Source organism: Gobio gobio (genome assembly GCF_949357685.1).
Source record: "Gobio gobio genome assembly, chromosome: 1".
Classification (NCBI taxonomy): Eukaryota; Metazoa; Chordata; class Actinopteri; order Cypriniformes; family Gobionidae; genus Gobio; species Gobio gobio.
Window position 1 is genome coordinate 18,393,019 of NC_137097.1, and position 72,089 is coordinate 18,465,107.

Consider the following 72,089-nt stretch of genomic DNA (forward strand, 5'->3'; position numbering starts at 1 on the left):
CTATGTTTCATATTGAATATCATTTAATACTTAATTACATAAAAAATACTCATGTAAAAGTAATTATAGTTTTACTTGAGTACAAGTAAGAAAGTACTATGTTTTTAATGTAATTAAGTATTCAAGGTAAAAAAACAACAACTTTTATTTATGAAATGTAGTGCAGTAAAACGTATGACATTATAAATTATGCTTTGGAATGTAATGAATTAAAAAATTTCCAAAGAAAAACACTGATAAAATAAATACTTGAAAAATGTACTGGAGTAGAAAGTAAAAATACTTAAGTACTGTCCGCCTCTTATTATTATTAGTAGTAGTTTTTGTATTTCAGTATAATTCTACCAATTGTAATTATGTAAACCTACATTGAAGTTCAACATTTAGGTATTGGTAAGATTTTAATGCATTTATTTAATTAAAAAACAATTACATTGTGAAATATTGTTTTTTCTATTTTAATATATTCTAAACTGTATTTTATTCCTGTGATCAAAGCTGAATTTTCAACATCATTACTCCAGTCTTCAGTGTCACATTATCCTTCAGAAATCATTCTGATATGATGATTTTTTTTTTTCATGATTCTTTCAATAGAAAGTTTAAAAGAACAGCATTTGAAATAAAAAGTGTTTGTAACACTATACGGTACCTTTCAAAAGTTTGGCCTCAGGAAGAATTAGTTTTTAAAGAAATTTAAGAAATTAATACATTTATTCAACAAGGATGCATTAAATCAATCAAAAGTGACAGTAAATACATTTAAAATGTTACAAAAGATTCTATTTAAAATAAATGCTGTTCTATTGAACTTTATATTCATCAAAAAATCATGAAACAAAAATTACACAACCGTTTTCAACATTGATAATAATACAATTTTCTTGAGCATCAAATCCTCATATTCTGATTTCTGAAGGATCATGCGACTGGAGTGAAGACTGGAGTAATGATGCTGAAAAATCAGCTTTGATCACAGGAATAAAGTATAGCTTAAGATATATTCACATAGAAAACAGCTGCTCTAAATTTAATATTTCAAATGATTGATTTATTTTATGATTTGTATTTTTAATCAAATAAATTAAATAAACAAATTCAACCTCACCATACCTGTAATACTAGTCATTTTTTTCAAACCCTGACTCTTTCATTACATTTTTTTTTACACTCATTTGTCTCACGTTTCTCAACACAGGACTATTCTCAATGCTTCAATGCTTTCTTCAGAGCGTATAGTGTAGTACGTTTAACAATCTTTTCATTCAATCTCAAACAATGATGAAATATTTTTAAATAATTATTGTTATTGAATTAATGGTAATGCATAAAGCACAGCTGTTGTGAAAAAAGCACCTAGATAACCTGAATAGAGTTTAGAAAATGTAACACTTGATTATGGAGAACGTATCAAAGCAATTTAATACTGTCTCTTACCTTTAGAAAGGACTTCAGTACATATACCTTGCCTGTTGTTCTTCCATATGATCATTAACCATTTGCACAGTTTATCATTTGACATTTTAAAAACATCCATTGCCAGGTTTGTCCAACTTTCCTGACTAACTTTATGTTGTTTACTAATATTATGGGCAATAAATGCTTTTATAATGGCATCCCTCCCACCAGCATCTGCCCATAAATATTTGTTCTTGCATTTGTGGCCTTTTCTGTATCTACCCATGTTTGTTAGATTATGTGAAACAATAGCTTATTCTTCTAACATTTCTATTTATATGTGATTTGTTTGCACCATAATGACATACTGCCTCCTACAGGAGAGGGGAATGATGTTATTTTGAGAAAAAAAAAATTCTGTTACTAAAACTAATATCTGGATTTTCTTTTAGAATTCATTAACAACACAGAATTTTGAGTTGACATCTTGATTCATTTTCACTTGAATTTTAATACAATTGTATTCAATAGCAGGTATTCTAAAATAAATGACACAGTAATGGATGAAAATGATATTATTGGAGCCAGTAAAAATACACCATTTAGAATTGAGAGAAAATTCTATGTATTTTAATATTAGTTGCTTATTTCCTACTATAACTGACTAAAAACACTTTGAAATTGTCCTTTTTGGAGCCAGTAGCACAGGATTTAGAGGTGATGAATTTATGAAAAGTTTCAATTTCAAGCTCAGTCAAAACATTTGCAGTAGCTCCCTCTATGGGCACATATTATACTGCACACTTTTCGGAAGGCTTTGCAAGCTTTTTCTTGAATCAGGAATGTCAATAGCATGTCTTCAGCATCACTCTTGACAGTAAAACCTACTTAAAACTGTTGTTCTTAGAGCCAGCAGCAAATCACACTCTTTAGAGTTCAGATAGAAAGCTCTGTGTATTTTTATTGGATTTGTTATAACTAGGTCCAAAAAACTGCGACGTGTTCCTCTAGGGGGCGGTAATATACCGCACAGTGTTAAACAGGCTCTGTGCGATTTTTCGCCGTTGTTGTCGCTTACACCTTCAGCATCACTTTTAACAGTAAAACCAACATTAAATTGTTCTTCTAGGAATCAGTAACGAGACACAGTTTTTAAAGTTGAGTTTGAACTCTTTATTTATTTCCATTGCGCTTACGTCTTTCTTTGAAAATCAATAGATTGCCTTATGCCACAGTTCTGTGAATAAAGCCAACCTTAAAATGCTCTTCAAGGAGGCAGCAACAACACACACCCTTTGAAGTTATGTCGAACAACTGTATGTATGTTTAATGAATATATTAAAGGGTTTGAATTCAGTTCAATAGCATTTATCTTAGATTACAAATAACACGATTACCTATGTGGAAATACTCTTCCAGGTCCAAGTAACAGGACACACCCTGTGAAGTTGGCAAAAAACACTATGAATTTAAATAATGTATATACATTTTGAATATGAAACTCAGTCAGGAAAACTGCGACGTGTTCCGCTAGGGGGCGGTAATATACCGCACAGTGTTAAACAGGCTTTGTGGGATTTTTCGCAGTTGTTGTCGCTTTCAATAACACAACTTCAGCATCACTTTTAACAGTAAAACCAACATTAAATTGTTCTTCTAGGAATCAGTAACGACACACAGTTTTTAAAGTTGAGTTTGAACACCTCTATATTCGAAAAAAGGTAAATAATTTTTTTTATACAAATGTATTATATCTGAATCTCAATATCACTGTTTTTGCATCACTTATGATAGTAAAATCAACTGAAAGCAGTTCTTCTATGACATAGTAATAGATCACACTATTTGCATTTGGGATTGAATATAATATTTCTCTAAATGTAAAACTTATTTTTCTCAATCACATTATTACCACTAGTTTTATTTCTTTCAAATATGTTACATTTGCGGTGTTTTTACCAGGCGAGACTGTGTGTGAGTGTATGTTTAATTGTGTGCTCAATTTGATCACCTTTTTTTCTAGAGTATGGATGGAACAATTGAGCGTTTTCCTCTTCGTTTTGTACTTTGTAGACTGTCCCTAACTGCTCTTTTACATTACAAAATGTATAGGTTTCTATTATGGAAAAGCAGATTTAACACATAAATTGCATTGTGTGTCCTCTTCTACAGTTTAAAACAATTCCAACACAGACTGTTGTTTGTTCTTATGCCGAATCGTTATTGATCTATTGAAGTGTGTTCGAAGCTGAATCTCTGACGAATGTCAAACGTCCAACGTCAAACCAACTTTACATCGCCTGACTAAAAAGAGTACAGAAAGTATTCTGAAAAAAAGGAAAGAACTAGAGAGGGCAATGGAAAATTAATTGCATTTAAAAAATCTATTGAGTATGCCTGGATCACAATCTATAATTAAGGATGTTATGATATTTCTGAAAGAAACAGCTTGCAAATAGGGTTTAGAATTATTAATTTCATACAGTTTATAAAATGAGTGTGAACGGGACTTTTATTTTGGTATGGTGTTGTGACGTCATAAGGCTGCGCCGCACACAAGCATCTGTTGTGGTTCGCCTGAAGAAAGGTTTGTGTTTCAAGCATTTTTAAAGCGAAGCAGAATCCATGATATATTATTAAATGTATCACTGCATTGTTTTATCTAACTTTTATCAGCGTTGTGTGAGTAAAGTAACAGAATAAACTCATGAGTAACAGAAGGAGCGGCTCATTTCTCTCTTTATGGTGAATCAGTTCAAACATGAGTTCAGTCATTGGAGAGAGAACCGGAGCATTAGACTCTCCGAGTCAATTGAACCGACTGAATCACAACAAATGATTCAGTGATTTGAAGCGCTCTAATACTATTGCTGTCTCGCAAGGTTGCTCCTCCGGAGGTCGGAGCAATTGAATAAATGTTCTATATTTTAGTTTTAGTTTAGTTTTGGTACTAAATACTATTTGTGCAATAATTATGGTCCATTAATGATCACTTAAAATATTTTTCTTCTAATAATTTTCTTATTTATATTACAATTAGTATAGAAATTAAGGTTAGATTAGAGAATTCTTATTCAAAGAGGCAAATTAGAGTCATTTTGTGGCTTGAAAAACTGACTAATATATCAAGGCTGTGAATTATTATATTAATCTGACCATCAGAATTCAACAACCAACCAACTAATTTATTAAACTCAAACCAATGTCTAAAAAAATAAAGCTTTTGTTTGGTGCGCTATACCTTTTAATTTCTAAGTGATGCTCTTTCATTTGAAGTTAATTTTCGTTTCTTGTTTCTTTCTGTTAATTATTCTCATCTTAAACAGGACAAACACACAGAAAAACCCCAGGTGAAGTGACTGAGATCAACTTAAAGATGGAGTTTATTAAAGAGGAGAGTGAAAACATGAAGATTGAAGCATCATTGAAAGTGAAACATGAAGAAACTGAGGAACAAACAGGTTGGTTTCATTCTCAAAGCTGAACTCAATCATTTGATTCTTATTAAAATCTCCAGCTACAGAAATTAAGGCCACCCCCCCCCCCCCCCAATTAATGATTATTAATTATTTAAATAAACAAAGAAGGAAAATAAATAGCAACTAGTTTGCTTAATTTCTGCGAATTCTTTACTGATGCAGGTAGGCCTACAAAAAAATCCCCCCAACTCGAGAGTCAAATGTCACCCATATACATATATGTATGTACCGATCAGGCATAACATTATGAACACCTTCCTAAAATTGTGTTGGCCCTGTTTTTGCTGCCAAAACAGCCCTGACCCGTCAAGGCATGGACTCCACTAGAGCCCTGAATAGATGTTAGCAGCAAAGCTGCATTTATCATGAATTCCAGTGCGGCAGAAATTGAAAATTTGATAAGCTCCTTTGAAAAGTTAAAGCCTGTTTTATAAATCGCCTCTTGCAAAAAAAAACGAGTCTATGGCGTCTAGTCACTTGAAGAATGAACTGGCATTAAGTTGGTTTGAAGTTATTAGACGTTCGATGCGCAAATTTAGGGACCATCTCTAAAGTTACATACGACATTGGTATACACGTTTCTAACTTCAATAGCATTTGAACGGAATGACTTGCAGTATCAAAACCAAATGTAAAGTGTTCATCTAAGTGTCAGCTATGACACTGACACACATTTTACATATTCCGGTCAAATGCTATTGAAGTTAGAAATGTGTAGCTACCAATGTTGTATGTAACTTTAGAGATGGCCCTTAAATTTGCGAATATAAAATATCCAGCGTCAAACCAACTTTTTGCCAGTGAAGAACGACGGGTAATGCTCCATGACGGCTCGTTGGCCTTTGTAATGTTGGTCGTAATTAGTCAACTAACTGCAAAATCCTGTGTCGTGGGAATCTGTATTTTATCAGTGAGTATTTTATCATCAAAGCGCAGCACATCCTCTGGGTCCTCCAAAAGAATCTCCACCATTAAAATGTCGCTGCTCTTCATCTTATATAATAAATAAATGTAATGCTCTCTGGAAAAAGGCTTTTGTACTGTGATTTTTACCTTTGGATTTCAAAAAGTTTTGAAGTTAGGACATCAGTGGGGTTGTTAAGACAGCTTTTAGGATTTTTTGTTGAGTTAGGATGCTTCTGTAATACCCGTTCCCTTTCAGTCGGTCACGTTTGACGCATGTCGGACGTCACCAACAAATTGGGATCACTTCTGGGATCCTCTATCAGCTTCGAGATATAGAGAACAGGCCAATGGGCCATTTGCATCTTACGCTCCGCCCTGCACTGCGGGTATAAACAGGAAGCGGATACAGCGGACTATTGTCATTCACTTCGGAGCTGAACACGGTGTCTATAAAGGAGACTGTTCCTGCTTCAGCAGAGAGAACAAGAGACGAGGCTTCTTTGAGTGCGGGGAGAGAAGGCACGATCAGCGGCGGCTGCGACGAGCTCACTGATACAGTGATAAACTGCTGTTCTCAGAGCACTGTTTGGTCTGTTGGTTCGGTGAGGGCGTTCCCAACGGTGAGTGCATACAACACAGGCTACACTACTCTCCTGTGTTTTGCCGCGGTCGCTCCTGGGTGCTTCAGCACATTTAAAAGAGCTTTTCTTCTAAAAGAGCAGCGCGGGTGTGACACTGCGTCTTTTTCAAGATATCATTCCACCCATTCGTTTCTGGATGCGGTTGTTTCCTGTCCTTATTGATGGCCATGATCCCTCTCGCATAAACATGTTGAGATTGAGTTCGTTGTCGATCCATGTTGCCTTTTTCATAAGGGCTTGAGTGTTCAGCGTGCCGTCTCACGGCCACGCTCACTATCTCACATGCCTGCTGGTAGTTTACAGATGGGATTGCTGGTCCTTAAAAAAAAAGGGGGGGGGGGGGTTAGCGTTTCATTTGGGGCTCTAGCAGAGGACAGATGTTAATCGCTGCATCGGAGAAAGGGCTGTTATGTGTTGAAAATGATATACTCATTTTTTTTACTCAATGATATACTTGACAGCCATGCTTTCCCGGGTGGCTGAGGCGTAGTGCAATGTGTAAATCGCCTTGCCCCCCCCTTGCCTTTTCCCGGATGTGCATTGGAAGGCTTTGGCACAACTATTTGGTGCCAAAATATGGAACACCAAAAGGGCCAAAATCTGTATAAAGTTTTCCCCTCTCTCACTACCCTCATCGGTGGGGTGGCAGTGCAACTGGCGGAAGGGGTACTCAGCGGAAGCAGGTAGTGTTGCACAGCACACTCAGACCCCACTTCGGGCAACTACCATGCCGTCCGAGTCAGGCCCCTGCACGCCGCTATGCTGCCCCGCTGCGAGTACGTCTGTGGTGCCGTTGGTCCTGCTTGCACGGTCACTGGGAGCCGATCTTGGATCTGTGATTCTTGAACCGGTCCCTTCACAGGCTGCTGTTCAGAATGCTAACGCAGAAACACATCTTCAGGTGCATCCGTCCCCAAGATTGGTAAGCAGCAATCGACCTGAAGGATGCGTACTTTCATGTCTCGATTCTCCCTCGACGCAGGGAGACAATTCCTACGCGTTGCGTTCAAGCAAGTATATCAGTACAGAGTCTTACCCTTCGGGCTGTCCCTTTTGCCCCGTGTCTTCACGAAAGTCGCGGTGGCGGTCATTGCTCCATTAGAGAGCGTGGTGACCTCAGCCGGTTGGGGTTTCGCGTCAACTGGGAAAAGAACAAACTCTGCCCCACGCAGAGGATCTCTTTTCTCGGTAAGGAGCTGGACTCGTTCGGTCTGACTGCGCGACTCACTCCGTGTTTCAGTAGCACAGAGGTGCCGCCAAAACTTCAGCCCGTGGTCAGAACCTTCGTTTCTACGGGCAGGAGTTCCCCTAGAACAAGTGTCCAGGCGGATGCCTCATTCACCGGCTGGGGGGCCACGTACAATGGGCTTGCAGTTTCGGGTCTGTGGACGGGGCCTCAGCTGATTCAAGATTCAAGATTCAAGAGTTTTATTTGTCACATACACAGTTATATACACAATATACAACTGGCAGTGAAATGTAAACAGGTCCGCTCCATGGACAGTGCAAATAACAGTTACAAGAACACAAGGGAAATTAAAATAGAAATAGAATAAAATTAGAATAAAAAGTATTAACATAAGTAGAGTTATAAATAAATCAAGTAAGATAAAAATAGGAAATAAGATAAAAATAAAAAAATAAAATAAAAGTATAAAATATAAAGTAAGTGGATATGATAAGTGAGATAAACTGTAGACTTAAAAATAAGTGTTAACATAAAATATATATATATATTTATATATAGAGAAGTATGATGTGCATGCAATAGGTATAATTGCAAATCGGAGTATAATGTGCAAACAGGAGTATGATGTGCAAACAGGTTTATTACAGGTTGTTACACAGTAACAATAGGAACGTAAAGTGCAGTGCAATGGCAGTATGTGAATGTTAATGTATAAACTGGATGTTTATGCGTGTGCGGGGTGAAGTGAAGTCACGTGACTGAGTTCAGGAGTCTGATGGCCTGGGGGAAGAAACTCCTCCTGAGTCTTTCAGTCTTTGCCATCAGGCTACGGAAGCGCTTACCAGATGGCAGCAGGGTGAAGTGAGAGTTTGCAGGGTGATTTATGTCTCTGATGATTTTGGTAGCTCTACCTCTGCAGCGTTTGGTGTAGATGTCCTGCAGAGACGGGAGAGCTGAGCCTGAGATGCGCTCGGATAAGCGCACCACTCTTTGCAGGGCTTTGGAATCGTGACTGGTGCTGTTCCCGTACCACGCTGTGATGCACTGAGTCAGGACACTTTCTATCGCCCCTCGATAGAAAGTTTTCAGGATGGCTGGTGAAACCCTGAATTTCCTCAGCTGGCGCAGGTGGTACAGTCTTTGCCTGGCTTTTTTCACCTGTGTCTGGATGTGTGTAGTCCAGGTCAGATCCTCGGAGATGTTCACACCCAGGTATTTGAAGCTGCTCACTCTCTCTACCGGTGTCCCGCTGATCATGAGAGGGGAGTATGACCGATGCTGTCTCTTCCTGAAGTCCACAATCAGTTCTTTGGTCTTGTTAACATTCAGAGAGAGACAGTTGTCCTGGCACCATGATGTCAGTTGCTCCACTTCGTCCAAGTATGCCGTCTCATTGTTGTTGGAGATGAGACCCAGGACAACAGTATCATCAGCAAACTTGATGATCGAGGTGGAGCTGTGTGTGGACAAACAGTCATGGGTGTAGAGAGAGTAGAGCAGGGGACTCAGCACACAGCCCTGTGGAGCTCCAACACTCAGGGTGATGGAGGTGGAGGTGAACTGGCCTACTCTCACCGCCTGGGGTCTGCCAGTGAGGAAATCTTCTATCCAGAGGCAGAGAGAAGAATTCAGGCCTAGATCCAGGAGTTTGTGTGTTAGCTTAATGGGAACTATGGTGTTAAAGGCTGAGCTATAGTCAATAAATAGCAGCCTGACATAGTTCCCACTTTTGCTGTCGATGTGAGTGAGGCAGGAGTGAAGGACGTGAGAAATGGCATCTTCAGTCGATCTATTGGGACGATAGGCAAACTGAAGAGGGTCCAAAGTGTCAGGAATGGAGGAGCAAATGTTGTTTTTAATGAGTCTCTCAAAGACCTTCATGACTAAAGATGTGAGAGCCACTGGACGATAGTCATTTAGGCAAGAGGGTTTACTGATCTTAGGTATAGGGATGATGGAGGATCGTTTGAAGGAGGTGGGGACAACAGATGTAGCAAGGGACTCGTTAAATATGGATGTAAAGAGCCCTGCGAGCTGATCAGCACAGGACCGCAGAACACGACCTGAAATACCATCCGGCCCAGCAGCTTTCCTGACATCCACACGTTTGAGTGCCCTCCGAACCTCGTCCTCCGAGACAGAGATCACGTGACCGTTGCTGCTCTGAGGGACTCTCTCTGACGCGTCACTCGCCGGAGTCGCGCTGCCGCGATTACCATCAAAGCGAGCGTAGAAAGAGTTTAACTCGTTCACCAGCAACGGATCAGCTCTCACCTCTGCAGAGGATTTAGTTCCAAAAGCACAGATGGTCCTCAGTCCCTGCCACATCCGCCGGGAGTCGTTGAGTTGGAAATGAGATTCCACTCTGTCTTTATAGCGGCGTTTTGCGGCTTTAACGGCGCGCCGGAGGGCGTAACATGAAGCTTTGTACTCCCTCATATCCCCCGTTAGGAGACCGGCATTGTAAGCGGTAGTGCGCGAGTTTACTGCAGTGCGAATTGAACTGTCCACCCACGGTTTCTGATTAGGGAAGGACGTTATAGTTATTGTTTGTGTGGCTTGCTCTGTCAGTGTGTTAATAAAGCAGAGCGCCACTTCTGTGAACTCGCTGACGTCTTCAGAACTCGCGCGGAACATGTCCCAGTCGACGTCATCAAGAGCTGCCTGTAGCGTGATCTCTGAATGGGATGACCAGCGTTTGACTTCCCTCCTCACCGGGGGCTCTTGAACGAGCCTTTGTTTATATTCCGGTGTGAGGAAAATGGCGGCATGGTCCGATTTGCCAAAAGCTGGCTGTGACCGAGCTTTGTAGGCGTTCTTAAACGGAGAGTAGCAATGATCCAGTGTGTTTGCTCCTCGTGTGGGACAGGAGACATGCTGGTGAAAGTTTGGCAATACTTTCTTTAGGTTTGCTTTGTTAAAATCACCCGCGACGATGAAAGCAGCGTCGGGGTGTTTGTTTATGAAGCCGCTGGTCACATCATGGAGGGCAGATAAAGCCAGCCCCGTGTCTGCCTGTGGTGGAATATAAACGGCAGTGGCGATGACCGAGGAAAACTCCCTCGGCAGGTAGAAAGGCCGGCAAATGATAGTTAAATGTTCCAAGTGAGGCGAGCAGGATCGCGAAAGAATGGAGATGTTCCTAGGATCGCACCATTTCTTGTTTATCATGAAACACATTCCACCGCCTTTAGATTTCCCGGTCTCGGCTGTTCTGTCCATCCGAAAAACAGAGAAGTTCTCGGACGGCGTCACGGCTGTATCCGGGACCGCTGGCGTGAGCCATGTTTCGGACAGACAATAGATGTTGCAGTCTCTCATGTCCCGTTGAAAACTTATCCTGGCTCTAAGATCGTCCATCTTATTCTCCAAGGATTGGACATTTGCGAGCAAAATGCTCGGGAGAGGAGGACTGAATGCTCTTTTTCTCAGTCTGTTGCGGATCCCAGCGCGTTTCCCGCTGTGTTTTTTGAATCTTCGCCGTCGACTCGAGTGGCCATTGTTCAACTCGGCGTCCCGGCGAATCTCAGATGGAAGATTGGAGAAAGTGTCCTGAAACAGGTCAGTGTAGCGGTAACCAAATTCCAGAAGTGTTTTGCTGTCGTAACAGATCAAAGCAGATGATCCGTTGGAAAAAATAGAGAGTAAAAGAGAGTAGAATAATAAATAAAAGCAAAGTCTTAGCGGAGCGACCTGAACGGCGACCGAACACGGCGGCGCCATCTCATCTCATGCTGCAATGGCATATCAATTGAATGGAGTTGTTAGCAGTTCGTCTTGCACTAGGCCGCTTCAAAACGCCGCTACTAGGCAAGCAAGTTCTGGTCCTTACGGACAAAACTAGGCATGTCACAACTCGCCCACCATCTCCTCCTCTGGAGTCAGAAGCATCTGAGGTCGCTTCGTGCCATTCATATTCCGGGCCTGATCAATCGTGCAGCCGACGAGCTCTCACGACAGCCAGGGCTTCTGGGAGAGTGGAGACTCCATCCCTAGGTGGTCCAGCTGATCTGGAGTCGCTTCGGGACCGCACAGGTAGACCTGTTTGCTGCCCCAGACACGACCCATTGCCAGTGGTTTTATTCCCTGACCGAGGGGACCCTCGGCTCGGATGCCCCGGCACTCAGATATGCAATGGGGAAAACCTACGCAAATGTGCGTTTTCCCCAGTGAGCCTTCTCGCATAGACACTGTGCAAGGTCCGGGAGAACGAGGAGCAAGTCCTGTTGGTCGCTCCGTATTGGCCCAACCGGACTTGGTTCTCGGAACTAGTGCTCCTCTCGACAGCACCTCCATGGCCCATTCCTCTGAGGAAGGACCTCCAGCGATAGCGGCAACATCTATGGCACCCGCATCCGGTTCTCTGGAAATTCCATGTCTGGTCCCTGCGGGACGCGGAGGTTCTAGGTGGCCTACCACAGGCTTCCTACAAGACGGGTTGGAGCAAAGGCTGTCTCCTTCCACCCTCAAAGTTTATGTTGCCGCTATCGCTGCAGGTAAGTCATTGGGAAAGCACGATCTGATCTTTAGGTTCCTGAGGGGGGCGAGGAGACTAAATCCGACTCAGAGTAGCTCTTCGTCTGTTACAGAGGCCAGCAGAAGGGAAAGGCTGTCTCCAAGCAGAGGATGGCCCACTGGATAGTGGATGCCATCGTCTTGGCGTATGAAACCCAAGACATGCCCTCCCCGCCTCCGCACTCTGTCCACCTTTTCCCCCAGTGCAACACCCTTGGGAATAGGAACTAGTTGGTTTTGATAATTTACATGTCCAAATGTTTTGTTGTCTGTTGCTTTTTGGCATTTAATTGGTGTTGATTTCCATTTCTCTTTTCACCTTAGACCTGACGGTACTGATAAAGGAGAGCGAAGTACTGAATGAAATGGAAGAGAAAGATCAATATAAGAATCATGAATTCATAACAAGAGAAAAAACTTTTTGTTGCTCAAAGGCTGGAAAGACATTGTCACGAAAAAGGGCTAAAAAGAAGGGAACTAGAAGCAATTTCACCTGCCAACAGTGTGGAAAGAGTTTCATTAAAAAACAACACTTTGTAGAACACATAATGATTCACACTAGAGAGAAGCCGTTCACCTGCCAAATGTGTGGAAAAAGTTTCAACCGAAAAGGAAATCTTAACCGGCACATGAGAATTCACACAGGAGAGAAGCCGTTTACACGCCTACAGTATGAAAAGACATTTGCTGAAAAAGAAAGCCTTAACCAGCACATGAGAATTCAGACGGGAGAGAAACCCTACACATGCACTCAGTGTGGAAAGAGTTTCACTACAAAACAACACTTTGTAGACCACATAAGGATTCACACTGGGGAGAAGCCTTACACCTGCCAACAATGTGGAAAAAGTTTCAACCGAAAAGGAAACCTTAACAGGCACATGAGAATTCACACTGGAGAGAAGCCGTACACCTGCCAACAGTGTGGAAAGAGTTTCAACCGAAAAGGAAGCTTTAACATGCACATGAGAGTTCACACTGGAGAGAAGCCTTACACCTGCCAACAGTGTGGAAAGAGTTACAGAGATAAAGGAAACCTTAACATCCACATGAGAATTCACACTGGAGAGAAGCCTTACACCTGCCAACAGTGTGGAAAGAGTTACAGAGATAAAGGAAACCTTAACATCCACATGAGAATTCACTCTGGGGAGCAACTCTACACATGCCCTCAGTGTGGAAAGAGTTTCACTAAAAAGCATAACTTTTTAGGCCACATAAGGATTCACACTGGAGAGAAGCCGTTCAGCTGCCAACAATGTGGACAAAGTTTCAACCGAAAAGGAAGCTTTAACATGCACATGAGAGTTCACACTGGAGAGAAGCCTTACACCTGCCAACAGTGTGGAAAGAGTTACAGAGATAAAGGAAACCTTAACAGACACATGAGAATTCACACTGGAGAGAAGCCGTACATCTGCCAACAGTGTGGAAAGAGTTACAGAGATAAAGGAAACCTTAACATCCACATAAGAATTCACTCTGGGGAGCAACTCTACACATGCCCTCAGTGTGGAAAGAGTTTCACTAAAAAGCATAACTTTTTAGGCCACATGAGGATTCACACTGGAGAGAAGCCGTTCACCTGCCAACAATGTGGACAAAGTTTCAGCCGAAAAGGAAGCCTTGACAGGCACATGAGAGTTCACACTGGAGAGAAGCCGTACACATGTGTTGGGAAAAGTATTAAGTATAAAATAGCCCATAAGTACCACATGATTATTCATGTATGAGAGAACTGGTTTCATATGTCATCAGTGTGGAATTAATTTCACAGACAGGAAACGCCTCATGTTTGAGAGACTGTATAATGTGCTCATTATTGTTACGGTCAGTGTGCGAAATCCCCGGCAAACGAAATTATTGAATAAGATTTGAATAAGTGAAGAGACCGAATAGATTTTACCGAACAATGAGGTCTCGTCCGCTTAGCAGTCTGAGATGATGTCATTTTTGCTGCGTGCACCTGATCGTGCGGACGTGTCGAGTATAAACAAGGCTTAAAGAAGGCTTTAAAGTGTCCGAGAAAGACGCAGAAATGGCCGTTTGCAGACACTGTTCTGCTGAATTGTCTAAGCACCTCCAAATGCAAGCCAGAGCACCCTCAGTTGATACTGTAATAATATATTGGCAAATGCTCCAGTGCATATTTGTGTCTGTAGAACGTCAAATGTATCCATTTACAACGTGACATAGTTGATGATCTCTTGTATGCAATGGCCAATATGTTTTAAGTTAGTCAGACTCCACTCACGGCTCAAACCGCCAGAGTTTTTATTCAGTGTTGAGTTATACAGGCTTGCAAAACCTCTCATGAACAAACAAACAAGATTTGATTATGTTTGTTATATTGTGCTTTGTTTGCATAATGTCTGCTGTAATGCTAAAAATGTAAAAAAAAAAAAAATAAATAAATTAGATCGGTATTGCGCAACAATCGGGAGATATTTCGCACACTGGTTATGGTACTGAATGTCCAGTAACTGTGAGGGGAGCAAAGAAGCCAGAGTCAAAAATCAATTTTCAATGTATTGATTATTAAAATGAAGGTTGAAAGACGTTTCACCAACAAAAGGAATTTTTTTTTTATCAGACTGGATAATTTGGATAAATGTTTGCCTTTTTGTTTTTTATTTAACGATTTAGAACACAAGCATTGATGTTTTACCACAGTTTTATATTAAAAAGGGACACAGTGGTAATAATTAGTTTGTCAGGATTGCACAGTAATCATACAGAAATACACCACATAGAGATGTGTTCAAAATAATAGCAGTCACACATCACTAACTAGATCAGTCACTGTTTTTGGTAGAAATGATATTTCTACATGGCAATTATTTTACTAGTCGGTGTAGTAGAGATATAGAACCAACAGACTATGCAGTCATGACATGCATGCTGCTGATTTTGTGTAATTGAATCATTAATTAAAAAGGCAGTGTTTAAAAAAATAGCAGTGTGGAGTTCAATTAGAGGTTATTCATTCTGTGAAGAAACTGATGTCAAACAAGTGGCCCTTATTTAAACACAAAGGCAACAAATGTCCTGTGCATTTCTCTCTAAAAATCTGAGTAAAATGGGTCGTTCCAGTTATTGTTCAGAAGAACAGCGTACTTTGATTAAAAAGTTGATTAGAGAGGAGAAAACAAAGAAGTGCAGAAAATGATAGGCTGCTCCGCTAAAATGATATCAAATGCTTTAAAATTGCAACCAAAACCAGAAAGTCGTGGGGAAAAAACCCCAAAACAACCATTCGAATGGATCGAAGAATAGCCAAAATGGCAAAGATCAGCTCTAGGGAGAGCAAAGAAAGTCTAAAGTTACCTGTGAGTACTGTTACAATTAGACAACGCCTACATGAAGCCAAGCTATCGGCAAGAAGCCCCCGCACATGCTGAAGAGGTTACAATTTGCCAAAGAACACATTGACTGGCCTAAAGAAAAATAGCGCAATTTTGTGGACCGATGAAAGCAAGATTGTTCTTTTTAGGTCTAGGGGCCACAGGCAGTTTGTCAAACGACTTCCAGATACTGAATTCAAGCCACAGTACACAGTGAAGCATGGTGGCGCAAGCATCATGATATGGGGATGATTCTCATACTATGGTGTTGGGCCTATTTATCGCATTTCAGCGATCATGGATCAGTTTGAGTACATCAGAATATTAAAGAGGTCATGTTGCCTTATGCAAAGAGGAAATGCCCTTGAAATGGGTTTTTCAACAGGACAACGACCCCAAACACACCAGTAACACCAGTAAGCGAGCAGCATCTTGGTTCCAGACCAACAAGATTAACATTATGGAGTGGCCAGCCCATTAGAAAACTTGGTGACATCAAAAATGCTGTTTCTGAGGCAAAACCAAGAAATGCAGAGGAAGTGTGGTATGTAGTGCAATCGTCCTGGGCTGGAATACCTGTTCACAGATGCCAGAAGTTGGTCGACTCCATACAACACAGATGTGAAGCAGTTCTCAGAAACTGCGGTTATACAACTAAATATTAGTCCAGTGATCGACAAGAAAGCGAAATCTTCAAGGATTTTTCAGTTTATACAGTACATGTTTGACTTTGTAAAGAAAAATGCATACACTGCTATTTTTTTGAACAGCCTAATATTCCTTTTTCTTCACTTTCTGTAGTTTTGACTTAGAACAGAATGTGCAGTGTTCCCAATGCATTTGCGTGTATTGAAATAAAAGGTATTATAAGGATTTTGAGCTTTACTCACTCCTTTTTTTAGTTTTCCCCTCTCTAATCAACTTTTTAATCAAAGTATTGTAAGGCAGCTGAAATCGCTCCAATGAATGGTAACGATAGCGACTCGAAGGCCGTTGCGCGTTTGTTTCTCTAGCTGGGTAGAATGGATTTAAAACTAATATCTTTAATCTGACTCCATTTATCATAGTTATCGAGTTTAGAAGAGAATGCCAATTGGTTGTTTGGTCATTTATATTTGATAGTTAGTCACACATTTAATCATTTTGTTTTAACCCTTTGATGAAATTATATCATTCCGTTCTGGAGATAGTTAATAATTACAGAGTAATTCAGAAAGGATCAAAATGTAACAATTTTATTAACAGTCAGGTAAATGTATAATGCCAATTACATAATCAAATCAAAGATAATTTGTACATAACATTAAATACTCTGTAGCAAAGAATAAGATATTGATACCTGACTGAATATTACGCAACGCAGAGTGTCTTGACACCCCACGTTACGGGCCAACTCCATTACAGTATGCGCCCCTGTAAGGCCCGTGAAATCGGTCCAATCAGCCGGTTCGCCAACACACGGGGAAGGTCGCACGTGTTCTGTCCTCACTCATGTAAAGTATTGGTTGGTTAAATTTGCAATATATTAATCATATATTTACTCGTTTATTTCATCTGACTCCATAAATGAAAGGTTTTAATAATATCTGTGCCTCACTAAAAGTGAGCGAATGTTTGACTATTCCTTTTAACCATTAAGTGAACAATGTCCAAAATCAGTTAGAATAATCATATGTAACAATTTATTATGTCAGGTAAATGTATCATGCCAATTTCATAATCAATTCAAAGATAATCGATACAAAACATCAAATGCTCAGGAATAAAGAGAAGATGCAAACCCAACTTTTAAGAAATACGTGAGGCTGAGAGATTTCTTTCTCTCAAGCCTCACGGGCAGACCTCAAGTACAGGAAAGGCCCCGAATTCTCTCCTGCATCCCATTAAATAGCCAGACCTCTTTCACATGGAAACATGTGCTAACAAAAGAAATTTGCATGCAGTGGTCACACCTTGATGGGGGTGGTTTTGACCATTTGCTTCCTTTCTTTGTAAGTCAGTTTATCTATAAACTCTTAAAGCTTTATTACCTTTTATTTTATCTATCTGGATATGAGATATCTGTACCACTCACTTTGAGACATTTCAAATGATACCAAAAACATAACAGTCAATGATAAACATTCACATTTAAACCATATTCTTGTGTGAGTGGAAGTGAAGTCGTGTGGGGAACCCTTTGTCTCAGAAAAGGGCCTCAACCAGTATTTTCAGTCTTACAGTAGATTTTATATTCTAGCCTCATTGAAAAAACCCAACTGTACTCATTTTCTCATTTGCTGTGGTTTATTTTTGTCTCTGCAGTGAATGGTGAGGAGTAGCTCTGAAGACTCTTCTAGATTTACCTCACGTACACACACACACCGGTCACATGGTTACGTCTCTTCAACTTCCAGGATTCAGGAATGCGTTTAAAGCTCTGCAATGACATTAACCATTTCCACGGCAAATTGTTTCACAGAATTGCACTGTGTGATTAGCACTTTTCCTCTCATCAGCTCTTATTCTGGCCAATAAATCTCAAGCATAGATCTTACGCATAGATGTGTCTTTATACCAACTCAAAATGGCTTTAATTTGAAACTTAGTTGGTGACCAGAGTTAGTTTTTTTTCTGACAAATGAGACCATTTCAAATTCTTTTTTTTTTTGGTCACAAAATAAATTATAACACTTTACAATATGGGTGCACTAATATGCAATTAAGGCCTATTGCCATTCATTAAATGTCATCATAATTTAATTCCCTAATAACTTATTTTATTAATGAGTTGTTTAATTACCACAATGAGCCAAAGCCATGTTTTTCAACTTCTAGCCAATAAATTATTAATAAATGCATTATTAGTAGTGTAAATGATGAGGTAATAATCATGTGCCTCAACAAGTAAAGTCATAACATGATATATTTGCAAACCATTGGCTAATGAGTCATTTAAATATGAATGCCCATCACTGGAGTCTGTAAAAGTTGCTTATTTAACATCAGTTTACAAAGCATAAAAAACTGAGGGATGCAGAGATACAAAATATCACAAGAGACGAATACTGAATCGATTGGCTGAACATAATATGCCATCAGACGAGGTAATGAAGAATATCCTACGGTAAAACATTTTAACTGATGCATAATAGTAATAGCCTGATTATACATACTTGAATATACAATTTCATTTGTACAGAGAGTCTGGCCACTCTCCATTGACAAGCGTTTACTTCCTTGAAGGCGGGAACTGTTGAAGATTAAAACTATAGGATCTGCCAAGAGCCACTCTGGATCTGCCATAACCAATCGCTAACGTTTGGTCGTGACGTATGTCATGCGCCGTTCGCCTTTGATTCTCACATGGAAGTTCGTAAATAAATGTGCACACTATCTCAGTGATAAACCTTAAAACTTGTGCATTCGGATGGGGATTTATTCACGGTGGAGGGCAGAGTTTTGTGATCGGGAACGCGCTGCTCTCGTGGTTCATAACATGATTGTGTACTATAAATAATGTCATATGCTTCTGGTATGATAAGAATAAATGCTGCCGTAAATAACGGCCAAATTAAAACGTTTACGTGCTTTTATAAAATCACCACTGTTAATGACTACCACCCGAATAAGGCTTCAGCAATTCCTTCACCACTAACGGAGCGAGCTGGCATGAACATCATGGCCACCAACAAAACTAAGCAAAGATTGTTCTTGCTTTAACTTCTGGATATTCGGCAGCGGAATGAATGGCTTCGCTCACATCTTTCTCCGTCGCCATTACTGAACTACAACTCAAACTAGCACACAACATCAACGACGTCATCTGTTCGCTGATTGGATCAGTAAAAATTAGTTTGGAGAAAAGTCCCTACCGCAGTCCCAGACGGAGTACTGAAGGAAAATGAAAATTGAACGGTAGTACGTAGGAGGGCGGAGCCAGGCTATAATGGTAATCCATCTATCCTTAGAATATTAGATATTGATCATGAGAATTGTACTATAAGGAAAGGGAATAGAGAACGTAAACTAAATCAAATAAAGACAATTTCATATTTTCACTTCGTACAGAAATGACCTTTGTTGTGGTGGCTCGCTTTGCAAAGTGAATGTCATTGTAGTGACCTTTACTTGCTTTAAAAAAGTTCCTTAGTCACTTCCTGGGTCCACTAGAGAAATTTCAGACACCTCTTTATTGATTTCTTAAAATCCAGGAAAATGAAGTTGATCACAGTTTGTTTATTAATCTTGAATGTTACAGCAATCAAAATAGACATGTTACTTAATGTTATAATTAAAGTACAAAACAATTATAAATTATAAGAGCACCAAAAAAATAAGTAGAAAGAAGGTCTAATCTGTGGTTTAATCTGTTTTCTGGGACAGTATTATCAATTTTGGGTGAGAACTGACCAATATGTAACTCATTCACAGTGTGTCTTACCATTACAGCCTCTAAGAATGAACATGTTTCTGTAGCATTTGGATATGATCAAGATACTGGATTGTGTCAAAAAACTACAGAAAAATCACCCGTTAAATGAACTGGGGCCTCATTTTTAAAATGTCTTACATCTTATCTAAGATCACTTCTCAAATGTGTGTATGTGTGATTCCGAAAAAAATGAACATATGCACAAAAATTGCCGTAAGCCTCTCTTTTGCATGTGAAATAAATAAATCGCAAATGATCTTGAAATTGTGCGCAGCTGAATGGTTTCTGTAACGAGGCATCAGACTCAGTCGGATCCATTTGCAGTTTTATTGAGAACACACGTAGTCGTACAGGCAGAGGTCAATAACAGCAACAACAATGTCAAAGGCAAAGAAGAGTCAGGAACGAAGACAGGCACTGGGTCAGGGCAGGCAGCAGACTAGACAGAGATAACCAGACAAACTCAAGGGTACCAAAACAGTCCAAGATCAAACACAGGAATACAGACAATAGGCTAAACGCTCAGTAGTGTTAGCCGTGGCAGAACAAGACTTCGCGAAGAGTGCGTGAGCGTGTGCAGCTTAAGTATACTGGGTGATGGGAGACAGGTGTGTGTGTAATCAGTCCAGGTACAGGGTTATGGGAAATGTAGTCCAGGAAAGGTTAATACTCAGGAGAGGGAGCCCTCTGGTGGTGATCGGAGGGAGCCACAGAGGCCGAGTTTGTGACAGAGCCCCCTCCCTGCGAGCAGCTCCTGAGGCGAGGAGGCGGTCGACGCCGGGGTCTTCCACGAGGATGAGGGGCAGGTCGCTCCGGATGGGTCCTATGAAATTCATTGATGAGAGATGGGTCCAGAATGTCCTCTGTGTTAACCCAGGACCGTTCTTCCGGGCCATATCCATCCCAGTCGACGAGATATTGTAGTGTTCTGCCCCGACGTCTGGAGTCAATGAGCTCGTGTACTCGATATGCCTCCTCGCCTGCCACAATGAGGGGAGGAGGTCTCTGGTCACTGGCCCCGTCTAGGTTCTCCTCTCCTCTCGGACCACCTGCGGGCTTAAGCAGAGAGACGTGGAAAGTGGGTGAGATACGATATTCAGGCGGTAAGGCTAAACGATAGGAAACTGGAGTTATCTGTCTGATGATCTTGAATGGACCCACGTACCTTGGACTGAGCTTCTTACAGGGTAGCCTGAGACGAAGATCCCTGGTAGATAACCAGACCCACTGTCCCGGGCGGTAGTCCGGGTGCTAACGACGATAGTGGTCGGCCTGTTCCTTCTGTCGTCGAACTGCCCTCTGCAGGTGAACGTGGGCCTCGTTCCAGACAGCCTCGCTCCGTTGGAACCAATGGTCAACCGAGGGGAGATCCGAGGGCTCTCCTGACCAAGGGAAGAGTGGAGGTTGATATCCGAGTATGCACTTAAAGGGCGTGAGTCCCGTCGAAGGTTTCTGAAGCGAATTCTGTGCATACTCGGCCCAGAACAAATACCGACTCCAGTCGGCTTGATTGTTGTGACAATAAGAACGTAAATATCGGGTGAGTTCTTGATTGAGGCGTTCCACTTGACCATTCGCTTGGGGGTGATAGCCCGAAGTTAGGCTGATGTTGATATTGAGGTTTTGGAAGAAGGATGTCCAGAGCCTTGAAGTGAACTGGGGTCCCCGATCAGAAACGATGTCCTCAGGGAGGCCATAGAATCGAAATACATAATTGCAGAGGTGTTCAGCGGTCTCTAGAGCGGTAGGGAGTTTAGGCAAGGGAATGAAGCGACAGGCCTTGGAGAAGCGGTCAATTACTGTAAGGATGGTAGTCTGGCCCTGAGACTTGGGGAGGTCGGTAACAAAGTCGATAGCGATATGAGACCAGGGGCGTTGAGGAATGGGCAGTGGGTGTAACAGTCCAGCAGGCCTTTGGTGTGACGGTTTGGAAGTCTGACATATGACACAGTTGTGGATGAAGATGATGATATCAGACTGTAAGGTGGGCCACCAGAAACGGTTACTGACGAGTTGGGTGGTGGCAGCTATACCTGGATGACCGGAACTGGGCGCTGTATGTACACACTGAATGAACTTCTGGCGGAGAGATGTGGGAACATAGGTACGACCAGTGGGGCAGTTCGGAGGAGGTGGTTCAGTATGCTGTGCATCTGTGACTTCTGTCATGATGTCCCATTGAATGGGTGCGAGAATGATAGTGGGAGGAAGTATGGGTTCGTTGGTCAGTGATACTAAGGAGGACTCATACTGACGTGAGAGAGCATCAGCCTTGGTGTTCTTGGAGCCGGGTCTGTAGGTAACAGTAAATTGAAATCTGGTGAAGAACAAAGCCCATCTGGCTTGTCGAGGATTGAGACGCTTCGCTGAACGAAGGTACTCCAAGTTTCGGTGATCGGTTAAGACAATGAATGGGTGCTTACTTCCCTCCAACCAATGCCGCCATTGTTCCAAGGCTGCCTTCATGGCCAGTAGCTCACGATCTCCCACATCGCAATTCTGTTCGGTGGGTGTGAGTTTGCGGGAGTAAAATGCACAAGGAAACAGTTTGGGAGGATTGCCCTGACGTTGAGAGAGGATAGCCCCTATACCCGTGCTGGAGGCGTCTACCTCGACAAGGAATTCTCGTTCGGGGTCTGGATGATGCAAGATAGGGGCGGTTGTGAACAGTTCCTTCAACTTGTGGAAAGCATCCTTACTAGAAGTAGACCAGACCAGCCTTGTATTTCCCTTCTTGAGCATGGAGGTGAGAGGTGAAGCAATCATGCTGAAGCCTCTGATAAATCTTCTGTAGAAGTTGGCAAATCCTAAGAAGCGTTGCAGTTCCTTGATGGTGGTTGGTAATGGCCAATTAACCACTGCCTGAACCTTGCTGTCATCCATGGCGACCCCCTCAGGACTGATAATGTAACCCAGGAAAGAAATGTTAGTCTGGTGAAACTCACACTTCTCAGCTTTGACGTAGAGTTGATTCTCAATAAGTCTCTGCAGGACGAAGCGGACATGGTGGATGTGATCGGGGTAAGTATCTGAGTAAATAAGAATGTCGTCGATGTATACTTTTACCCACTTGTTTAGCATGTCCCGGAAGACATCATTGATGAAGGCCTGGAAGATGGACGGACTATTGACCAGCCCGAATGGCATCACGCGGTATTCATAGTGCCCTGTGGTAGTGGAAAAAGCTGTCTTCCATTCATCGCCCTCCCTGATACGTATCAGGTTGTAGGCACTCCGAAGGTCTAGCTTGGTAAAGTATTTGGCGGTACGAAGTTGTTCTAGGGCAGCTGGAACCAACGGTAGGGGATACCGAAACTTCACTGTGATGTCGTTGAGGCCTCGGTAGTCGATACAGGGTCTAAGACCCCCGTCCTTCTTCTTTACGAAGAAGAACCCAGCAGATGCAGGAGAGGTAGATGGTTGAATGAAGCCCTTGGCCAGCTCCTCCTCAATATATTTCTTCATTGCTTCAGATTCGGGGTGAGAAAGTGGGAAGATGCGACCCTTGGGAGGTGTCGTCCCTGGGACTAAATCAATGGCACAATCGCTAGGGCGATGGGGTGGTAACTGGGCCGCCTTGGACTTGCTGAAGGCCTCGAGGAGATCTTGGTATTCGGCTGGTAGTAGAACAGTGGGTGGTGACTGTTTGGGAGAGTTCGGTAATTTAGGGGTCTGGAGGCAGTTTTGGTGACAATAGTTGGACCAGTGGATGATTTGGTTGTCTGCCCATGATATTTGTGGATTATGTTGGCGTAACCATGGTAATCCGAGGATGATAGGACTCTGAGGTGACTTGATAATAAAGAAACGGATTTTCTCAGTGTGTAATGCCCCAACTTGAAGAGTCACGTCATCAGTGGTGTAACGAACCCTTCCAGTCCCTAGGGGGCGACCGTCTAACGCTGCCACTGACAACACAGAATCACAGGGAATTAGTGCCATATTATGTGTCTTGGAGAATTCAAAGTCCATGAAGTTACCCGCTGCCCCTGAGTCTATCATGGCTAGGGCATTAACTGAGCTATCTTTTAACATGAGTCTGACTGAAATTTCAATATTGGGAGAGATAGAGTGGGAACTCACCGCAGTGACATCTCGGCTTGCGGGTCGAGTGGGACACGATGCTCTCATGTGGCCGGGTTGACCACAATAAAGACAAAGGCGTTGTCGAATACGCCTGTCTCTCTCCTCCGAGGATAGGTGAGTGGAACCGATCTGCATGGGCTCAGGGTCCTGCATAGGTGGGGTGGTGGCTGAGGCTGACAAAGTGTTTCTCGGAGGACGTCGGGAGCGACTTAAATTATCGACACGGATCGCCAGATCAATGAAGTCATTTAAAGTTCTCCCCTCATCACGACAAGCTAACTCGGATTGAAGGTCCATGTTTAAGCCCTTGCGGAACAGTAGTTTTAACGGGTCATCAACCCAGGTTGTTTGAGCAGCCAGTGTGCGAAAAGTGAGAGCGTACTCTGCAGCAGTTTGTCTTCCCTGGCGGAGTGCCAGTAGTAATTCACCCGCCTCCTTACCTCCCTCTGCGTGTTCAAAAATCTTGCGGAATCGTTGTAAGAATCCATTTAGTGAGGAAAACGTAGGTCGGGTGTTATTCCACACAGTGGTGGCCCACTCCAGTGCTTTACCAGTTAGAAGGGAACACACAAAGGCGATGCGACTCTCATCGTTGGTATATAGAGCAGGCTGTTGCGACATAAACAGTGTGCATTGCAGCAGAAACCCCTTGCATCTTGCTGGTGAGCCATCATATTTATCAGGGAAGGCTAAGCGTGGGTTAGTAGTGGAGTACGATGGTGATGCAGCTGTTGGCGGACTCACATCTGTGTTGGTGAGTCGCATGCTCTGTAGCGTTTCCACTAATTCCTCGGTTAAAGCGGTGAGACGGGCCAGTTGATGTTGGTGGGTGGCTAGTACACTGGCTTGGGCGGAGACCTCCGTTGACAGACGATAGATGACTGCTGGATCCTGGTCTGGCGAAGTCTTCTGTAACGAGGCATCAGACTCAGTCGGATCCATTTGCAGTTTTATTGAGAACACACGTAGTCGTACAGGCAGAGGTCAATAACAGCAACAACAATGTCAAAGGCAAAGAAGAGTCAGGAACGAAGACAGGCACTGGGTCAGGGCAGGCAGCAGACTAGACAGAGATAACCAGTAAACAGGCAGGTGGGTCACAGGGCAGGCGGCAAGACAAACTCAAGGGTACCAAAACAGTCCAAGATCAAACACAGGAATACAGCCAATAGGCTAAACGCTCAGTAGTGTTAGCCGTGGCAGAACAAGACTTCGCGAAGAGTGCGTGAGCGTGTGCAGCTTAAGTATACTGGGTGATGGGAGACAGGTGTGTGTGTAATCAGTCCAGGTACAGGGTTATGGGAAATGTAGTCCAGGAAAGGTTAATACTCAGGAGAGGGAGCCCTCTGGTGGTGATCGGAGGGAGCCACAGAGGCCGAGTTTGTGACAGTTTCAGATATCCGCCATGTAAATGCCCCCTAATTAATATCATTACCATATGAAAGAGCACATTCAACATCCACAGTTTTTACTTGAGAATGGCAAGTGGATGAAATCTGGGTCATGCTAAATGATTTAACTTTAATGCCGTGTAATTATGCTAACAGGGGTTTTGAAAAAACATGCAGGCTATATGTTTTATTAGGTATGCTAAATATCAGTCAAAAAACTATTTGTATACACTCACAATAAAATTCAATGTATTTATTCAGAGTCTCCATAAATACTTGTTTACTTAATGGATGATTCACCATTTCTGAATTAATCTTTTGAATAAATGATTCAATGAAAAAAATAAATTTAACACTGACGTGTGTAGAAGATTTTATTATTTAAAAATCAGCAGTTTTAAGGCTAATGCAAAGACACTATTATGTTCAAATGTGTGCTGATGTTTCAAGTATGCTGTCTTTGTGAGCGTCCTTCAGAATGACAAGCAGAAGATTTGTGTCCTACAGAAAAAAAACTTGGAATGTGGTGATATGTGAGCCAGGTGTTTGAAGGTTGCTTCCATAATAGGAAGACAACTATGGTATATATATGTCAGAAAATCCAAGTGACAGGAGGGCCGGTTGCAAACGCCACTCAGGCTTTGTTGCGTTGGTTGGTGTGAATAAAGCCTCTTCTGAAAACAATGATCCTTTGAGAAGTGATTTTTATAGGAAGAGAATTCTTCAACATTAGCTGCTTCAGGTGTGTTTGATTCAGGTTGGAGCTAAAATCTGCAGGGTGGTAGCTCTCCAGGACCAGGGTTGGACACTCCTGCTTTAAAGTGTTTACATGGATTATTATCCATATTTCTTGTTTTTGATGTTTAGTTTGAGTTGGACCACTATTGTGTTTTGAACTGCAAAAAGGTCTGTTATGGCTTTGTTTTCTGAGTTTGTATTTGGTCTCTGAGGAATGACTGAGGGTCTGGTCTAGAGATATGAAATATGTGTCGCTAAACACTTGATAGTAGCAAGTTGGCGTGTTTGGATTTTAAGGGTATCACACACCCCTAACATGTCGGGAGTACAGTGACATTGCTTACTCACTTAGCCAGGCTTCCAGATATGAAATATGGATTTGTCCTTCATTTTATAGGATATTTTCAGTACGTTTTGGGAAACTTTCTAGTTAAGACTTTATTAGCTTGTAGCTTGACAGATGAATGCAAGCTGATGGAAGGTAAGAGTGAAACAACTTACACAGATTTGTGGCAGTGTCGCAGTGGAAACGCAAGCAAATTTTAAAGTCTTGATTGGTGCACAATTATGTATACTGCTTTTGGTCTAATCTGCTAGACACAAATTTCTTGCCTGGTCAAGTTGAAATCTGTAAATGCGCAGCGTTTATTTCAACAGGAAAACCGTGAGAGCAGACGCAGCTGTGAAGGCCGTGGAAGCGCAGCAGACAAAAAGAACCAGAATGTCTCTGAAATAAACACTAATTGTTTGTCTTCTTCAGAAACTATGCAGTCTTTCAACTCGGGGCCAGAGAAAGCAGCGATGGGAACCGTGCGGCTGCACTGTCCAAAATGGCGTCTGGACGAGTAGTGATGACAATAGCTTACATCAATAGAATTGTGAATTATTGCAAAGAAATGTCTTCTCTGTTGTCTAATGTCTGTGTGCACGTTAAGGTTGCACAAGGAAAGCCGACGGAGACTCCTCTGCACAACCTCAAACCAGATGTTTTTGTGGTGATACAGGACCTGAAAAGGAAGAGCTGGAAGGCCAAAAGGTGGCTAGGACCTTTCCAAAAATTCTTCTAATGATGCACACCGTGGGTTCACGCAGGCCACTGAAGAAAGGTTCCAACAGCGATCGGGGAGGAGGAGCCGAGAGGAGAGGAGCAGGAAGCACATGTCAGTGCTGGCAGAGATCAAATATAGGCTGTGTAGTGAACAGCCGACATGATGGCACCAGAGGTGCCCACTTCACAACAGGAGGAGTTCCTTTGTCCCACTGTGATTAAGAAGAAAGAAGGATTTGATAGGACCCTCACGCCAACTACAACGACTGGTAATCACTGCCAGAATGAGGACATCAACGCCCCATTGATCATGGACACGTTCATCACCAGTTGCCCATTGTTAACACTAGAAGTCCCAGAGAGCTGCCATTTGGCTTTTCTACCTATAAAACCCGCAGGACAGCCGATGGGCTGGAAGGCTTTTGGCTAATATCCTTAATCAGCTGTGAACAGTTGCTTTTGTTATGTAAACAATGTGGGGCCATGCTGAGCCACTTCAAGGAAACTTGTGTTTCACTTTGCCATCTTAGGGAGAAATCAACACACATGTTTTTTTTCCTTTGTTGCTGAGATTTATTGATAAAAACAGTACAAAATAAAATAAAAAAGAAACCAACCATTTGTACACATATTTACAAATAATATTAAAAAGTGAGTGAGTACATTCCAGCAATCACTCACAATCCTGGCACTGCCATGGTATCTCCCGTCTGCATTTACCACATGTGTATCTGTAGCAGTGAACACATCGCACAGTGGCATGATTGTTCTTGCATTGGTGTTTGACCTGACACATGGCTCTTTTTCCAGGGCTAGGTGTGGAGGGTTGTGTCCGAAGCAATTGTTCTTTTCTTGCCTTCTTCGCACACATATGAGAGTTAGCCAACTCTCTTGCAAGTCCACCCGTCTTTCCTGCCTTCCGGTGCATGCTTGATACAGCACATGTGCATTCAGTGCTGCCATGTCAATCATGTTATAGAACACGGCAACTGGCCAGCGCCGTGTCCCTGTGCGAACAGTGTACTCCCGCACCATCTGGTCCATCACATCCACGCCGCACTTTGTGGTGTTGTAAAGGGTGACAGTGTTTGGCTTCCTTTTGGTGGTATTATCAGTCTGAATCACGCTGTGCATGCTGCTAAGAATGTAGACGGTCTTCTTCCGTTTGGCTGCATACGCCGTCAGCGTAGCAGCAGTGGTTGAAAACACCTAATAAATAAGATAAATTGTTATTTTCATAGCACTTTTACACACAATGACACACTTGGTGGTGTTGATTCTAAAAATTAGAAACACATAAACATAGAACCACAAAAGACCTGCAACATACCTGAGTGGTGAATTCATTGCGATCTGTGTGTCTAGAGGATTGAGGGATTTCCCGGCGAATCTTGTTGACTGTGCCGAGGATGGTGGTTTTCCGGCTAAGAAGCAAGTGCGCAAGTGACATCGATGTGAAGAAATTGTCCGTGGTAACATTTCTGCCCTTGTCTAGGAATGGTTCCATCAGCCTCATCACTACATTTTCAGACAGTCTCTCTCCACTGGGACGACTAGGGTCCTTGCCAAGATATGGGAGGACATTACAAATGTACTTGGATTTTAGGTCGCAAGCCACCCAAAACTTGATCCCAAACTTGTCAGGTTTAGTTGCAATATACTGCAGGAAACAGCAGCGAGTCTTTGACGGGAAAAGCTGTTCATCAACGGTGATATGTAGACCAGGGTTGTAGGACGTGATGCAATTGGTGACAAATGATCCCCACACACTGGAAATTGCAGCAAACTTATCAGTCTTTGCTCGATCACTCCGGGTGGACCTGTCATCAAAGCGTAGGTGTCGCATGATGTCTTGGAAGCGGTTTCGCGGCATTGTTCCAATGATATGTGGGTTTCCCAGGTTTGCTGACCAGCAGTCACGTAGTGATGGAACCTTGGTAAGCCCCCGGAAGAGGATAATTGCAATAAATGCCATTAGTTCAGGGAGGGCCATGAACCAATGAACATGCTCCGTTTCCTGTGCATGTTGAATAGCATTCATGAAGCATGTCAAGAGTGATGAAACACAGGAAGCTCTGAAGGCGACTCGAGATACTTTTCCTGGCCTTAGCCGTTGGCTCTCCATCTGCAGCGTACGCTTTGATTGGGGTGAAAGGGAGACGCATCCCCACCTGTTCTTCACGCCACACTTTGCCATCTTTCGCTGTCTCTGTCAGGTCAGTCCCCAAACGGGCTCTCTTTTTTGGTTGAGGAGCAGTCTCCTCATCTGCAGTGTGAAAAAATTCAAATTGTGAGCAATGGAAAAGTCAAATTATATCACAAATGCATGCATAGATACTAATAATAATTCCAGTATCTCCTTCTCTGTATCGGAATAATGTCTGAAATATCTTCCTAAATAAAAAGATACTGAAGATCACTGAAAACAGCGGGACGTTTTTAAAACGCTTAACGTGAAAAACACTACAGGGTGAGCTGCACCAATAAGGATTAAATTAAGCAAAGTTTAAAGGATTTGTTGATATGGGTTTTATTTTAAATCGAGTTGTTGCACCACTTAATTTTAAACAGATTAATTATGCAGTAAAACTGTTATAGAGCTGATCAAGCAGCAGGCGGAGGGTGAACTGAAGACTTCTTAGTGAATCCTTAGTGCAACCCACCCTTAAAGTGCTGTAATGTACTAAAACAGTGATATTAAAAGATTAAAATCAGTTTACACCTTTTTGATGAGGCATACTATATACAGGCGAGTAGATGAGGCAAGAATATGAACCCAACATGTTTTCTTTATAATGGGTTTCGATGGGGAAAACACCTAACGAGAAACCTTGTGTTGCACTAATATTCTGTGTTCGTCTGCTTTCCTGTACAAAGTATACAACATCAATAAGGTGTATATTGAATTTGGTATTTTAATATCACTGTCTTACCGCATTAATACTGACTACAAACCTGGTAAAAATGACTGGCGGGCAATGGAGGAGAGCCTTGTTTTGCCCTCCAGGTGGGCGTTCCTATAAGCATGTGAGGACACGTGAAAACTATGAATAGAACGTGCTCTCCGTGGGCGTGGTCGCATTAGTGTATAATGAGCCACTCAGGAACGACTAACATCTCTCTGCTTTCAACCAGATTACATAAACACAGAATATTTGTTTTTGATTTGGTTTACAGTGTTTAAAACCTGACATTTCAGCGTTTCTTTAGACATATGTTTAATGTTGGTGAGACAAGGATTCACTAAGCTAGAGGTCATTTTCTGAAGACTATCTGAATGAACGTCTTTGAGAGAGAGGCTGCAGATCGCGCATTAAGTTTGTTTTCTTTATTTTGCAAAAAGCACTCAAATTTGTTTTTATTGTGACTGTACACAAAAAAATGAAACTTAACAGATTATAATGATGTATAACACTTGCCTGAATGATAAAAAAGTTATTTGAGTCTCTTTGGCACTGATGAGACAAAAAGCGAGCCGACTTGAGAGGGTCAAGCAAAAATTTGCTTCATTTTGATTTTTTCCCACTTAAATTTTTACTTATCTAGTAAATTAATCTTGATTGGAAACAAGAAAAAATACTAAATAAGAAGAGCATTTTTTGCAGTGTAGTCAAGTCTTTTGATCATTTAAAATATAATAGGCCTTTGTTGAATATATTTCCTTTGTCCTGTTGCTCTCTCAGTCACATACCTGAAGCTCATTCATTATGCAGGTCATTATGCGTTCTTTTGTTATCTCAGGTGATTCACAGCATCATTTATGAGTCGTTCACGCCTCTATGCATACTGTCTCCGTAAAGGAAAAGTATTTTACCAAATGTAAATGAATATATTGTTGTATGTGAATGTGTCATCTAAATGATTCTCACATCAGTTTGAAGCAAAAACTCTAGGCAAATACACCCATTAGTCCAAGGTCTTGTGAACACATATCTATTGTTTGTTTTGTGGCCTTAATTTTAAAACAAAAAAATGATTTTTTCAGAAAACATGCATAAAACATTATTCTCTCAAAATACAAGCATGTACATGCATGTTGCTCACATATTACTGCAGCCCAGTTTGTGCCGAATACAGTGTAATTACAATTTTGCCATTAATGTGTTTATAAGCAACTGAAAAAAACACAAATGTCAGAGCATGTCAAAACTTCTAAAGGGCCCCAAAACAGCTCAGACTCCTAGGGGTTAATCAGATTCACATGTTCATATATCACTTGTTGACGCTTTCACCCCGGAATTAGACACGTCGTGACCTTCCAGGTCTGGAGCAGGTGCCAGCTTGCCCAGAACAACAAGTCAACCCATCTCTTAGGATGCCCGTAATCCACCTCCAATACTGATCTGTAACATGGAATACTGTGCACATACACAGATACACAGTTTCTCCAAGGTTGGAGTAGGTGAGCTCTGGTACTGACAAGAAAAAGTTTCCCAAAACATACAGATAGCATGTGCTTTCTCTCAGTGAGAAGTACAGACAATAGTACAGGCAATATTCATACAATTCTTTAGGGTTTTAGTAAAAGGAAATATAAAGTGAAATAACAAACATGAAATGAAAGACCAAACCATATTTCATCTCTGGAAGCCGGGCTAAGTGAGCTAGCACTGTTACTGCACTCCTATCAGGTTAGGGATGTGTGATGCCTCCAAAATCCAAACACACGACAACATGTTCTGAAATCAAGCGTTAAGCGACACATCACACATCCCTAGGACAGACCCTCAGTCACCACTCAGAGACCAAATACAAACTTTAGAAAATATAAAGGAAGAAACAAACAATCAGTGGTTCTCTTGATTAAGCAAAATGGCATCGCCCATTGTCCAAATATGTAATAGACTTTTTAATTAACTTGGGGTTTTGTAAAATGTTTTTTTTTAACTACATATTTCAGTAAGAGACATCATTTATGTTATATTAAGCCATACAAGTCTTAACACCAGGGAATCCCTTTAAGATTATCTTTAAATCTGAAACCCTTTCCACAATGATAACAAATGAATGGCTTCTCTCCAGTGTGAATTCTCATGTGGACTTTGAGATCTCCTTTATTTCTCATGTGGATGTTAAGGTTTCCTTTATGTGTGAAACTCTTTCCACACTGTGGGCAGGTGTAAGGCTCTCTCCAGTGTGAACTCTCATGTGGACTTTAAGTTTTCCTTTATCACTGAAGCTCTTTCCACAAGTTTGGCAGGTGTAAGGTTTCTCTCCAGTGTGAACTCTCATGTGCTTGTTAAGGCTTCCTTTTTCAGCAAAACTCTTTCCACACTGTTGGCAGGTGTAAGGCTTCTCTCCAGTGTGAATTCTCATGTGGACTTCAAGTTTTCCTTTATCACTGAAGCTCTTACCACAAGTTTGGCAGGTGTAAGGCTTCTCTCCAGTGTGAACTCTCATGTGCCTGTTAAGGCTTCCTTTTTCAGCAAAACTCTTTCCACACTGTTGGCAGGTGAACGGCTTCTCTCCAGTGTGAACTCTCATGTGCCTGTTAAGGTTTCCTTTTCTGTTGAAACTCTTTCCACACTGTTGGCAGGTGTAAGGCTTCTCTCCAGTGTGAACTCTCATGTGCCTGTTAAGGGCTCCTTTACTTCTGGAACTCTTTCCACACTGTTGGCAGGTGTAAGGCTTCTCTCCAGTGTGAACTCTCATGTGGACTTTAAGGTGTCCTTTACTCCTGCAACTCTTTCCACACTGTTGGCAGGTGTAAGGCTTCTCTCCAGTGTGAATTCTCATGTGGACGTTAAGGTCTCCTTTATCTCTGTAACTCTTTCCACACTGTTGGCAGGTGTAAGCCTTCTCTCCAGTGTGAATTCTCATGTGGACTTTAAGGTGTCCTTTACTCCTGAAACTCTTTCCACACTGTTGACAGGTGTACGGCTTCTCTCCAGTGTGAACTCTCATGTGGACTTTAAGGTGTCCTTTACTCCTGAAACTCTTTCCACACTGTTGGCAGGTGTAAGGCTTCTCTCCAGTGTGAATTCTCATGTGGATGTTAAGGTTTCTTTTATCTCTGTAACTCTTTCCACACTGTTGGCAGGTGTACGGCTTCTCTCCAGTGTGAATTCTCATGTGGATGTCAAGGTTTACTTTATCTCTGTAACTCTTTCCACACTGTTGGCAGGTGTAAGGCTTCTCTCCAGTGTGAACTCTCAGGTGGACTTTAAGGTGTCCTTTACTCCTGCAACTCATTCCACACTGTTGGCAGGTGAAATAACTTTTAGCTCCTATCTTTTGAGCTCTTTTTTGTGAGGAAGTTTTTTTAGCCTGTGTTGATCTTTCTCCAGTCATGAAGTCATGATGTTTAAGTTCATGACTTGCCTCTTTCAATGCCATGAGATCTAGGGCAAAACATACATAAAACAGTTTAGACATTTAAGCATCAATAGCAGTGTATAGGGTAATATGATATATAACCTATCCTATCCTAGGGACCAGGGATGGGCAGCTTTGGTCTTGAAGGGCCACTGTCTTGCAGAGTTAAGCATGTTCTCCCATCTGTCTGCCAATGAAGTCCACTCTGAAATGCCAACTGTCCTGTATTAGCTCTGACGTCCTGTATATTGGGCCTAAATGTCCTGTAGGTGACTTTCCTTGACCCATTTATTGAGTGCTACGCTGATCTAACCACTGACCAAGGGGTTGTTTACTCAAGTTTGTTATTTTAAATGTAGACACTCGCACAAAATAGAGCAATGCCGTTGAGATGCTCATGCGTTTGTGGGTTCATTTAAAGTCCTTAATGCGTTAAAATAATTTAATGCAAATAAATTACGGAAGTATGTGAAGCTGCGTCATTAACGTAATTTCCATCACGCAGTTAGAAGATCCTAGACGTCAGGAGTTTATCACAATCACACCGCACCTGAAACCCTGATAGGAAGACATCTCCATTCTAACCCGATTCTGCTTCTCTGTTTGTGATAAGGCCATTTTAAGCCATTAAACACAAGATCTGTCGTATTCTGTGATTGTTTCTGAATAACACAATTTTTATATAAAAATGTCTAAAATGAAACAATCAAGAGAATTAAAAAGAACAATCTCGTTATTGTTGCTCTGCACCCATACTATACACTGTGAACTCTGTAGTTTATGTTTAGGTGTGTATAAATATATTATATAATATAGAAGTATATGGACTCCTTATATTTGGTGTCATTAGTGTCCAATGAACCTTGAACATTGGACATTTGATCATTGGACATTTAGTGTTATATCACAGTTTTTATATAACCTAACAATTTAGAAATTAAACTATTATAATGTGCACGGTCAAACTTCTGCAATTGATCCAGAATGCTGCAGCAAGAGTAGTCTTTACTGAGCCACAGTGCGCATGTCACACCTCTCCACTGCATAGCCAGAAGCTTGCAGTGAACAACGCCTTATGGTGCAATCCCAAAGAGGCACAAAATCATTTTCAGCAATCTTAGCTTGAATGTTCCCTGCTGGTGGAATTTTCAAGAAACTTCTGAAGACATATCTTTTTCTGCAACATGTGACCCATTAATATTAACAAGTCACTTTGTAAGTCACATTTCTAAGTCACTTTGGATAAATTATTAAATGTAAATTTAAAGGACACATTTACATATACTTTTACATGGTGTTTGCACATAAATGTGTGTTGGGCCAACACACATTTATGTGCAAACCTGCCTGTCTGGCAGCTCTAACCTCAGCATTCTTTTACCGATAAATCATAAGCAGTGTCCCAGAACAAGCCTTTGCAGAATCCTGGTAAAATGATGTCACATTTCACATGCCCCACTCATGAGTCCTGTGGCATTGAGTGACATTGCCGTATCAAGAAAGACCCCGCCTTCAGAGAGCTGTACACAGTCCGCCATGTTTATCTCCTCCCCAGAGCATTCAAGTAAGAAATGTGTTCTTAAAACTACTAAAGTTCATTCAGTCAAGAGCAGTGAGTGATTTTCTGTTTATCTTTTGTTTGATTTGTATTAACAGCAGATATAGCAGGAGGTACTAGCAGTAGGTACATTACACTGCTTTCACTTTAGTAACGTTACACAGATCTAGAGTTTAGATTCCCTGCCCGAGCGCAAGCCCGAACTTGACCCGAGATTTCCCGGCACTATCCTCAGGCCAGGTCGGGCCGGGCCCTTGATCGTTTGTGTTTTTTTAATCATTACTTTATTAGCCTAATTGGGTGGGCAGAAAGCTATGCCATAATTAGAAATAATATATATTTTTAGCAAAGTAATACTACAACTAAGAAAAAAATGTGTACAAAGTTGCACAAGTCAGGATTAGTCTAAAAATGCGTGTTAAACTCACAGCACACGCAGTGATGAAGCACAGCATTCAGAAACGCTCTGAGACGCCAGTCATGAGCTGCTTGCGTTAACACTGCGCATTGCTTAACTAGTCTATTTCTTTTCTTAACTAGAAGTTAAAGAAAAGTAGACATTTCAAGCTTTCTATACACATATTTCTCATGTCTGTGAGGCAAGTAGGCTTCTGAGTTTCGTTTATTTATGAGACGCATTCCAGCTATTACTCTATTTGCTTGTTATTTATTCAATCCAAGCAATTGGCTGACGAAACCTTGATTAAAATTAAGATACAATTTATACAAAACGAAATTCATTTTAAAGAAGGGCTTCATACAAAACAAAACCTAATATTAAACAAAATATAATAACCACCAAAATAATTTCTGACCCACTCGCATCTTTGCACTTCTCATTATCAGATGAAATTTAAAAATAACATTATAATATTTAAACATAAATATTAAACAAAATACATTGCTTAATGGCTACAACAAGTAGGCCTATAGTAGGGTACAGTACAGATGCATGTCATGTCTGAGCAGGATTTGAGCGAGCGTGGTTTTACCAGTGAACGGTTCTCGCATCATACACACCTCACCCCTATCCCTGCCCCCGTCCAACCGTCTGCCCCTCCCTTTCCTCCTTCCTATCTCCCTTACTCAGTCCCAACAAAAAATTCCATCACGTGACCACGTGTACTGTGTTATGTATGTTATGTTTTGCATGTATGCTTTGCAATCTGCATTTCTTTTTTTCTGGAGAGCGTGTGGCGGCGCTTTAAATAGCTGCGGCTCGGAGGCTTGCTCCAAACTCATTTCATTGCATTGTACTTGTACATGTGTAATGACAATAAACTTGAATCTAATCTAATCTAATCTAATGAGCACGCCTGCATAGAGAGGATTATTGAGCTGAGCGTCACACCCGTCCGCTTCGCTCATTACAGGCGTGTTCTCAGAACGCCCACGTATTAAAAAATGGTCAGGTTTAAATTGGGCTCGGGCTCATAATTACAGTTAATGTGTCAGGCCAGGCTCGAACACAATGTGCATGGGCTCGGGCTTGATATTTTGAGCCCGATCTAAGCTCTACACAGATCTAATATACACACAGGATTTCTGTACTAGCTGCATACATGAACAGACGTAACCAACTGTTTTCATGTGAACTGTGTTCTGTGTTTCTGACATTTACTGTGTGTGTGCATTTCACAGTTTAATCGCAATAATACTATAATGCATTACTTTTGAAACGCGTTACTCCCAACACTGCACATGTGCACGTCACAAGCAAGTCTCAAGTCAGTCAATTTTTGTGACAATTAGGCATATTGTGTGAGATATGTTCTCTTTGTATTATTTGAATGTTCTTTCTTCTGCTTGTCCTGTAGAGTGTGAGCAGGTGATTGATAATTGTCATCCGTTTTTAAATTATTAAAGCCATGATGAAATAAAGGCTTTTTATATTATTTCAATAATCGAGTGCCTTGGATTCTTGATTTTTTTTCAACTCTTAACATGTCCAAACCGGGCATAGCCATCATTTTAAAAGCGAGGGGGACAGAATGTCAAGTGTGATGCCAGTTTTGTTTTGAAGTTTGTCTAATTGATGGTTCTATTTTTAATCTTCAATTTCTTTGCTTAATTGGCTTAATATGCTATTTATGTAAGCTATCTGGGTCTTTTTGACCCTAAATGATGTTTGCTGAAATAATAAAAACAAATCATCTAAATTGGCAGGAGAATTGATGTGGTGGTTGATGTGGAATGATACTAGTTGTATGTTTGCATGAGGAAAAAGTCTGTAACAGTACACGCTTAAAATGTGTTAAAATGAATTAACAAAATATGTGTAAAAGGATTCATAACACATTTTGCGTTACCACAGACACATGATGTGTAAGTATTGTTTATGTATATGTGTAAGTTCAACTGTTTACAGAATTACTGTGTAAAACACATGTAGTAGTACATGTCAATATTAAAAGGCATATTTTCTGTTGCAAATACTTAACGGGCGGTGGCAGCTTTAACAGTTGGATTTAGTCATGTTGAAAATGTGAATAAAGCATTTTAAATCGCTGGGGAAAACAACTGTTGGTACTAGGGGAATGTCCATGCTGCGCCTGCGCAGTGGCGTCCTTTTCCAACCGAAGCTTGGCCAGCCGTCAGAAATGAGCCCTGCGTCGGTCTGCCTAAGGTGAGTGAATTTAATTAAACGTGTAAAATTGTAAATATTTCTCCCCTAACATGTGAATGATTTGTGTTAATTTTCCAGGAAACATAATTTGTTTGTTTTAACCGCTGTTATGCCGTTTCCATGTTCCGTAGCCGAATGTTTAGTATGTTTAGTGTGTTGTGGTTAAGCATCAATAGGCCAGCGAGCTCTCACGTTTTGCAATGGTGTTTAGGAACTAATTGTTTTTAATAATAAATGAAGGTGCCATGCATATAAGGTTAATATGCATGGCACCTTAAAGGGTTAGTTCATCCAAAATTGAAAATAAAGTCAGTAATTACTCACCCTCATGTTGTTCCAACCATGTAAGACCTTCGTTCATCTTCGGAACATAATTTAGTATATTTCTGATGAAATCTGAGAGCTGTCTCACTCCTCCATAGGCTTTCAGAGGGAAAGAAACTTGATGGCCCAGAATAGTAAGTATGCGTCGTGGCACTCCCGCGAACTCTCGTCAGAGAGTATATAGTGGGATAAATAGTGGGATAAAGTCGTTATTTTTGTTGTTTTTCCGCTCAAAAAGTATTTTCGTCGCATGATAGACTTAATACAGAGCCACTGTAGTCATTTGGACTCCTTAAATGACGTTTTTACTTACTATTCTGGGCCATCAAGTTTCATTCCCTCTGAAAGCCTATGGAGGAGTGAGACCGCTCTCAGATTTCATCAAAAATATACTAAATTATGTTCCGAAGATGAACGAAGGTCTTACATGGTTGGAACAACATGAGGGTGAGTAATTACTGACTTTATTTTCAATTTTGGGTGAACTAACCCTTTAAGTTTGAACTCGTAATAGTCCTTTTACCAAATCCTATGCGGTAGGTTAAACCACGTTTGTGCCACCTGGCTTTTTAAAATTGTATTGATCATGGGATGAATACATTTAACATTTAAATTTTCTCATTGTATTAAATTATGACTCTTATGATCACGGCATTATAATATGGTGTTATTTTTATATTGTTTATCTCGCGGCTGTCTTCATAGACATGCCAGCCATGGCAATATATTTTTTAACAAAGCTGCTGAGCACTTTACACGAAGGTTGGTTCATAATTTGTTAATATTAATATTTAATTGTTTTATGCACTGCAGGTGGACATTGAATTTTCCAAGATGACAGGTGGGAAAGAAGACATGTTTAACAAGAAATGGGAAGGGAAACAGAGCATGTATATCTGTCCAAAGTGCTTGCAAAATATTGTTGTCAAAATTCAAACTATATGTGTGTGATGATTATTTCTTATTTGAAGTTCATTAATAGATTGTTCTATTTGACAGTAGTTTTACAGTACCTAACAGATACGAGTTGTATAATATTTGATACTTGTAGTCATTTAAAGTGTTTTGTATGATTAATGTTCTGAAATGCTTGTTAAAACCAGAAAAAAATGCTAAATGAACAGTATATGAACAGTATTTAATACTTCGGTGTGATTTCATGATAAGTGTACATATTTTAATCTGATCCAGATTTTTCAAAAATCTTTTATAGTAAAAAATATTTGTTTTAACACACAATTGTGTTAGATGTATACAAAAAGTACACATTAATGTGTTTTGTAACACGTGTGTATTTTCACAACACATATTCTGTGTTGTATTTAAAACAACATGTGTTGTCCTGGAGCACACTCAGAACAGGTGTTGAAAACAACAGAGTGAAGAGGTCTTTTACCACTTTGAACTCATCGTGATCTCTTTGTATGAAAATGATGGATACAGTGTGGGTGTGAGCATGAGCACGCCATGACCCGTGAGCAACTGATTACCATGGAAACTTGAAATTCACAATCCTGGTACCCTAACTCAATTATACTTGGTGTAGTGCCTTTCATGTTCAGTCACGACTGTCAGTGCTCTTACGTTAGCTCTTTGCTTGCCTGCTGCGTCACGTGTTCCCTAAGGCAGCGATGCGTTCAAAAACAGATATTTATAAAACAAAAGACAAGTTATTTTGAGGAATTTAACTCAAGTCTGAGTCAAGTCTCAAGTCAAAGTTAATTCTAGTATTTTATTGATATCAAGCAAGTCTCAAGTCCTAACTTAAGTCATGTGACTCAAGTCCCCCACCTCTGGTATGTAGCATTTCTTTACCAGTTTTTTGACATACAGTGGGGAGAACAAGTATTTAATACACTGCCGATTTTGCAGGTTTGCCCACTTACAAAGCATGTAGAAGGCTGTAATTTTTATCAAAGGTACTCTTCAACTGTGAGTGACGGAATCTAAAACAAAAATCCAGAAAATCACATTGTATGATTTTAAAGTAATTAATTTGCATTTTATTGCATGACAAGTATTTGATACATCAGAAAAAGCAGAACTTAATATTTTGTACAGAAACCTTTGTTTGCAATTACAGAGATCATACGTTTCCTGTAGTTCTTGAGCAGGTTTGCACACACTGCAGCAGGGATTTTGACCCACTCCTCCATACAGACCTTCTCCAGATCCTTCAGGTTTCGGGGATGTCACTGGGCAATACGGACTTTCAGCTCCCTACAAAGATTTTCTATTGGGTTCAGGTCTGGAGACTGGCTAGGCCACTCCAGGACCTTGAGATGCTTCTTACGGAGCCACTCCTTAGTTGCCCTGGCTGTGTGTTTCGGGTCGTTGTCATGCTGGAAGACCCAGCCACGACCCATCTTCAATGCTCTTACTGAGGGAAGGAGGTTGTTGGCCAAGAAGATCTCGCGATACATGGCCCCATCCATCCTCCCCTCAATACGGTGCAGTCGTCTTGTCCCCTTTGCAGAAAAGCATCCCCAAAGAATGATGTTTCCACCTCCATGCTTCACGGTTGGGATGGTGTTCTTGGGGTTTTACTCATCCTTCTTCTTCCTCCAAACATGGCGAGAGGAGTTTAGACCAAAAAGCTCTATTTTTGTCTCATCAGACCACATGACCATCTCCCATTCTTCCTCTGGATCATCCAGATGGTCATTGACAAACTTCAGACAGGCCTGGACATGCGCTGGCTTGAGCAGGGGGACCTTGCGTGCGCGGCAGGATTTTAATCCATGATGGTGTAGTGTGTTACTAATGGTTTTCTTTGAGACTGTGGTCCCAGGTCTCTTCAGGTCATTGACCAGGTCCTGCCGTGTAGTTCTGGGCTGATCTCTCACCTTCCTCATGATCATTGATGCCCCACGAGGTGAGATCTTGCATGGTGCCCCAGACCGAGGGAGATTGACTGTCATCTTCAACTTCTTCCATTTTCTAATAACTGCGCCAACAGTTGTTGCCTTCTCACCAAGCTGGCCATTGTGGAGAGGTTGGAGTCTGTTTGATTGAGTGTATGGACAGGTGTCTTTTATACAGGTGACGAGTTCACACAAGTGCAGTTAATACAGGTAATGAGTGGAGAACAGGAGGGCTTCTTAAAGAAAAACTAACAGGTCTGTGAGAGCCGGAATTCTTACTGGTTGGTAGGTGATCAAATACTCATGTCATGCAATAAAATGCAAATTAATTATTTAAAAATCATACAATGTGATGTTCTGGATTTTTGATTTAGATTCCGTCTCTCACAGTTGAAGAGTGATAAAAATGACAGACCTCTATATGCTTTGTAAGGCAAAATCGGCAGTGTATCAAATACTTGTTCTCCTCACTGTAAATAAGCTACCATTGTACACACAGTATGAAATTAACACCCGCCATCTCGCTGTAATTTGAGGGTATTGCGCAGTGGCTGAATTATTCAACTTTTAAGAATAAGCCGAAGATATGCAGATTTTCCGGATATGGGTGGAACTAATGCACAAATGCCAATGTCATTGGCTGGCACTCTATTCTATTACCGTTCCTGTTTTGATTTCAGCAAGTCAGTTCGAGCGAAATCACACAACGTGATTAAACCTTGTGCGACCGTATCGTGCATAAGCTTTGCTTGTTATAATGAAAGGATCTGCAAGCGTGTAGACTTGACCAATGCCAAGTTTACTTCAACCAGCAGGATTGAGGACATTCACAAGACATTTTTCAAAAATATCCTTCATTTCTATAGAGCTGGAGATTTTAATAATGATCAAATGAGTGAGTTCAGCTTTGAGAATGAAACCAACCTGTTTGTTCCTCAGTTTCTTCATGTTTCAATCTCAATGTTTCTTCAATCTTCACGTCTTCTCTCTCCTCTTTCTCTGTTTGTTCCTCAGTTTCTTCATGTTTCACTCTCAATGTTTCTTCAATCTTCATGTCTTCTCTCTCCTCTTTCTCTGTTTGTTCCTCAGTTTCTTCATGTTTCACTCTCAATGTTTCTTCAATCTTCATGTCTTCTCTCTCCTCTTTCTCTGTTTGTTCCTCAGTTTCTTCATGTTTCAAACTGAATACACTTTCAATCTTCAGGTCTTCATTCTCCTCTTTAATAAACAGCATTTTTATAGTAGTGTCACATGGATCTCAGTCACTTCTCCAGGGGTTTTTCCTGTGTTTGTCCTGTTTAAGATGAGAATAATTAACAGAAAGAGAAAGAGTGAGTCTCAATCAGCTCTAGTTCCGTATCAGCGCAGTCTCAGTAAACCTCAAAACTAGCACTACAAACTAATAATGAACATAAATTATACAGACACTATATACATACAGGGCTCTGGAGTGCAACCAAAATTTGTAATGGTGCAACTAAAATTTTTCCCAGGTCGCACTTTTGCCCCTAATATCCTCTCGTCCGCTGCCTCTCCACGAACGAAGCCGCAGCGTTTGTTCTCCTTTGACAGAACTCTCACTTATGATTGGATCATATCGTGGTCTAAACCAATCAGAGACAGAGATGGGGCGGGTCTTTGCCTCTGATTGGCTGTGGTCCAGATATTCCTGTAGACCTACACTGCTCTGTGCTGTGTGAATTGAAATTGAGCCCTGAGCAGCAGAGAATCAGTTACAGCAATCAGCATCAGCACGACGAACAATGAAAAGAAACAGACCCATAGAGAGTTTTTTCATAAAGAAAAGTAGGCCTGCTCCCCCCAACACTCTCCTTGGTCAATGCTCCGACAACAGCCCAGACATGGAGCTACTTCAGCCACAAGTCTCCCCTAGGGATGGGTACCAAAACCCGGTATTAAATGAGCCCTGGTGCTAAATTATGAAAGACCGCAGTATCAATAAGCTCTGACGCTATCGGTACTGGAGAAATGAAGAAAATACACTTAATATTTATTATTGATATATAGACCTTATCTTGCAAATTCTATATCTGCCAGCCATTTCTATATGAGATAATATTAAACAATTTTTCCGTGATGCATTTTTGCTTTTCGCAATTCGAGAGAGAGAGAGAGAGAGAGAGAGAGAGAGAGAGAGAGAGAGAGAGAGAGAGATCTACGGCGAGCACAACACAATCCCAGTGTAATGAGTGACGATGGCCAAGAGAACTAAACAGAACTAAACTAAACAATGATATGAGGTAAAACTATTATAAACTAGCCGTGTTCCGTCGAGCGCAACTTCCTTCCCTTCACAGCAGCGAGCTGTCATTTCGCCCTAAACTCAACGTCAGAATCATTGTTTGTTGTAAAAGGCAGTGTCTACTGTTGCTAAAATGCAGGACATGTTTGGTGATACAAAGAGCTATTAAATGCACAATAATCCACAGAAGAGACGCCGTTTCCAACTTCAAGGCGGCTTGTGTGTGTGTGTGTGTGTGTGTGTGTGTGTGTGTGTGTGCGTACGCTGTGAAACGGACCAACTTGCACATCATACATTAGACTTTGTGTGCGCGTCTAAACAATTAAATACACAACAAATAGAATATGGATTGTAGAGAGTAGTCACTTAAACACAATTTATGTCTTAAATGGTTGTAAATAGTTTGGAGAAATGGGAGAATATGATATTATTAGAGCTGCATTCGGTCTTAAAGGGGCAGCGTCTAATAAACCTGCTGACGATTGAGCCATTAATGTGAATCAAACAACAAAAGGCAAAGAGAAAATATGCACAGCTCTATCAATTCTACAATGAAAACTATGGAGCGTTATTTTACATTTCATTACTTTATAGGCCGTATTACTTAATGTAAGTAGACCTCCCTGAAATTAAAGTACTGTTGTTTATTTTGTTAATTTGTCTTTTTTTTATTGTGTATTTATTTAACATTTGTTTGCACTTTGTTTCATTGTTCTTATATTGTATCTTATGCATATAAAACTAAAAAAATGCCTGCACACTGGTCCATTTATCAATATATGTTTTATATTTGTATTGCCCAAACATTGATATTTTAAATATTTTACTTTTCAGATTATAAAACAATGTTAATTATGTTCTTAATTTGTTAGTTTTTTTGTTAAAAAATATATATATAAAAAAGAACCAATAAGAATACCGTTAAAGTACCGAATCGATGAGCAGTATCGGTTAGAGTAGTAATACCGTTAAAACCTTAACGATACCCATCCCTAGTCTCCCCAGACCCTGGTAAGATCCAAGCCCTGGTCTAGAAACCTGCACTCCTTTGGGACTACCACAGGACCTGCACTCCCGCGGATCATGATCAACTGAGAGGATAGCTTTTTAGGAACTACGAAGGGAGCACACTTTGTGCACATTCTGCCACGCCAAACCATGCAAGCTTTTGCTTTTACATTAAAATACTTGAAAAAAAATCTATTTATACTTTTATGCGGGCGGGAGTGGGACAAAACATGAAGCGAGAGGGTATATGTAAATGTTTTAATTTGGCAGCTCAGTGAAGTAATATCTTATATATATATCTTATATATATATATATATATATATATATATATATATATATTAGGGGTGTAACGGTTCGCGTATTCGTACCGAACGGTTCACGGGGTGAGTTCCAAATGGAATCAGTATTCCCTATTTGATCATCCCTATGTGAGCAGGACACGCGTGTGCCGTATGTAGCAGTTTGGAATGCACTTGGCAAAGGGAGCGGCGTAATTTCCTCATTATCTTCAGCTGGGATGTTCCGGTGACAACGCAGCACAGTGTCCGTCAGCAGATCAGGGTTGCCAGATATTCGCAACAAAACCCGCCCAATCGCAACTCAAAACTAGCCCAAAACAAGCCCAGTCTCATTTCAGTGGGGTTTTTTTGGTAAAAATCTCTTATGGGGGGTAAAATATATGTCTTTTTGGCAGGGTTTCCTGCTGAAATACGCATTCCCGGTGCTAAATATCACACAATTGGGGTCGCTTCAACCTGCGGACATGTATGAACTTGGCAACACTGCAGCAGATGTCGCAGTTTTATCTGCATCATTTTCTTTTTTTTAGTCTAACTGTTGCAAATAAAAATAAACATTTTTTATTTTAAAATGTTTATAAAAATATGCTTTGTAATACTGTATATAAAAAGTAATATAACTCTTAAAAATATGAATTGTATATTTATTTATGCTGGCGCTGCATTGTCATGGGAACATCCCAGCTGAAGATAATGAGGAAATTACGCCGCTCCCTTTGCCAAGTGCATTCCAAACTGCTACATACGGCACACGCGTGTCCTGCTCACATAGGGATGATCAAATAGGGAATACTGATTCCATTTGGAACTCACCCCGTGAACCGTTCGGTACGAATACGCGAACCGTTACACCCCTAATATATATATATATATATATTAGGCATGTGCCGGTATCAAATTTTCATGTTGCAATTAATTGCTGAAGCTTTTATCACGGTATACGGTATTATCACGATATTGAAATAAGTTGCAAAAAAAGTGTTGTCGTACTGTAACAGGTTTAATAACTTTCTTATAACAAAAAGAACCAAACATTTAAATACAATAAATCAATACACAAAAATGTATAAAGTAAACAAACATTTAAAACAGAAGTGCAAAAGTATTATAAAGAACAATAGGTAACACTTTACAATAATGTCTCACCAGTTAATGCATTAACAAAGAATGAATGGCTATTTTTACAGAAGTTATTCTTCTTTGATAATGTTAGTTTAAAGGTCCATTAAATAATACAGTTACAACTTTTGATTTTAATAACGTGTTGTTAAATGCTGAAATGTACATTTAACTAAGATTAATACATGCTTTAGAAGTATTTCTCATTGTCAGTTTGTTAATGAATGAACTAATGTTAAATAATGGAGCCTTATTGTAAAGTGTGTGACTGAACAACAGTCAGAACATATTCAAACAATATCTAGGGCATGTTCTTTAGTCAAGATTAAAATTTTAAATGTTTAAGTTTGAAAATGAATAGCCTCTTTTCACCGTATCGTTTTGTTTATGAGGGTTACCGGGGAAACGGCTGCATTTCTGCTGTTCCGCCAGCGCCCTCTGCTGTCAGAGAGTGAACGTGCACTTCAGCTTCACTCCGCCATGTGCTCGGCTCATGCATGGCCTGTTTACATCAGTGCGCTTCTCTTTGACCTGTTGTTCATTTTAAACGGTTGATGGGTAAAGTATTCTTAAAATGCATTCTAAAAATCTGAATAATTCGTAATAAATGTTGAAGTGCCCATTTTGAAGTGCCCACGATAACAATATTGTGCATGTTCATTATTGCGGGTATATCGTATTACCGTTTACCGGCACATGTCTAATATATATATATATATATATATATATATATATATATATATATATATATATATATATATATATATATATATATATATATATATATATATATATATATACACATATACACATACACACACATATATACACACACACACACGCCTGAAATTTTTCATACCCTTGGTAAATGTGACCAAAGAAGGCTGTGAAAATAAATCTGTTGTTAATCCTTTTGATCTTTTGTTCTAAAAATGTATAAAATTCTAACCTTTCATTGGACAATAAACATTTTAAATGGGGGAAAATCTTATTATGAAATAAATGTTTTTCTCTAATACACATTCTTCACAATTAATCATACCCTTTTATTCAATACTTTCTGCAACCTCTTTTTGCCAAGATAACAGCTCTGAGTCTTCTTCTATAATGCCTGATAAGTTTGGAGAACAGAATCTCTGCAGATTCCCACATCCATGTTGGAGCTTCTTCTCTTCAGTTCACCCCACTCATCTTCTCAGGGCTCTACGCTAACATTTTTCTTGAGGAGCACTTGTGCTCCTTATTTAAAAAAATTAGGAGCACAGTCAAAAATTTAGGAGCTCCTTCTGATCAATAACACACATTCCAATTATAACTTTCCCATTACAGGACGATCTTTGTCCCTTTACATTAATGTCCAGGGGCATTTTTACCATTATAAGAGCAATGTTTTCTAATCTTATTAAATGTATGCATCATCTTTTGTCAATTTCTTCAATTAAAATAGAAATGTTGTTTTTGTTAATTTAAACAATAAATTAAGTTAGAGCGATAAGACACAATCAGACTGTTACCAATCTAATTAAATCAGCATCAAAAGATCAATCTTTGCACTGTAGAAGTGGCACAGCAGCTCCATCTGAAGTGTGTTTAGACACATTTACATTTACAGCTCATGGGTAAAGGTTGTAAATATAAGTTTTTGAATTTAGAAATAGGCTATGTACAAGTTAATGTGTACATACATATGTACAAGGCTATGTGTTTTCATCTGTTACTTTACTCACACAACGTTAATAAATGTTAGATAAAACAATGCAATGTTACATTTAATAATAAACCATTAGATCTGCGTCGCCTGTACAACTTTGAAGATGATTTCTATAGTTTTAAACGCTTAAAACTCAAACCTTTCTTCAGCAGAATCACAACAGATGCAGGAGCGCGGCGCAGCCTTATGACGTCACATCACCACACCAAAATAAAAGTCCCGTTCACACGCGACAGTCTACAATCACAGAAGTGCACATTTACAAATAATACAAGAGATTACAGAAATTCAGAGTTGAATGTATTAGTGAAATACATACTTAAATACATGTTGTTCAAGGATGAGCTGAAAATATTAGGAAACTAGACTTTGTCTAAAGGTTAAAACTGTATTGTTTAGGAGAATACCTTTTAAATAATATAAATTATATATTTATTTATATATGTGTGTATCAGCACTGAAATGCATAAACATGTTGTGAAGTTTTTTCTCTCCTGATATTAAATTTTTTTAAAGTAATATGTACATTTAAAGTTAATTTGAGTCTAAAAATACCTGAAAATAGGCGTACAATGTCAAACTAGAGTAAAGTTTGTAAACAAACTTTGAAGTTAACTTGATAAAGCTAGACCTGAAAGTTTGAAAAAGTTCATTTAAAGCTTAAAGTTTAAAGGTTTGAAGTTTACAGTTTTTCTCAATCGCTATGACAATTCTTTCAATACTTTTTAACAAATTTCCTAAACTCTTAACGCACCAACACACCTACAGAACACAATTGGCAAAACGGTTAATTTCATGCTCAAAATCACACATCGTAAACTAAACTCCAACACTAATTTTCAAAGTACGATAATTCACTAAAACAATACACTATTGTAGTGTAAGGGATATTCGGATCAAAAAACTCTTTTGGGGGAATTGATTCACAATTAAAATAACCAAATCACCTATATGAATAATTCAGAATTAATATTCAACACCTCATCAACTATTTGTCCAGCGATACGTCGATATTAGAGTTATCTTATCAATTCTGGTCAGAATATTACTTCCTGGCCATCGGAAATAATATCATTAATTTTATGTTCATTGATATGAGTCATATCAATGAACATATGAGCACGGTAACGTTAACACGATCGAGAGTTTAATGCAATAACTTATGAGCATGAAGCACAAGACACACTTTTAGATGAAAAATGAATACAAGACTTTATTGAGCTATTCTAAGACATACAATCTAAATTAATGAAAACACACATACTCATTCATACAGTTTGCAGGGAAAGGGTGATATTTGTTTGAGGAGTTGAGTCCCAACTTTCTAGCTTTAGCAGCTATTTCTTAAACCACGACCTGAGAGAATTAAGTAATTAAACCCTTAGCGTGTCTGCTCGACAATTTCCATCAGCTCGGCCAGAAATTAAAGTTGTACCTGCGTTTCTGACTGCTCTCTGAAGCGCGGGCTGTTTTCGTGAGGAAGGGCTGCGGCGCTGATTGGCTGGCGGGCGGTCGTTGCGTTTGCAGGCTGGGCGCTCTGGTTGTCGAGGGTGGATCTGTGGAGCTTGTCTCGGTTTCTGGTTGCACTGTGTAAGGCTTCGTCGTTGCTACGCAACTGCTGGATGAGCTCACTGAAGTTCGTTGGCGAGGTTCAGACGGAGTTGTTGAGTTCAGAAAGAGCTTTGGTGGCTCTTAGTGCTGGTGAGACGTGCAGGCAAGAAGATGATGAAGCCAGCACGAGTCAGCCACGGTGTGGTCACTGCAAACAGTGGCTAGACGCACAAAACAATGTCTCAAGCAAAAAGCATCAACTGTTGATCTCTGTCTTAACAGATCCATTTGGTCCGCCCCTGGAGGTGTTCCAGCCAATCAGATATTGTTGTGGGCGGGTCTCCCGCCCAACGCTCCCGTCCAGCGCTCCCGTTCTCGCATATCTTTAGCGTTTTGCCTAATGTGATCAGTGATAGCAGATTCCGCTGGCTTCTGATGAGCATTTCAAACGCATCATTTTCATATTGCAAATATGGTACATTATACAGAACTGTGCTCTGGACAGAAATATGGGTCATAATTTAACTATTTCATACATACCAAACAACACATGTTTCCCATATATGGAGGGCATGATGATAGTGATTATGATGGGGTAACTGTCTAGTTATATAACACTCCGCAGATCCTATGAGACATACATAATACATTGATACACGTTGTCAGGAGATTTCTTAGTGATTTCCCCGGTACTAAAACATATGATTGAAAAGGAGAATCATGCAACAATCAGTGGCACTGAAATTGTTTGACCCTGGACAAAGTCATTGTGCGTGATTCATATAGTTCAGTTCATAGTCGGTTACATAGAAGTCTTTGTATGTGGATTACTAAGAGGGTCTTTGAGAAATGGTCATTGTCAAAGGAGGGGGAGTGTGTTTCAACCCATGTTTTTGGGATCTCCTGAATGCTTGCTAATGGCCCATTCAGGAAGCGTTTAGCACTCTATTGGGTCCAGGTAATTTTGTTACTTTACGGCGGGATGATAAATGGTGTCTGGTCTTTCCCGGGCCATCCACAAGTACCCACTGTTCGTGGAACAAAGGAATGTCTGTCTGTTGTTTAACGTGTCCTTGTGAATTGGGTTTGAGATGGGCCGGACATCTGGACGACCGGACGTTTGGGGGGACTAGTTTGGCCAACTGCCCCCAGGTTGAGTTTTGTGACTCACTCATCAGAAGATTGAGAAAGGGGGTCAGGGAGTCCCTGAAGTCGAATGTGTCTGTGAATCGATGCCTGTTCCATTGATAATCCTACAACATTAATACAAAGTATAAAAGAGAATAAAGAAACGTGAATTTAGATGTTTGTGACTGCTATCCAGATGTCACACCAAAGGTGTGTAATCCTGTAAAATACAAAGTAACAGTAAGTGTGTAATAATAATTTAACACTGTATACTGTTGCACAAATGGCAAAATATCTTCATCACTAAACAATGAGTGCTCATAAAAATATTGTTTCACTATGTAAAAAACAATATTGATGAGGACAGTGCTAAGTGGGAGCTATTGGCCACCCAGATGATTGTTTGCAGTCATTTGTGTGATTGTAACTGAGAGAGATGTCAGTCTCTGTACCTGCAGCTAAAATACAACAAAACAAGCATAATTTCCTCTTCATATGGGACATCTGATTACCACAGTTGCTTACATCTGTTAATATTTAATAAACTATCGCTTCAGCTGATCTCCAACTTCTTAGTTTCAGTAAACACAGAAATGAACCGATCAAACTGCACATACATACCTCTGCTGCTTAGCCATGATCTCTAACTGTGGTCGAATGCTGATGACATAACACCCAGGTGGGCCAATCAGGATCTCTCTGGTGATTGCCACCTTATCTGTGTTTTTGGTTTTACTACTGTTACATTAAGGTGCAATGGTTTGTATTTACACATTTTATTTATTTTTCTTTACAGCTTGCCAGTTCATTAACATCAGTAGTTATATGTAACTAATTAAAATTGTAATTTATATGCAAACACTCAAAATTAGATCTCTTTCTAAATGTATTTGTGTATTTCTTCTGGATGATCTGTCTAATCTGTGCCACTACTGTAGCAACAACCCAAAAAGAAGAATACAGCTAAAATCCCACGCCTCACCATCAACTGCATAGGCATAATTATTGGCTTATTCTGGTCAATAAACTTTAAAGGTGCCCTAGAATGAAAAATTTAATTAACCTTGCCATAGTTAAATAACAAGAGTTCAGTACATGTAAATCACATACAGTGAGTCTCAAACACCATTGCCTCCTCCTTCATATGTAAATCTCGTTTGTGAAAAACACCACGGAAAAATAGGCAAATCTCAACATAACACCAACAATGATGCAATCGTCGGGATAATTAATATGTACGCCCCCAACATTTGCATATGCCAGCACATGTTCACTGTCAGGCGAAACTGCGCAGCCGTATCATCTCTGCAGGTAAACAAGCGTCACGCGAGGATAGCGAACATGGCAGATCATGGAAACAAATGTTATGTTCCAGGCTGTGCAGGGGATGTGAAGACGTTTCATACTCTTCCCACATATAAAAAACATGTCAACAGGCATGGTTGATGTTTATTTATAATCGGATACTGCAACAATTTAATTCAAAGTTGTTAGTTTGCTCAGCCCATTTCACCACGGACAGTTTTTCAAACCTGGGACAATATCAAGCAGGCTTTGCTCAGCATCTGATACTGAAGAAAGGGGCAATTCCAACCATTTACCTCCAAGCAGTGATTTTATCCACTTCTTGACTGTCTAAACCATTTCTGATTAAATTGAAAGTTTCTTAGAGAGACAACATTAACGATAATATTCCTGTTGTTGTCTATCCAACGCAAGATGCTAAACAGTAAGAATAGGATAATCCGAGTAGTTTACATAACTAAATGGTATGTCTAATGACAAAGGTTAATATTATTTCATGCCAGTGTTGTCATAAGTTACAAAATACAACCATAGATATGTAACATACTATGTTAGTTTAGTTGCTTACACATAGCTCACTCGATCCTTCTAGCTAACGTCACACCTCCACCATTTAAGTTGAAACGATAGTAATTTGATATTTATTTATTTATATTTTCATTCAGAAGCGTCCATTTCCAATCTCAAAACATGTTGTTGTTCCTCAAAATCTGCATTTTCGTCAGAAACAGGCTCAAACATATAAGGTTGAATGCCTAATCTCTCCATCGTCATGACGTCAGTATAGACGTGCCTGCTATTATTGAGCCGCGCAGTGAAACAGCCAATCAGAGCAGAACTCTGCATTAATATTCATGACCCTTCCAAATAAGGCAAAAACAGACCATTTCAACCTGGGGAAGATTTCTAGAGTTGTAAATGGACCTGTAAATTGACCTTAAATAAGCCATATACCCTCCACCAGAGAACAATTTAAAATGTTGTTTCAAATCATTCTAGGGCACCTTTAATATCACTCAATAAGTGCCATAATTAATGAGGATAAAACTTTCACTTTAGAATAGGAGGTCAAATTGTCTTTATTACACTATTAATTGTCTTTATTACACTGTCAGCCCTCATGGGTCGAGTTTATGCCTCCACCGGCCAGGCTGCGTCAGCTCTACACAACATGGCCGTACTTCAGTGTTTCAGGCAAAACTTCTCCGCTCGCTGGATGAGTCTGTCCCAGACCCGGAAGCTTTTAAGGATCTCCGCAGCGCCACTGACATGGCCCTGCGAGCGACCAAAGCCACCGCCCAGGTGATTGGGAAATCCATGGCCAGTCTGTCTGTGCTTGGGGTCATCTCTGACTGAGATGAAGGAGTCGGACAAAGCCTCCTTTTTGGATGACCCATCTCCTCCGCCGGCCTATTTGGCCCTGTAGTAGTAGGTTTTGCAGAGCGCTTCACAGAGACACAAAAAGCTTTGCAGGCCATGAAATATTTCGTGCCCCAAAAAATTGTTTCTGCATCTGGCCGTCAGAACAAGGGTCCACCTCCCCAGCAGTCGAAGGCAGCACTGGCAAACACACAGCCTCTCTCTGTCTCTAGACCAAGACAGCAGTCATGCTCCGCGAGCCGCAACAGACAGCCTGAGCATCAGGGACCTCAACCTAAGATTGTGTTGAACCCTGAGCCGCCAAAGCCGTCCTAAATATAGGGAGAAAAAGAGGGTAGCTAACGCCGCATTTTTTTCCTCAGTAACGCTAACGGCGTTAGCGTAATTCGTTTGATTACTCGTTACTGAAAAAAATAATTCCGTTAGTAACGCTGTTTATCTATAACGCAGTTATTACCATCACTGGTAGTCAATGGTTGCTCTCTCTGCTTTGTTACAAACATTCTTCAAAATATATTATTTTGTGTTCAGCAGAACAAAGAAACTCATACAGGTTTGGAACAACTTGAGGGTGAGTAAATGATGACAGCATTTTCATTTTTGGGTGAACTATCCCTTTAAGGCTTCCAATCATAGTTATGAATGGATTTGGATGGATTGTTGTGGTCTTTCTTTCACTAACTACTGCTGAGGTCCTGTGGAATTTTTATGGCAGTCACAGATCAGGACACTAGGGATTAGTCTCTAGGTGGGTGAAGGGCAGAAACTGCACGTGGACCAATGAGAAGTCCTTTACTTCCTGGGTTTGGTATCAAGGTCTTCTTCTTGCCCTCCAAGAGGTGTCTGGCTGTTGTCCTAGCATCTTTATCTGATGGTGTTGGACAGTTTGTTTGTTAGTCCACCAAGATCCAATCAAAATGTATCAAACCTTTGTCCACTGTTAAGGGCAGAGAGTGGACCGGCCATAAACTGGGCCCTGGGATGTGCTGTGCACTACAGTGTGATAGAAAAAAAGGTTTTATTAACTACACTAAACACTTGTAGCGAATTAGCTCTGAGGGGAAATATTAATAATTATTCATAACTCATTATGATTATTCATTATGATTCATATGAATATTTGAATCAGTTAAATAGATTAACTTGATGTAGCTACATTAACATTACAATCATTCAATCAGTTCGTCCTAAGGACGTTCAGTATAGATTATTAATTCATTCTTAGAAAAGGATATTTTCATGGCCACAGAAAAAGTTATTTCTTTGAATTTACCTAAGCGCTTAGATCGCATAGCAAGATCGATAATTTAGGGGACAATATGTTTGCAGGCACGGAGTCAGGACCAAACATATATTGTACACAAACTTTAATAACTAAATCACGTAACAAGACTAAAACTAACAGAAGACATGTATGACACACAATATATACATGACAAGAGGTAAGTGGTTGGAGGGAAAATGGTCAGTACAGATGGATGAAGTTATGCAGAGAGTCTAAACCTGAGAGAACCACCCCTGATAAACTTTACAGTTTACAGTTTTACTAACTACACAGCGACTTGTATTTCTTGAAATGTCCTCCTAACTTTTTAAAAATCATGAATGTACCGTGATTTGAGGTCAAAATCACTTCAGAAAATACATTTTCCTGTCAGAAACCCTCCTCTGTGAACAGATTGAGTCAGGATATATTTTATAATATTGAAATGTCCCCCTTACCTTTTAAAAATCATTAATGTACCGTGATTTGAGGTCAAAATCACTTCAGAAAATAAATTTTCCTGTCAGGATATATTTTATTATATTGAAATTTCCCCCTTACTTTTTAAAAATCATTAATATAACTTGATATGAGGTCAAAATCACTTCAGAAAATACATTTTCCTGTCAGAAACCCTCCTCTGAGAACAGATTGTGTCAGGATATATTTTATACAGTTGAAATGTCCTCCTAACTTTTTAAAAATCATGAATGTACCGTGATTTGAGGTCAAAATCGCTTCAGAAAACACATTTTCCTGTCAGAAACCCTCCTCTGAGAACAGATTGTGTCAGGATATATTTTATAATATTGAAATGTCCCCCTTACCTTTTAAAAATCATGAATGTACCGTGATTTGAGGTCAAAATCGCTTCAGAAAATACATTTTCCTGTCAGAAACCCTCCTCTGAGAACAGATTCTGTCAGGATATATTTTATACAGTTGAAATGTCCCCCTTACTTTTTAAAAATCATGAATGTACCGTGATTTGAGGTCAAAATCGCTTCAGAAAATACATTTTCCTGTCAGAAACACTCCTCTGAGAACAGATTGTGTCAGGATATATTTTATTCAGTTGAAATGTCCCCCTTACTTTTTAAAAATCATGAATGTACCGTGATTTGAGGTCAAAATCACTTCAGAAAATACATTTTCCTGTCAGAAACCCTCCTCTGAGAACAGATTGTGTCAGGATATATTTTATACAGTTGAAATGTCCCCCTTACTTTTTAAAAATCATGAATGTACCGTGATTTGAGGTCAAAATCACTTCAGAAAATACATTTTCCTGTCAGAAACCCTCCTCTGAGAACAGATTGTGTCAGGATATATTTTATACAGTTGAAATGTCCCCCTTACTTTTTAAAAATCATGAATGTACCGTGATTTGAGGTCAAAATCGCTTCAGAAAACACATTTTCCTGTCAGAAACCCTCCTCTGAGAACAGATTGTGTCAGGATATATTTTATTCAGTTGAAATGTCCCCCATACTTTTTTAAAATCATGAATGTACCGTGATTTGAGGTCAAAATCGCTTCAGAAAATAAATTTTCCTGTCAGAAACCCTCCTCTGAGAACAGATTGTGTCAGGATATATTTTATACAGTTGAAATGTCCCCCTTACTTTTTTAAAATCATGAATGTACCGTGATTTGAGGTCAAAATCACTTCAGAAAATAAATTTTCCTGTCAGAAACCCTCCTCTGAGAACAGATTGTGTCAGGATATATTTTATACAGTTGAAATGTCCCCCTTACTTTTTAAAAATCATGAATGTACCGTGATTTGAGGTCAAAATCACTTCAGAAAATAAATTTTCCTGTCACCCAGATAGCAATGAGTCGGCGGACCACCGGCGGTGATCCGGCGGCTGTAGAAGCGTCAGAATTGCGTAATCGCAAACACGTTTGACGGCGCACCGCCGGCGGCAGCCGCTTTTTAAAAGCGGCAGCCGGCTTCCTACCGCCTTCGTTCCGCCGCCGGCCCGCAGGCAAACCGCCGTTCCGCCGCCTTAATACCAGAAGGCGGCCCGGCAGAGGCAAACGCTTTTTTCGAGCGATCTGCCTCCGCTTATTGTGTAATAAATAATATATATTTATTTATTTATTATTCATATATTTGTAACATGCAGTTTATGATGGATAATAATTGAACAAACCAGATAAATTCCCATTTGGCATTTTTATTCCACATTTCAAAGTACAGTAACTGTCAATGATACAAGATAATATAAATGAAATATAAATAACAGACAATAAGCTTAAATAGGCCTATAAATAACAAAAACAAACATTTTTACTAAAGAACCTGCATGTTTCCAATTAAATTTTGGTTTAAAAAAAAAAAAACAGCCTTAAGCAAATTATAACACTTACAATATTTGTTAATAACAAAGAGGTCAGCTCTGGGATGAAAAGAATTACCATTAAATATTATATCAAATAATGAGGATATTTGGTACCAAAGAATGTGCAGGATACCAAATAAATCGAGGTATAACATCACATTTAACAAGCCATTTCTAACAATAGGATAAATGGTAATAATTTAGAGTAAAGCTCTGGAGAAGAATAGAACAGTAGTAGAACAGACCATTATAACAAGCCTGACTATGGGTTCTCCGGTTTTCCCCGACCTTCAGAATGAGGCAGCGCAAATTGGCTTATCTTCAGTGATTTCTTGTGCGCCTATATAAAGGACAAACAACCTCGCCATCCCATATCTATCCAAGGAGCTGCCTTCAAGGCAGGGTCACAGGGAATAAAAAAAAAAATTAATTTCCACAGTGAACAGTGTGGATTGGGTGAGTGTAGCCTGAAACTTCTGGCTTCTTTAGGGGTCTTGATGTTACTGACTGCAGGATAAAGAAAGGGTTCCAGGTGTCAGTAGTCAGCCTAGGTATAAGAGGTCGGCTGTGGGTCCCTCTCAGCTGTGCGGCGTCTTTTTCCGCCTTCACGATCAGATGTTCCTTTCAGGTAACGCATAACGCTAACCTGGACCGCCTCATCAGTGGCATCCTGGGTTGCCGGGTTCTTCCGGATGGCTCCTGTAGAAAATACAGATCTGTCATTCCATTTGAATGGCATAAGGCCACACACATCTACTTAAATATATAACAAATTTATATATATTTCTATATATATTACTTTGAACAATGGTCTTCAGGAACATGTCTCTAAAACATGCTTTATCCCCTACACCCGTCACGGTTGTATTAATGGAAAGGTGATTAGAGAAGATACTCTGAAGCATTCGCCACACGGTTGTTTTTAGGTCCCTCCCACATTTGATTGCCAAAAACCGAAGCTGAAAATACAAAAAAGTGTTACAAATTACATATCTCTGAAGCTTCTCATACATAAATATAAAAATGTGACAGGCTGTGGATTCAGACTGTAGAATATGCAGTGTACAATCTTAAATTTTACTTTTTAGATTACCCTACAGCATTATAAACAAAATCAGCACACTTACTGGAGCTCTTTATCCTGCCTCAAACTGTTGTCAAGCAACGCCAAATGGGTTGTCGAGGGGGAGTAACAGACCCCCTGGCAGGGATAACTCCCCAAAAGACACATTGGCACTGAAATGTTGCCGCATAGTGTCCATTTTGTTGTCCATGCTACGCACAACATTGCCAAACTCTCCAAGACGTCGCAGCATTAGGGTCTGATCTGCACCTACAGGGGTTCACAGAATAAAAGAATAAAGCAGTCAGTCCTGGTCCCTCAACTACTAAACTATGACATTTACAACTAGGTCTACTACATGTACAGGTGGCCCCAGTGGGAATTAAACCAACAACCACAGGTGTTGTTTGCAAGTTGTACCTGATTGCCCAGTACGAGCAAACGTCATCAACATTGTTTCACTTGCTTCACCTGCTCTTGCAGTGAGCCGCTGCCATCCGAAGCTACAAAATGAAAGGCATTTGGTAATTTTGGACCTACATCACAGTCAAAGAAGTAAAATTTAAGAAAGAGTGCATGTTCTCACCTGCTCGTGCATTGCTTTCCCTCAGGGCGTGGTTCTCATTCTGGAAATCTACATTAAAAAAAAAAAAATATATATATATATATATATAAATAAAACAACAACTAAAGGCACAATTTTCCATACTGTTTAAGTTTCCAACAGCTGCAATTTCCTGTTTGTCCATCTCAACTCCTTTCAATATTCTTCTCCTTATAGCCCAGTAACTAGACATTGTGACTAACAATTTATTTACCTTGAAAGCCGAAACGATTGTCCAACAGTAGGTCTCTTGGATGAAGATAACCGATTGTGCTCTGGTCAAGGTATCTGCAAGAAAATGTGAACAAAACCGCATTGTTAACGTTATATACAGAACAGAATATACAGTAGCTATGCTGTGGGGGGGGGGGGGGGGGGGGGGGGGGACTGGTCAGCCAAATGTGGAACAGTAAAATGTATTCATTCAGTGTAGTGATTCAAGTAAACTGCATAGTCCTCAAACATAAAAAGTACAGCAGTTCAGAGAAATAACTCATAAATCACCTTAAATGCTAGAAGAACAGTAGCAACACAGCACATGTTAGCTAACACTTGCTAAAACTGACCTAGCAGCATGCTTGTTCGGACTAACAAAATAATTTAAATAACCTATATACATCATTCTGTTTTGTTAGAAAACACCAAAAGTTAAACTTAAGTCTTTCTAGATGTAAAGCTTTGGCTAATTTACCTACAGTAGCTAGATACATTTTAACATGTAGAACATGCTTGAACTCAGTGTGTAAAAAAGGAGAAACAGCACGTGTTAGCACTGTGTATTGTGCTCTAGACTAGCAGCGTCCGTGTCGGAACAAACAAATTAAAACAACCTACCGGTATATACATCAAAAATGAACATAATATTGTTACACAAAAAGGAAACATGTACTTACTTAAATGCTCGTAGTCGAGGATATTTTCTGATCTCCTCTCTTCAAATACTAAAACCGTGTGATGAGCGGCCGCTGTTGGTAAATCTGTATGTTTTTCCGGTTTGTCTTCCGTCTTTTTTAGGTATACTGCCCCTCTCGGCCGGTGGAGGTACTTCTCTGTTTGGTTTGGTTTTATTTTTATTTAAATTAGTACATTTATAGACAAGTACAATACAAAAAGAACAATGAGAGAAAAATAATAAAGCATTGTGGTACAGTTCCGAATATGTAGAACAAAGAATAACAACAAATGTAACAATGTATATAAAATAAATAATAAAAATAAGAATTCTGAGATAGAAAATACTATATAATATTAAGGCAGTCACATGAAATTGAAAAGCTTTCAGGTTTTCTGTTTTTGTAAGCTTTTTGTTTTGCGACCTCATGTTTGAAAGGGTTTCAAAGTATATTGTAAAAATCAGCTTTATAAAAGGTAATATTAGAGGGCTTCTTTTGAGTTATTCTTGTCTTATGAATGTAGAATTTTTCCTAAATAATTCATAATATATTTTTGTTTTTCAGAAAAATATGGGTTTTGAAAACAAAGTAAAATGTCATGAAGTTCTAAGTTCTAATTTTTTGTCATGTCTATTTTAAAGTCAGTCCAAAAAGAAATAGAAAAAGGGCAATACAAAAATAAAAGTGTTCAATATCCTAAAATGAACTTTCAAACTTTCTTAACCCTCCTATTATGCTAAAAAAAAAAAAAAAAAAAAAAGTATTACATCCATTATGGGTCAAATTGACCAACACTGCTTAAACACACTCAACATGCAAATAATCAAGTGAAAATTTAAATGTAATTTCCTAAACCTAACCTTATCATGGAATCAAGAGTCAAGAATCTGTTATAAACCCTAATGGCTTTGGAGCAAAAAAAACTAATATTTGATATAATTCACATATAGGCTAGGCTATTATGATTTTATAATCGCTTCAAATGTGAGAACTAGTTAAAATGCTGTCAGTTCCACTCTATTTCCCAACAAGCCAAACATAGCCAACGTGGCTGGTCGAATTTGAGAGTAGAAATCCTTGTATATCAAAGCGGCTTGCCGCCAGCCGGCCGCGGTCCATTAGGCGGAGGCAACCGACAGAGAAAATGAAGCCGGCGGCCCGCCGGCTAGTCGGCCGCGGCATCTCGCAAGAAATGGGAGTGACGTATTCGGCGGCAAACGTTTCATCACCGCCAGCGGGACGCACCTATAGCCGACAGCTTAGGGCCGGCGGCAAAAAGAAGCCGTGCCGATATTTTTTGCTATCTGGGCAGAAACCCTCCTCTGAGAACAGATTGTGTCAGGATATATTTTATACAGTTGAAATGTCCCCCTTACTTTTTAAAAATCATGAATGTACCGTGATTTGAGGTCAAAATCACTTCAGAAAATACATTTTCCTGTCAGAAACCCTCCTCTGAGAACAGATTGTGTCAGGATATATTTTATACAGTTGAAATGTCCTCCTAACTTTTTAAAAATCATGAATGTACCGTGATTTGAGGTCAAAATCGCTTCAGAAAACACATTTTCCTGTCAGAAACCCTCCTCTGAGAACAGATTGTGTCAGGATATATTTTATAATATTGAAATGTCCCCCTTACCTTTTAAAAATCATGAATGTACCGTGATTTGAGGTCAAAATCGCTTCAGAAAATACATTTTCCTGTCAGAAACCCTCCTCTGAGAACAGATTCTGTCAGGATATATTTTATACAGTTGAAATGTCCCCCTTACTTTTTAAAAATCATGAATGTACCGTGATTTGAGGTCAAAATCGCTTCAGAAAATACATTTTCCTGTCAGAAACACTCCTCTGAGAACAGATTGTGTCAGGATATATTTTATTCAGTTGAAATGTCCCCCTTACTTTTTAAAAATCATGAATGTACCGTGATTTGAGGTCAAAATCACTTCAGAAAATACATTTTCCTGTCAGAAACCCTCCTCTGAGAACAGATTGTGTCAGGATATATTTTATACAGTTGAAATGTCCCCCTTACTTTTTAAAAATCATGAATGTACCGTGATTTGAGGTCAAAATCGCTTCAGAAAACACATTTTCCTGTCAGAAACCCTCCTCTGAGAACAGATTGTGTCAGGATATATTTTATACAGTTGAAATGTCCCCCTTACTTTTTAAAAATCATGAATGTACCGTGATTTGAGGTCAAAATCGCTTCAGAAAACACATTTTCCTGTCAGAAACCCTCCTCTGAGAACAGATTGTGTCAGGATATATTTTATTCAGTTGAAATGTCCCCCATACTTTTTTAAAATCATGAATGTACCGTGATTTGAGGTCAAAATCGCTTCAGAAAATACATTTTCCTGTCAGAAACCCTCCTCTGAGAACAGATTGTGTCAGGATATATTTTATACAGTTGAAATGTCCCCCTTACTTTTTAAAAATCATGAATGTACCGTGATTTGAGGTCAAAATCGCTTCAGAAAACACATTTTCCTGTCAGAAACCCTCCTCTGAGAACAGATTGTGTCAGGATATATTTTATTCAGTTGAAATGTCCCCCATACTTTTTTAAAATCATGAATGTACCGTGATTTGAGGTCAAAATCGCTTCAGAAAATACATTTTCCTGTCAGAAACCCTCCTCTGAGAACAGATTGTGTCAGGATATATTTTATACAGTTGAAATGTCCCCCTTACTTTTTTAAAATCATGAATGTACCGTGATTTGAGGTCAAAATCACTTCAGAAAATACATTTTCCTGTCAGAAACCCTCCTCTGAGAACAGATTGTGTCAGGATATATTTTATACAGTTGAAATGTCCCCCTTACTTTTTAAAAATCATGAATGTACCGTGATTTGAGGTCAAAATCGCTTCAGAAAACACATTTTCCTGTCAGAAACCCTCCTCTGAGAACAGATTGTGTCAGGATATATTTTATACAGTTGAAATGTCCCCCATACTTTTTTAAAATCATGAATGTACCGTGATTTGAGGTCAAAATCACTTCAGAAAATACATTTTCCTGTCAGAAACCCTCCTCTGAGAACAGATTGTGCCAGGATATATTTTATTATATTGAAATTTCCCCCTAACTTTTAAAAAATCATTAATATAACTTGATTTGAGGTCAAAATCACTTCAGAAAATACATTTTCCTGTCAGGATATATTTTATTATATTGAACTGTCCCCCTTACCTTTTAAAAATCATGAATGTACCGTGATTTGAGTTAGCTAACACTGAATTTCTCAAAATAATAAATATTCAAATCGCATGTGCGTCGCAGTTGTGACGTCACCGACGCGCTCCAGCTGCGCGCTCCCGCTTCTTCAGTCCGCGGGAGCTTTGAGGGAAGAAAGACGCGTGCTTTGTTCTCTCGTGTTTAAAAGCGTCTTAAAGGTTAAGAAGCGATGATTAATTGATCTGTGTTTTGTTAAAATGTGTGAATGAGTGTGTTCTCTTTCATTAGAGCCGAGTTTAAAGGCGTTTAATCTGCATTAGTGTAGTTTTAACCGAGGGAATGAGTGTGAGGTTTATGTGAGCGGTTCAACTGTGGAGCTGAATTTCTCTCCTGTGTTTCAATGTTTGGCAAATTGATAATTTGATGACTGATTGATAACACACTGATTAATAACTGCCTGTTTACAACTTGTGCAGATGGTGATGTGTTTGTGTGATTTATTCATGTGTGTTCAAAACTGAATCGGCTGTATAGTTGTTATTTATATCTTTTAAAAACTGATGTAATGTTTTTGAGTCATGAACATTGTGTTTAAACTAGTTTTAGTTAAATAACATTTTAAAGTGGTCATTCGTTTTGTGACAACAGAAATAATTTTTACAACAGGCGGTTCAACCAATAGTGTGTATAAATGCTGTAGTTGTACCTCCTGACATGGAAAGTGTACCAACTTACACTTGAAATGATGAGTTTTTACTTATATTAGAGATCTACAAACCTTTTCAGTGCTCAAGGATCAGTTGAGCTCCTCTGGATGATGCATTATCATGTTTACTGTTATTAATTATCAATTCATAATCAAAGAGCCATGTTTGCAGTTGTGCCACCCTGACATTTGAGAATTATACAATTTGTGAGGTTTTAAAACAACTGATATATGTAAACATTGATTATATGAACGGCTTCAAGCCTAAACTTGTCCCATAGTATTACGTTTTAAATTTTTTATTGTTTAGACGCAATTTTAAATAGTTTTATTAGTCTGTACCACCTGACATTTTGGGGGTTTAAGATACCGAAAACATAAAACAATATTAATTATTTGAATGTTATAAAGTTAAATTTGAATGAAGTATGTTTGATAGAATAAAGTGATATATTTCATGAATTTATCTGCACATCATGTCATTGCCCCCTGTATCAAATACTGTAAATGTGTGCGATTGAGGAGGTAAACTAAATGAGTTGAATATGAATAAGTGTGTGATGCATTACATATATTTATTTTATATATTTATTTTGTATTCAATCACTGCTGACTGCATTAAGTGAAATTTACGTGAAAATGTGGTGAAAATTAAGTGAAAATGACTCGTATATAATCACACACAAACAAACAAACAAACGTAAAGAAGAATATAATTCATTTATTTGTACATAATTTATACATACATATTATGTACAACAACAACAACACTCCTAGGGCCCTATGAAATCCGTTTTATTTTTTCCCAAATTCCGTTTTTTCCGTTTTAATTTTTGCTAATTCCTTTTATTCCGTTTTAATTTTTGGGAATTCAGTTTTTTTTACCCTTAACTGTTATTTTAGTCGTAAAAAGAGTGTTTTTAATGTTTATATAATAGAACATAAAATAGGAATGACCTTAAATTTATTGAGGTAACACATCACATTTACTTTTCAGGACAAATACTGCAACATAACACTGCACTCTAAGCACTTCGAGTCACAACTAGATATTAGTGCTGTGAATTAATAATAAAAAAAAACTAATTTAGCGCATTTTTTCTGTAATTAATCATTATTAGTTTTTAATATTTTTATATTGTAATAATTTCAGTTACTCTCCAAATTAATTTAGAAACAATTTAAAGACAGCATATTTTAAATATGTGTTGTAATGGCATCTTTTTATGAATGAAGGCCAGTATCACTGATATTAATGTCTATATGAAACATTGATGACGTTACATTACAGTATAACTGAAAGCTACCAATTTCAACATTTATTAGGCTTTAAAAAATAACTTTTAATTTAATTGAACTTAAAACAATCTTTACATAAACCCATTATAATAAATGTTATATTTACTTGTGGCCTTCCCTGTTAGACATAGTCTACACAGAAATTGAATAAAGTTATCAACACCTTTCTTAACTGCATAAATAATAAGTGAAATATAGATGAATCATCATTAAAGCTACAATCTTCTGTTCCCGTTGTTCTTTGAACATTAATGACAGACATTATCAGTGCTACTTTAAGATCTACCTCAGCCAAACATGATGTGGATAATGCTGCCTTCACGTGCTATCGGAAATTTGATGATTCCGACTTCTGAAGTTGTGATTGCGAGCGCATTGCATTCAAGTTTCAAAATGTGAGGGCGTTCATGTGCAATGTTTACCTAGGAAACTCGTATATAACGATAATCGTATATTAGAGCACGTGAAGGCAGCAAGACGCGCTGACCCGCGCATCTCATTTTCTCTCAAGTTCATTTAAGGCATTATTTTCCATACAGTACATTAAAGTGCATTAAAAACAAGGCAAAATACAGCAAGCACTCCCTGAGGGAACTGCTCGGCTCGGTACTGAGGGCTTAGCGTTGAGTTTCTTAACTTTTTCGCCGACGAAAGCAGAGCCGTGGAGAGCCTGAAACGGCGGCCAGTGACGGATGGTGTAGCAATATTGTTGTCCGGGTGGAAATCGGGAGAAATTCGGGAGAAAGGTCGGCCCGGGAGATTTTCGGGAGGGGCTTTGAAATTCGGGAGTCTCCCGGAAAAATCGGGAGGGTTGGCATGTATGTCTACAGTACATACAGAATGATATAAAACAATTCTTATTAAAGATTTTCATAAAGCTTGAAGTCTTCTCAACTTGATTTGTGAATTTGAAAAAAAAATTGACTTGTTTTAATATCAAAACTGTAAACATTGATGTTTATGTCAAGACGGAAACAAGAGACAAAAAGTTTGATTCATGCAACATTATGAATAATGTTTGCCATCCCGTTTTCTAATTCCTAAATAGACATGACCAAAGACTCCCATTCCAAGCTCTTCTCCCACTTCATAAAGAGTCAAAGGATCCTGAAAAACGCACAACAGAGCCCGAGCGCAGGGCAACTGGGTGACTGTGAGACGGCATAGTCGCGGGACAAACACAGCTGTCCCGTTCTGATTGAACATCAAACACATTTTCTTGACCTAGTAAGAACTCTAGCAGCTCATTTTGGACTATTGTAGCTTGTTTATTGAGGAGGCAGGACAGCCAGCTAGCAGTGCATTACAGTAATCTAGTCTAGAGGTCATGAACGCATAAACTAACTTTTCTGCATCAGAGACAGATAGCATGCTCCGTATCTTAGCAATGTTTCTGAGGTGGAAGAAGGCTGTTTTTGTAGTATTTGAAATATGATTTTCAAAAGATAATTTGCTGTCTAATATAACACCCAGGTCTTTAACTGTAGCGGATGAAGCAATAGTACATCCTTCTAGATGCAAGTATTCTGAGAGATTCTATGTAGGCCTACAGGTTTTTGGTTCAATAAGTAATACCTCAGTCTTATAAAGCAAGAAGCCGTGGTTTACAGTGAATTTATAACAGCTAAGGGCCGCTGTTAGGCACGACACGCAGCGGTTGCAACTAAGTGCATGCCAAGCAACACAGACATTGTAACTAAAAGTATAGCCTGTTGCTTGCAACTGATGACAGAAAGGTGAGCATAATATACACCAAAATGAAATTGTAAACTATCAAAAGTTAAATTGTTAAGGTACCATTGCTCCTGTGTGTAGTTTGTCCGCTTTGGATGGAGATAAAAGAGCAGCGACAGGTATTTCTCCAGTGAAGCGACAGGACACAGCGGATTCCCCGGCTGTATACATACCCATAGATATTCTTTGTTTCTTTCACTGGCATCTTTGTGGGTTTTTGTGTTCGTTAATGTAACGTCAAGACAATATCACATAATTCTGGCCGTTCTCGTCCCTGCGGTTTATAAATTATTTTTTAGCTCTGCGTCCTTTATGCAGTTGCACATCAAACCAGACTTTATTGACGAGACCCTCAGGTGTATTTGGATTTAGTGCTGGCACTAAACAGTTTTATCTGACATTTTGATCTTTGGCTCAGTAATACTGATAGCAGAATGGTTGCCAAGCAACACACAGACGCATCAACATACACACTCATCGGCACATGTCAGCTGTATGCTCTAGGTCATTTTACAACGGCTTCAAACGTGGCTCAACCAATCAGAATCAATGGCTATCCGTTTTATAATAGTTCATATGACTCCAGTGGTTCTCTGTAATGATATTTCACTGATGGCAAGCTTAGATGAACCCAAGTGCAGTTTATTAACAAAACAAAGACTATACAAATCAAACAATGACCTTGACTAGAACCATGAACAGACTTGACTTGCAACAAAGAACTCGCCAACAATGGTTTACAGGAAACAATACTTAACAAGGACACACAACAAGGCAAACAAGCAGGCTTAAATTTACAAAAGGTGTGTTCGACATCGGCTGCGGCCGGATGCAACCGATCGGCGAGAGTAGCCGCGTGCAGGCGGGGAGGATCTGCAAACGGAGACGTGAAGTCGGACACTTTCTGCTTCCCGCAGTGACGCTCGCGCTGTGTTTGCATACTTTATAAGCTGAAGTGAAATAATGCTATATTTGTCAATACACAGATGATTCAGAGACATTATTGTCATGTAATACTTTATGTACTGCTTAATACAGCGTGTGTTTGTACAAGAATAAAGTTCAACATATAATCCTACACTATCAATGAAGTGGGGTTTACGTTTTTAATCAGTTTTATTTTGATAAACATGACAATATAACATCGCGACTACATGAAAGGAGGTTTTACTGTGATATAAAAAACAGATTTGTGCGCATTAGTGGAGCTGAAGGTTTCAGAATAAACACGAAACACACGTGATTGCTGTCATGCGGTGAATCCAGCCAATCGTGGAACAGCTGTGTCGTCATCAGAGTCCGTGTAGCCTCTTGCAGCTGCTCTGGAGAAACTGCACCGGCTGTATCAGCGGCTGCTCTCGAACCGCTCTCGTGGCACTTTGTTGACATACGTCACTGTCACGTGGCGTCGGCGCTGCCTCAAGTCGGACAAAATTTCTAACCGGCATGCACTTCTTCAAGTCAGCCGCCGATCGGTCTGCGCATCGCTGGGTGAAGTCGAACAAGCCTAAAGACTAATGACCTGTGAACAACCAAGACCATGAAAAAATGACAGAACTGAACTGAGAACACATGACAAAAACAACCAATGAGAACATAACACATAAAGACAAGAGAAGCACATGGCAGGATCACATGACAAAACCAGGAAACATGACTGATTAAACTCATAAAGAAAACATGAACATAAAACAAAACCAAAACACTAGTCACTATATTAAACCTTAATGTTATGAAGCCTTACTAACGTAATAATAAAACCAAAACATACTTTGTAAGCTGAAGCACCGTTTTATATGGGTTAAATATATATATATAGTCCAATCACAGCGAATTCTGCGATAAAGTCACGGCTAATGACAATCCAGCTGAACAGATGCGTCACACTTACTTTTTCCTTACTTTTAATATTTTATGTTTAGGCTGTTAAATATTTATTTATTCTAATTAAATAATAAAACGCCATAAAACCCTAAAGTGTCCTTTGTGTGGTTAAACTGATGCTGAATGTATGAAAATAATGTCAAACTGTTTAAAGGCAAATGTAGTGCCCAAATATTTTACTGCAAATATGGTCAAACAACAATAGCAATAATTTTAAATAATTGTATTATTTAATACTGATCTTGCATACCCCTCAGACAAAATGTGCTGCAATGCTACAATGTTTTGAATCATTGGTAGAGGTTTTGATTGAAGTGTAGCTTGACTTTAGTGATTGTTGTTCAGTTCGGCATCAAAACTCCCAATCATAAACCGTAAAAGCTGTACTCCATGGCCACTTCTTATACTGACGTATGCTAATCAGCAGGCCGATGATAACCAAGGCATCTGGGTTGCTCAACTGTTGTGAAAACTTCTCACAGAATTTGCTGGTCTTCTTCCCCATGAGCTGCTTTCTTCACCCCTTGCTACAGCCTCAGAAGTTAAGATGTGCATTGGTTGGCCCAAGAGCTCGGAAAAAATTCAGAGCCTCTAGGGCATTTTCTGCATCATGGTGACGTTCAAAGGTCACAAAACCAAATAAATGAGACTCACTGATCCAGGGTCTCTTGGCTTGCAAGATGGGTTTAATTTAACCTTAGCTCTGGGATTAATTTCTTAGATTTTTTATTTATTAATTCTATTTCTGTTACTTGTTCCTTTTCCATGTTGTAATAATAAATAAACCTCATTGTGCTAGTTTACACTCGTGCAGTACAATGACTTTGACTGGCTGACCTCTAACTCACTGTACATCTAATGGACTTTATTTTCATTTTACTTGTCCTAATAAATAAAATAAAAACACTCACACACACACACATGCTAGTTTGCATTGCCTCATACTGCTTTTTTTCACTCTGTCCCCTTTTTCTCCCTTTGCTCTTTTCTAACTGGGGTACAAACGACATATTTTGCTACTTTCTCTGGCCCATTGGGCTGCGGGTTCAGTTGGCGCTGTGTGTTCAGCTCCTCCAGCATCCTCACAGAGCGGAGCAGAGAATGTAGTTCATGGTCCACTCCTCTTTCTGTAGGTGATCCGGAAGTTCTCTGCAGTTCCTGTGTCACTCCTGCTCACCCTATACAAATAATCAAAACTGTTTATCTACACTAATCCTAATAATTCAATCCAAGCCATGAATGCTGTGATTCAGATAAGTGTAATGTCACTGGCCACCTGTTCAGCATAACCAGGGATGGCGCTCAATGTCATCTAAACTGGGACACCAGCTAATCAACAAAACAGTCTTCAGGAACACAAAATAACAAATTTACCCTGGGTTTCTACCTCTAAATGTTTGTAGGGAAGAGCAGTCTGCTTTTGAAGGAGACATCCCTCCATGCGGCTCTGAAGGGAAAACACAGGATGTTGTAGAGCGTCATCCCCACTGACAGAACCAACAGATTCATACTGAATCGTACAACTTTCCGCCTCTCTTGGGTCCTGTCTATAGAGATTTATTTGATGGCAAATTGTAGATTAAACCATAGTAAATCACACCTGCCTAATTGTGACAGATGGCATTTACTGATATCAACAGTGGGAAGACAGGAGGGAAGAAAATGCCTTACTGGCAGTCCGTCAGACCTGCGGATCCCAGCATACACAGAGCCAAATCCGCCTCGTCCCAGCAATGGGCCCTTGCTGGCTGCCTCTCTGTCACTTCCTCTCCCTGTGAGCCTGACCTGTGGACACAGAAACAGCCAACTCAGAAGGCAGAGGTGCTAAATACCCAGGTCGCTCCTGGCTCAGTGTCTGGGTCGGGTCTGGTAGCGGATCCTTATCGCAGTCATCAGACCTTTTTAACGTTCTATTGGGTCAATCACTGTAAAAAAATAAATAAACCATACCAATAAACAACTGACAAATTAAAACATTGACCTCTTTCACCCATGAGAGCCATCAACATCCTCCAAACAGCAATAAAAACAAAACAAAGTACAACATAAAAAATAATAAAAGACAACTGTCCTCAGAAATACTCCTTAAAAACAATTCAATTGAATAATAAAATACAAAATTAAATAAAACTCCAAACTCCTTCTAAAATAAGAACAGTAAAATAAGAGTATCCTCAGAAATAATATGAACAAAAAATCATTATTTCAATTAAAAAATACATCTATGTAAAGAAAATATCCTTCGATGTTCTTCTAGAATAAAAGTCTCGTCTCAGAAATCCTCCAAACAGCTTCAAAATCATAAGATCTGCACAGAAATGACTCTGAAAAGTCTCTGAATCCACCTCGTCTCTCAACCAACAGATAGTGATCAGTTCAGTGTTGAAATATGCAGTCAGAATTCATAACGTGTCGCTATAGCAACTAAAATTATTTGCAAACATACACGCACCGTCGCGTGCACGGCATCTCAGCACAAGTAGGCCTATGGAACTTTTTATGGGTCTTTTTAGGCAAAGTCTTGCCCAGCACCCGTAAGAGCTGTATTTGTGATGCATGATTTGGTGGAGTCGCGACACTTTTCTGACAGGAACATTTATTTTCTGAAGTGATTTTGACCTCAAATCACTGTGAGTTTGAGTTGCTTATCGTGTGGATTTGAAAAATCAACGTCAAACAGCGTGAGTGATTCAGCGGTGCTGCGTCTTCTCTCTCTCAAAATGCACATCACCACATTGCAATTGCACAAGGCTAGGACACTGCAGGCTGAGATACTATCCTCTCGCATTTCGGGATTCTGGCCAGTGTTGCATCGTCACTAAAGTTTATCATTTGCACATCTTTTTAGGCCTTACCATTTTGAACATTCTAGCTATTTTAAACTTTTCAGTAGTTTACTCTCTGAGAGATGGTTTTCTCTGCCCACATATATACAGTAAAGCCACATCACAATCACATCACGAGTAACAAAATTGAGTTCTTTTTCGTGGATTATAGCTCTTTGATGTAATAGTGTGTTTTTGACCATTAAAGTTCCAGTCTTGGTGAGTATCCTCATAAACACAGTCAGTTATTTCTTAAATAAACATAAGCAGGTGATAAAGAAAACGCATGTGTAACAGTAGGCTATAATGGATCTGTGCACTAGCGCTTAAAGGACAACTCCGGTGAAAAATGAACCTAGGGGTAATTAACACATGGTTACCGAGTAGATCGTTCTCTGGGATGCGTTTTCATGAAAAAATCGAATGTAAAGAGTATTATCTCTAAAAACAGATGAGCTTATAACGCTAGTATACAGTATGGGGCACAGAATAAGTAAAGCCATCTTGGAAAACAGTCTCGACAAGTCGAGCCACGAACGCTGTGCTAAGTGAGCTGGTCTATAGGAATTAAGTTCAGCTTAGCACAGCGTTCGTGGCTCAACTTGTCGAGACTGTTTTCCAAGATGGCTCCTGTCTGTACACGCGTAATGTTCTGTCTTTATAAAGTGTCTTCTTATTAAACTGTTTGTACACTTACAAAGTTCTCAGTGCTTCGGTTTGCATGTAGGGACCCTCATTATGCTACCGTGTTAGTGTGAGGCTATTTTGAAGCTTGTTAGTGGAATTAACTAGCGATTTAATTTTACTTATTCTGTGCCCCATATACTAGCGTTATAAGCTAATCTGTTTTTAGAGATAAAACTCTTTACATTCGATTTTCATGAAATCGCATCCCAGAGAACGATCTACTCGGTAACCATGTGTTAATTACCCCTAGGTTCATTTTTCACCGGAGTTGTCCTTTAAAGAGACAGCAGCAAAGTATGTCATTAATTTTGATAAAACAACAAAAGATAGCTTTAATTGTAATGAATCAAGTTTAATAGAATCTTGGGCCAAATTGTGCAACACTACAAACAAACAAGCACAATATATACTTATTTCCATGAAAGTGCATTCAGAGGATTTAGCATAGTTTTGTGATAAAATATAAGATAAAATAAAATATTACCAACTGATTTGTTTAAAAAAAAAACATTATGAACACAACAGAATCATGTCTTTTGAACAAAAAGCTAAACTTAAAGCTTATTTATTTGTTTCACTGTTCAGGGGATTCCACATGCTCAATTAGATCCAGGGATTCCATGTCCTGTAATGGATTCAGGGCCTCCGCGGCCTCGACTGTATCCAGGGATTCGATGTCCTGAATCCATCCGAGGAATTGCACTCTCAGCACATGATTTTGTATGTGCTGAACTTTTAATTTTATTGGAAGTTTCTGTATCAGATCAATAATATTGCCTGAGTATAAATGGCTTGGTACAGTGTAATCCTCCAATTCACTGTCCAGAAGGATGAGCATATTCTCCTCTTCGGACACTCCAATGATCTGTAGCTCTGCCTCCAGGATCAGGCGCTCAACAATCTGGGTAGAAGAAAATAATAAAATGCACTTAGGGTTAAGGTTAGTGTTACAGTTAGATTATTATAAGCAGTAAAAATTGTTTATTAA

The 72,089-nt window shown here is 39.7% G+C and overlaps 3 protein-coding genes across 3 annotated transcripts; 1 reads left to right on the forward strand and 2 right to left on the reverse strand.

Annotated features, from left to right (window-relative positions):
• Positions 1 to 3,969: 3,969 nt before the first annotated feature.
• Positions 3,970 to 14,520, forward strand: LOC307127831 (uncharacterized protein). Its single transcript, XM_079819294.1, has 3 exons — positions 3,970 to 3,985; positions 4,725 to 4,859; positions 12,453 to 14,520. The coding sequence occupies exons 2-3, from the start codon at positions 4,775 to 4,777 to the stop codon at positions 13,859 to 13,861; spliced, it is 1,494 nt and encodes a 497-aa protein (XP_079675420.1). The 5' UTR covers positions 3,970 to 3,985; positions 4,725 to 4,774; the 3' UTR covers positions 13,862 to 14,520.
• A 13,186-nt stretch (positions 14,521 to 27,706) lies between these two features.
• Positions 27,707 to 29,429, reverse strand: LOC307123791 (piggyBac transposable element-derived protein 4-like). Its single transcript, XM_079812508.1, has 2 exons — positions 28,480 to 29,429; positions 27,707 to 28,358 (listed from the first exon to the last, which is right to left on the reverse strand). The coding sequence occupies exons 1-2, from the start codon at positions 29,344 to 29,346 to the stop codon at positions 27,723 to 27,725; spliced, it is 1,503 nt and encodes a 500-aa protein (XP_079668634.1). The 5' UTR covers positions 29,347 to 29,429; the 3' UTR covers positions 27,707 to 27,722.
• Positions 29,430 to 31,057: 1,628 nt separating this feature from the next.
• On the reverse strand, positions 31,058 to 47,444 carry LOC307130547 (uncharacterized protein). The gene is made up of 3 exons (XM_079823582.1): positions 47,377 to 47,444; positions 41,761 to 42,130; positions 31,058 to 33,490 (listed from the first exon to the last, which is right to left on the reverse strand). Exons 2-3 carry the CDS (start codon positions 42,068 to 42,070, stop codon positions 32,211 to 32,213), a joined length of 1,590 nt encoding a protein of 529 aa, XP_079679708.1. The 5' UTR covers positions 42,071 to 42,130; positions 47,377 to 47,444; the 3' UTR covers positions 31,058 to 32,210.
• Positions 47,445 to 72,089: the final 24,645 nt, after the last annotated feature.

Excerpts from the sequence above, each read along its gene's own strand:
- LOC307123791 (XM_079812508.1), bottom strand. The coding sequence starts at position 29,346 with ATGGCAAAGTGTGGCGTGAAGAACAGGTGGGGATGCGTCTCCCTTTCA. Across the intron at positions 28,359-28,479 it reads GCAATGAATTCACCACTCAG|GTGTTTTCAACCACTGCTGC; the intron begins GTATGTTGCAGG and ends CTTATTTATTAG.
- LOC307127831 (XM_079819294.1), top strand. The coding sequence starts at position 4,775 with ATGGAGTTTATTAAAGAGGAGAGTGAAAACATGAAGATTGAAGCATCA. Across the intron at positions 4,860-12,452 it reads AGAAACTGAGGAACAAACAG|ACCTGACGGTACTGATAAAG; the intron begins GTTGGTTTCATT and ends TTTTCACCTTAG.
- LOC307130547 (XM_079823582.1), bottom strand. The coding sequence starts at position 42,070 with ATGCTGTTTATTAAAGAGGAGAATGAAGACCTGAAGATTGAAAGTGTA. Across the intron at positions 33,491-41,760 it reads AGAAACTGAGGAACAAACAG|ATCTCATGGCATTGAAAGAG; the intron begins GTTGGTTTCATT and ends GTTTTGCCCTAG.